At 38.6% G+C, this 72,089-nt stretch overlaps 1 protein-coding gene across 1 annotated transcript; it reads left to right on the plus strand.

Annotated features, from left to right (window-relative positions):
• The first annotated feature begins 792 nt into the window (after positions 1-792).
• LOC143690306 (uncharacterized) lies at positions 793-51,707 on the plus strand. Its single transcript, XM_077168162.1, has 4 exons — positions 793-888; positions 23,488-23,694; positions 50,743-50,907; positions 51,032-51,707. Exons 2-4 carry the CDS (start codon positions 23,494-23,496, stop codon positions 51,074-51,076), a joined length of 411 nt encoding a protein of 136 aa, XP_077024277.1. The 5' UTR covers positions 793-888; positions 23,488-23,493; the 3' UTR covers positions 51,077-51,707.
• The last annotated feature ends 20,382 nt before the right edge of the window (positions 51,708-72,089 follow it).

Consider the following 72,089-nt stretch of genomic DNA (forward strand, 5'->3'; position numbering starts at 1 on the left):
GTAGCTTGAGAAGATGGGTAGATAGGATTGGTTGTCATAATAGGGTGGTGGACCTGGCAGTTAAATCCCAGAATATAAAGATTGAGAGTCAGCCTGGAAGTTTGGATGGTGGAGAGGACCGTGATCAGAAGGCAAAAGCTCTTGGCCTTAACTCAACTCACTTGTAAAATGGTCATCTTGGGTGATTTGCTTGCTCTCTCACTGCTTCCTTTCCCTGAGCTGTAAAATGGGGGAAATGGGGTGAACCTTACTAACTTGTAGGATGACTGAGAATCAAATTAATATATGAAAGTTCTTGGTGAGCAATGTAGCATTTAAGAGGATAGGTTTTGCTTATTAGTACCTTACATGCCAAAGAAACACACTTGGGAAAAAGGTCTTTCAAAATATACACTATTATTATTTTTGTCAGCTCTGGACCAGAGATTGTGGACTCATGTGCCAGGCAGGTCGCATTCACGATGAAGAGGATTCGGCCAGGGCATTGATGTGGAATAGTGGGAACCAGGGCAAACTGAGCCATGGCGACATGTTGTCATGTGAGAAGGTGAACATAGCAGTGCTAGAGCTTCCAATATTTTAAGAAACTCTGGAAATTCAGATGCTCCAGACATTTGTGTGAACCTAGTTCAATATTCAGCCGCCTCAGTGTGTGGGGCGGTGCTGACCACACACCTCGGAAAAAAGAAACTAGCAGCTAATTCTGGCTCATGAACTATGACGTCAGGTTTAGATGAATAATGGAGAGTAAATACATCCCCAATCATTTAAAATTAATGTCAGTGTCACATAAGCAAGCCCTATGCTTTGTGCACGGCAGACAATGAGAACTGGGCTGGAATACTCAATGATCTAAATGGAAGTTTGATATTCCTTGTCACTTGGCTGGTAAGACATTTTTCCCACTGTCATCTTTTTTTTTTTTTTTTCTGCCTATAACATCAGTTGTAAAGCAGCCCTCAGGGTCATATTTGAATGTGTCACTCCCTTCTCAAGAACTTCAAGTAGCCACCTTCCCTCATCACAACAAACTCAAACTCTTAACCTCAGCCCACTTCTTCCTGCTTTGTCTTCCTCTTACTCCTCTCACCCAAATCCTTTCCTTCTGTCCCACTTTTTATTCTTGACTTACTACTGAGATCCAGCTGTGTGCCTCTTCTGTCCAAATTTGAGCCTTCTGAACTCATATTTATTGGCTAATAGCTCTTGCAGCTCTTTAAACCACAAATACGCAATTACTGAGCTTGTAGTTACTTTTAATGGACTTCCAGACATTTCCTTAAGCTAAACTAGAAGTATGGACCTTGTTAATTGTTTATTATTATGGCTCTGTCTTATTAAACTATATTAAATATCAGGCCAGCTGATTAAGAGCACACAGACCCACATGCTTTAATGATTAGAGTCCTAAAATATGCTTCTTACTTTATGATAGTGTTTTCATCATAATATGAAAACAGTGCCCACTTACCAGCACAGTAGCCTTCAGGTGCAGGTGTAAATGGTGTGATGTCATAAAGCTCACCTTTTATCTTTGGTCTTTGTATAATAGTGATAAAGGACTCTTGAGTTTTATTTCCCTTTTGTGACTACGAGGAAAAAAGTAGCTCTCAGAAAAAATTACATTGGCTAAAAGGGGTCATATTATTTTTGTATTTATGTGCACCATATCTTGAATATCTGAATATGTACGGTTTCAGACTTCAATTTGTTTTATCTCCAAGGTATGAGGATAGAAAGTATGAGTGATTTCTTTTCACTTATTAGCTATACTGAGTTCTACCCTTTGGAAATATGGAAAATGACTCTCTGACTCTCTATAAGAGAAGGAAACGCTAAATGAAGTAGCATAAGGATTGCCTTCCCCCACCAAACCCCTACTAGTGAGCCTCCTATTTTTTTTTAACTTTTTTTATTGTATAGTATAACATATATACAGAGCAAAGAAGTGAAAAAGCAATAGTTTTCAAAGCACTCTTCCACAGGTGGTTACAGGACAAATCCCAAAGTTTGTTGTGGGCTACCATACGATCCTCTCAGATTTTTCCTTCTAGCTGCTCCAGAATATAGGAGGTTAGAGGGCTTAAATGCTTTTTTATCGTCACACTCGACCTTTTTTTCCCTGAAAAATAGCGTATATACAAAAAAGCTATAAATATCAGAGCACAGCACCATAATTAGTTGTAGAACAGATTTCATACTTTGATATGGGTTACAATTTTTCAATTTTAGGGTTTTATTTCTAGCTGCGAGCCTCCTATTTTGATCTTCGTGTTTTGTTCACTTCTATTTCACTTTATTAGTGACAACTTATGATAGATTTTCATTGGAAAATGCTTGGTTCCTATTTCTCTCTGGGATTTATGCTTTGAAATAGATGAAATTTAGTTGTCTGACGTGTGGAAATTATTTAGAGGCATCTAAGGCAGAAACAGTCTTATGATTTCCTGAAGGCACTCACAAAGCAATTAGAAAAATCTTAATACTTAGCTTCTATTATTATGCTTACATAATCACAGATGAGCATAAAAACAGTTCTCATTTAAGAATGCTTAGGTAATCAGTGATGAATGCAAATCTCCTCAAATGAGTGCCTGCCTGCAAAGAATTTGGGTTTTGACATGAGTTTAAACAGAACTGACAGCTGCATAGAGCTGTTTACATCTCCTGTGCTGTAGTCCACTGGCAGATGCTTAACTCCACAACAATGCCCGAGAAGGTTTACACTGAAAATAACATGCTAGTATTTAGTAATGAATACATCTAGCTTACTGCAAATTGCAGATGGTTGCATTCATGCAAACCATAAATATAAATGGTACCGATGCCATCGATTACTGACTTCTGTCATTCTTAGAAATTAATGAAACGTACATAGTTTCATACTCAGAATGGGATGGAGGATAGACAGGTGGTTTCTGTTTTACTAAGGTCACTTCCATTTATATTCTTTCACAGTTTTCGGTGTAATCCAGAGGAAATTAGAGCTGGATTTGACTTTTGATAACCCTGTGGTGACAGAGCGTTTCAAAAATCAACTTCTAATTATAAAGTTCTTAGTGGGAAAAGAAAAGTTCAAAAATTTGCTGTGTAAATTTTTGGACAGGATGGAAGGAAATTATGGTCAGATCTTGTCATCTACAAAGCAGTTTCTTTTCTTGTACATTATAAGATGATCAATATACAATAAATTTAATATATGTAGGTCTGAATCATTTAAAATGGTTGTTGAGTTTTGTATATATAGTGTTATTTTATTATTGAAAACCATGCATTTTAATTAAAATGGCCATCCATGATAACTTTTATGAATGCATTTAATTATGTCAAAATATTCTTGATATATAAATCAAATCAGAGATATAAATTAAAATATATAACATCAAATAGCTAGACTAAAATGTAAATGTACATGACCACATTAGAGTTTATGTTAAGTAATAATGAGTTTATATTATCTATCTTTTTATCTAACAAGATAATAATTATCCTGTTCATTCTCTAAATTTATACCACAAATAGAATTTTACAGAATGGCCTAAAAACGTGTGTCCTTAATGACCGACGTACCTAATTTAGAAAAGTAGTCTTTGTGTTTATGATAGACATTTTGAAATGAAGATGATAATGGTGAGTACATTATCCTTTTCCTGTCTGAATCCTCACATTAATTTTCACAATTAATGTGAAATACATATGAACCAAGAAATATTTATCAATCTGAAGTTTTACTGATTTTCTCCTTTATTCCAGGCGTTGTGATAGGCTCTGGAGAGATGAGTAAGATAAATTCTTTGTGATTTTCCCGTCAAGTGGGGATGACAGGAAAACAGATAAATTGCCATACAAGGAATTAGAGAGAATTTAGTTAGGGTCAGTAATTCTCTGTGGGGTGTCAGGAAAGAAATATTTCACCGAAAAAAAGATGACATTTAAGCTGATTATTGAAGGGTGTGGAGTGAAGACCAGGGAACATGATTCTAGGCAGAGGAAATTGCTTATGCAAAGGTAACCTAGAGTGATGGTGGGGGTTTCAATATGGCGGGGCTGTGTGGGTACGTACAGGAAGGCTTCATAATTTTCCAGACCTCCCAAAAGGGAGCAGATTTGGAATAGTAGTGATGGCAATGAAGAGAGACTAGATTTAATGATCATTTCATATGTTATCAATAGGTAACGATGTGATGGAACAGAAAGAAAAAGGAGTCACGGATGGTGCTGAAAATTCCGTTTTAGAAGACTGGAATGGATGATAATGCCATTGTGATAAAAAAAATGCTGGATGTAGGGCAATTTAATGGAGCTAGAGGGGAGAGATAAACATTAATTTTGATATGTATGTAAGCGATTAGAGATTTCCACAGGTAGGGATATAGGCCTGGAATGCAAAAGGGCTGTGACCGTTTCATTTTTACTTCGTGCCTGTTGTGACAGGTACACGTGGTCAGGAGGTAGCACGTGTGTGCAGTGGGCACCCTTCCCTCACCCTCACCTGGAGAATGAGTGAAAGCACAGACAAGGACCCGGATGAAACCTGTCAAACTAGCACACGTTTAAAGACTGGAAGAGTCTGTCAAAAGGGACAGAACAAAACAAGGGAGACTTAGGAAAGATTGGTGCCGTGGAAACCAAGATTTTTAGCAGAAGGTAGTCAAATCGGTGCCAATTTCCACTAAGTTGTCAACTTGTATGAAAGCTAAGCATCAGCCTCTGGTTGGTGAATAAAGAATTCTGTGATGATTTTAGAAAGGGTGAAACAGTCAGAATGTGAGTCGTATTATTCCGAGTGGAATACTGTGACTCGAGGAAGTGAGAGTCAGCAGCTGAAGGTAGCCTACATTTTCAACAAACTTAGAGTTGGAGGAAAGGAGGGGGATAGATAGTAGCTACAAGGGACAGCAGCCTCAAAGGAAACCTTTTTAGAAAATGAGAGAGCTGAGCACATTTGTAGGGGAAAATGTTTGCAATGTAATAGAGAAACACATTAGCTAACAGAGCCAAATCGCGGGGGGTGGGATGGTTGTGGGAGAAGGTGAAGTTCAGTGTCTTACAGGGAAAAATGTCCATCTCCTCCCCCGGGATAGAAGGAAAGAAGCTAAAGGGGACTTCCGACTGCTAAATTGAAGAAATCTCCTTCTCTTGGGCTCTTTTACTCTTTAGGAAGGGGGAAGCAAGATGGTCAGCTGAGCGCTACAAGAGGAGAGTAGCAAAGGTTTGTAATAGCTGCTTGAAGACCAGTAAAGGCAACTGAGAAGGTACCAGTGAGACTGAGAAGTAGTGAGATGCTAACCCAAGGCTGGGAACCATCCCTCTCTGATGGCATCCATCTGCTCAGGAGGGCAACTTTCTCAGCCTCATCGAAAAGGTAGTGGTGGCAGGAAAAGAGAAGGTCAATTGATGACTTTACCCAGAGTTAGGGATTGATCCAGGGTGATGACAGAAGGGCAGTGGGATCAAGTATGCAGGTCTGAAAGTGGCACTGTGGAGATGCAGGGAGGCAGAGGCTAAGTGGCCATGACTTACCTTCTTTGTATTTTTCACTCTGGCCTCAGAGGTTTAAGCAGAAAGTCTTAATTTATTCCAAGGCAGCTGTAAAAGAAGACAACCGTCTAGACAGGAATCAGCTCCTCTGCTTTACTACATCATTGGGTATGGAGGCATAAATGGAGATGACCTGGACTTATTGACTTGGTTTTCTTGAGTTTGTGTAGTAAAATCATTTCTCTGAAAGTTCATCTTTTAACCAAAAGACCGTCATTAATGTGTCTCAACAGCTATCTCTGTAATTGCTTGCATTTTCACTTGCATTCTAATTAGGCCAGGATAATAAAGATAGACTTTGGGGAAGGGATAATTATAAATGTATGAAGTTTCCGTGGTAAGCATATAGCTGATACTTGAGTTCCTCTCTTGTGTTGGCATTTTAGGTCAAACCTATAATTTACCGTCACTGAGATTTGTTGAAGTCTGTCTTCACGTTTCAAAAGGTTTTTATTATTCATTTCTATGGAGTGTGGCACAGTGGACTACACACCGAACTTGCATTCCTGGTACTGTCCTCACTGTTTAAAGCCAAATGTGCCATATTAGATCCCAGGGCCCTAGTGGAATCAACAGAAAAGTAATAGCACTTTCCTTCAAGACTGAGGCTGAGAACCTGCCATGCAGGAGAAATCACCTTATGATTAAGTCCCATGAGATAGGCAATGAAGATGGTTCCACCTTCTCTCTCTCTGGAGAAACCAGTGTACCTTAAACTGTGAATGCGGTTAGAATGGTCTGGGGGGGAAAGATAAGTGCATTCAGACCCCATGTCCTTTCTCCCCAGCACTCCAGTCCCCGTAGCTTGACGTCAGTGCCTCTCTTCTGTGTTCCTAGGGCAACTGTGATTCATTCAGTCATTCAGTCAGTCAACAAATACTTACTGAGTGCCTGCTGGCATCATCTGCAACACTATTTCTACCCCTACCATGTTGTACTTTTGTGTTCATGTGCATGTCTTACCCAGTGGAAAAAGATCGTGCCTCATTTCTTCAAATTCCCATGGGCTAGCATAGTATTTGACCAATAATGGTGGTCAATAAAAGTTTGGTGGGTAAGTTAATTATTTAAAAATTAATAGTATAATTAATATAAGCACACTGATACTATGAATTATTATGAGGAAACCCATTAATGGAAGAGGTGATAAACTGTCTCTTAAAACGTGGAGTGAGCTGCCATGCTAATTGTACAGACAGTACAATTGATTAATATGATTTGTTCCGTGACCTGAGAAATGAAGCAACCTTGTGATTTTCATGAAAGTTACAGTTAAAATTCTATGAGAAACATTTTCAGAGAGTGCCCACAATAGGCGGAGGCATTAAGAAAACCTACTCATGAAAACCAGAGAGGGGTAGGTTAGGCCCACAGAGAAAATAAGCTCTTTGGTTTCCATTGTCGTCATCTAATCAGTGGTTTATATGAGTCACTTCTTTATTTTGTAACTGAGCAAGTCCCAAAATGAATTGGGCATCTACAGATTTGTTATAAATGAGGATGAACCATCATGTGTTTTTATTTAGCAACAAAACAAATTTTCAAGATGGTTAAAAAGATGGGTATATTGTGTGGTGATATCCTTGTATGAATAAAAGAGATTGCCCAGTTTCTCTCGGTAGAATCTTAGCCTATTTGAGAGGAATATTTTTGCTAAATTGCCAGTTGCTTGAATTCATTGGACAAAATCACCATCTTTTATCCCATTGGAAGTTACTTCCTGAAACTGTAGGTTTTAAGAACATTTACCCCACATGCTTGCTCTATATGACACTCACCAAAATGATGAAGGCTTTTTGAAAATTCAGTATCACCAGTCTCTTTCCTCTCATCCCTACGAAGCAAGTAGACAGGTTGAACTTTTTTTCATTCAAAATTGGTTTGTTTTTTGTTTTTAAGTTGAATCGAGACATTAATTTGTTATTGTGCAGACAGTTTGTTCACAGGGAGTTTATGATTGAGTTTTGTTTCTACCCTCTAAATTTTTTCTTCCTTCTTTCTCTTTTTATTTTATTTTATTTTATTTTTACCTCTACCAGCTTCTTCAGTTTTAGGAATGAAAATTCAAAATTCGATTTACATTTCAAAGCTAAATTTCCCTTTAATATTTTGGTCTCTGACTGTATATAAGTTTTCTGCAAAAGGGAAACTTAAGGGAACTGGTTCTCTAGTGGTTCTCGGTGGGAAATTGTAATTTTCCTCTTCTTTAGCGATTCCTTGCCAATTTTTTTCACATTATGTTTTCATTTTCTAAAGAGCACAGCATGGAAGAGGAGGAAGAATGTGGGAGTTGGGCTCCTAGGAACCTACACTTGCTGCCTGGCCCTGGCATTTCCTTACCATGCGCCGGGGCAAGTTATTGCCCTGCAGAGCCTTGGTGGCCTCGGGTGGGACGTGACAAACATGACCATGAACATAAATGAAATAACTGATTAACGACTAACTACAAGGAGATTAAAGATGGAATGAACTCACCTATAGCGAGATGTTTATTTTTTTGTTTGAAAATTATGAGGGTGTGACAATGACAGATGCCTTTGAATACATCAAACCTCCTCGACCAATGGGTCATTTTTTTACTGTCAGGTTTAGTTCAGGTATATGTAACTGGATCTAATTTTAACTATTGCAAACATTTGACCTAGACCAATGGGATAACATTCAGCAGATACAAAACCCTACCTTCTGATTAAAAAAGATCAGTCTCAGGAGTACAGAAGACAAGAGACCTGGCTTGTCAACAGAACAGATAAGCAAAATTCTAGCAGCTTCAGCTGGCTGATTCATTCTTACATTCAGTCACCAAATATTTATTGAGTGTGTACTATCTGCTCAGTGCTGAAAATGGTGCAGTAAACAAAACAGATAAGAATCCCTGCCTTCATGGAGCGTCTATTCTAGTTGATCATAACTTAACCCAAAACAAGTCTTATGATGGTGGTATTATAGAGAGAGGAAGAGAAAGAAGAAATTCACCTTTATATACCTCAAGTAGATGCCCTATTTTCAATGACAGTAAATTAGGGCTCTCATGGATTTTATTCCTATCGAACATGTTTGTTTTCTATTTTGGATGTTACAAACTCAAAGGTAGTATGTCTTAGCAAAAGAGTGCCATAAATTTTCTGGAAACCATGTGATGTGGTAAATGGCGCACTATGAAAAATGGATGAAGGGACTACATAGTTTATTCCTGGCAAAGAAAAGCCCTGGGTGGGATGAGAGCTGACAACGAGCATTTGAGGAGCTAATTCGTAGGAAAAGCAATGGATTGTGTTTCTGTTGTGCCGCAGTAGGAGTGGAAAAAAGAGAGAGGGGCAGATTTTGAAAGGGCAGACTTCAGCTCAAGACAGAGAATTTTCTAATTAGAGGAGTCATTTCTAGAAAATAGATTGTTGAGGGGTGAGAGGTCACAGGCTTCCTCTTTGCCAAAGGTGACTCAGCAGAAGCTGGGAGGGGTCCTCTTGGGAGAGGCCGTGCAGTGAGGAAGAGGCTGAAAGATGTTTTTTCGAGTCTACAACTCTATAAGCACCTATTTTGCTCTATAGTTAACTATTACAATAAATTGTATCCTAAAGAAGTCCAGAGCCAACTTCATGTTTCTATATAACTATATCCCTATAAGTTTCTGATCTTTAAGAATTCTGACAGTTCTGCAACTCAAACATTCTCTTGCTACCTGGTAAATTTTTTAGGAAAAGAAAACGACGGCTTCTCCAACGGTTTACTTATTATCAGCCATACTCAAAGTTTTCTTGGCGTATGCGTTTCCCTTTTGTTTTTTAAAATGGTGAATGACCTTTGGGGATTTGCCTGTCTAAATCCATTTTTTTGTCAGGATAGCAAATGACATGTTACTCTGATTCCAGAATATTAATTTGTATGGCATATCTATATATTTCATTAGCTAGCCTTCTGTGAATTTTCTGAATTTTGATTGGCTTGTCCTAAGCTCCTGGCAAGCTAAATTTCTCTAATAGTCTTCAATTCGTTGCATTAAATGCCTGTTCAGCCTTGGAAGATATATCGATTTTTTTTCCTCGGCAAAGTGACAAATACCATTTTCATGACTATAATAGAGATTGATTACATTTTATGGAACACAGAGAGAGCTGATCTTAGTGAGACAACCTTGGGGCTTACAAAAATGAAAAAATCATTTGAATTAATAATGAAGTTAATGAATTCATCTGTTGCTAATGAAGTAGAAGTATTTCAGGGAAAAAATGAAAAGTTCTGCAGCTGCACAAATACTGTGAAGAATTAAAACAAGTTTCAGTACTTGGGAAGTGCTGCTTTCGTGAATATTTTTAAAAGGTAATAGTAATAATTTTTAAGCTAAAACTGTGGTATTGACCCACAGCACACCAGGGCCTGCTGTGTGATAGTAATTAGATATTGAAAGGCATTTCTCAATTAAGCCAGGACAAAAGTAAATTGTGTTCAATGGAGGCTAGATTTGAAATATTAAGAAGTTTATTGGAAACAATGTGCGTTTCTGCCGTGATTTATGCAACATAAAATTAAAATTAATTTTCACTCTAAGCTTTTTACAATTAGGCCTAAACTAGACCAAATGCTAATGTGTTATGATTTTGACTTGCTGTCCAGAAATCTTTACTTTCTTATCTAAAAGATATTTTAAAACACATACACATATGCAAATACCTGCCGTTGGCAGTGTGTAAACCATGTCTCCTATGATTATTTGAAAGCTGAGAGAAATATAAAATCAAGGGTAAATATTTTAAGGTGTTAAATTAAACTATGGCAGAACTGGGAAACTTTGTTAGAGTAGATTACAGAATTGCTTTCTCTGAAATACCTTTAAAACTAGAAAACCAGCTCACATCTGTTTAGGGACCTTATTTATTTGTTCATTTTCTATCTCCATCACTTGGCTGGGTGCCTAAAACAGAGTCTATCGCTTAGTAGGAGTTTAATAAAATTTGTTAAATTAATAAACATGCTTTCTTGAAGCAGAACAAATAAAAATCATAGCAACCCCTGTTTACTGAGATGCTAATATGTTGCATGGAACTTTACATATTTTACCTCTAATTCTTAAAATTCTTGCATGGGTACAGGGTAAGAAGTTTCAGAGGGGGAGAGAAAGGAAAAGAATATATTATTCATGAAGCTGAAGAATATTCATATGTATTCTGAGAATATGTGTTTACCCATTTGATATAATTATAAGGATAAATGACCATAACTGAGGATTTGAGAGACACCAGGAAAATTATTGTGGATAATTTTGTGGCCCACCCTTTTATTCTATAATTGTGCTGCACATAGTAACAGTTTATTAGTTAAAAATATTTTCTGATTATTTCATAGGTTTATGCCTTCTCTCTTCTCTGAGTTCCTTGCTGGCTTATTGTTTGTCCCTCCCATATTCTCTCTGTATTAACCTGATTGACACTTTGGATTCAAAAAGTTTCTAAAACTCCTAAGTCACTGATCCATATAGGAGAGGGAGGAGGTTCCCATTTCAGCAGACTATGCTTATACGATGGGGAAAGGATTCCCACTCTAGGTGGCGATTTCCTTTTCTCGTGCATCTGGAGAAAGTGCTTTACATTATGTTTTCACTTTATTAGGTTTTCCAATTTCATATTGGTGGAAAGAATGTTTTTGCACAAGAGCATGGTGTTTGCTCAAGTATTCTCACTGTTTGTAAAACATGATTTTAAAAGTAATTTAAATGAAATAACAGATGTAGGGCTTACTAATTGCCATCAAACTCTATGAAACTCCTTATTTCTGATCTGAATAGCCTGAGTAAAGCTCCACCTTCCACTGTGACACACGCAACCAGCAACAGATACACACGCACCTGGGATACTAGTGAACATATGAAAACGTGATTCCATGGGCTCCACAGCTGGTGTACATTTAGTTTTTCCCTTTTATATTTCTTAAAACTAGAATGAAGTTAGAACTCAGATTAAAGCCAATTGCTGATAAATTGACAAGCGAAAGTTGGGAAATACATAAGTCTGCCTAACTATGGGGAATTGCAAGATGAAACATTATTTTTCAATATTAAAATATAAAGAAATTTCCTGTTTTTTCAAAAATCATGAATCAGTTTTGTGTTCATGATTTTTAAAATGGCTCTGTTGGGGTGTAGGGAAAAGTCTATCTTTACATAGCTTTACTTAGTGATTTAAATAGCATCTGTTGGCTGTCATTTTAAAGATAAATTGTTATAAAATATAAATAGAAAATAGAAAATGTAAAATAAGTATTCATAGTCAGCATTCCACATGAGTTATGATAGTGTTTGGGAACCAAATATCCGCGAGTATTAAATCAAAGAATGAGTGAAGGAGGTCTTATGAAAGGTGTCTAATGAATGATCAAGTAGCATTAATTACATAATTTAGCTTATAAATTTTAAGATTAAGTGTGCATAATTATTTCAGACTCTTGTCTTTAAATATGTAAATATAAATTTTCTCCATCAAATGGAAAGATTGATGTATTAATTTAAATGGAAAGATTTTTGTAAAGTAGAAGTCAATGCGTGTATTATTAACTTTTCTGGGTGAGTTTTAAAGGCTGCAATTTTGTGAAATCTTGAGAACTAATTTATTGAAAGGAATCTAGCTTCCCCTCCATGCCATCTTCAAAAGTCACACCTTTCTCTGGTTATTTAAAATCACTTAAAGTATTTAATAGATTCTGCAAATAGTATGCAGAATGTTTTAGCTGCTTCAAGGTTAAAATTTTAATAATTTATCTTTTTATATGCAGAGGAGCTTTTATTCATTGTTGAAAATCTAAGTGATACAAATGTGGAAGTTAAAAAGTGAAAGCCCTGCCCCTCTGTACTTTCTGTCTTATTCCCCAGATTTAATTTCTAACTGAGCTTTTTCTATAATCAAAGAAACATATTCATAAATACACATACAAATACATATCACTTTTTCATTAAAATTGGATTATTCTATGCATAGTTTCTATAATTTGCTTTTTATGTCAATTATTTATCTTGAACATTCTTCTTTAATAATACATCATAGGTTTTCAGAATTTATGACCGTAACTGCATAGTTTTCCATAGTATAAATGTATCTTGATGTAACCATTCTCCTACTGATGTCCTGGTAAAATATCCCAACTATTTTCTGAAAATTAATGATTATATGAGCATCTGTGTGTGCATTCTTTCTATCTACCCATATCTATCTATCTATCTATCTATCTATCTATCTATCTATCTATCTATCTATCCATTCATTCATCTTTCCTTATGCACTTCTGTGGTTGCTGTTCTAAGCCAGACTATCACCAACAATTTTCTTTTGTTAAAAAGTATAAGCATTTTACATTTTGTTGGGCATTACCATCTGTGCCTCGAAATGGTATATGGATTTAAACTCCCATATGTATAGGCATCATAATACTCTTTACCTAGTACCTTCACCAGCACTGACCATTATTTACTCTCCTGATTTTAACCAATATGATAGTATTTATGGTCATGATGATTTGGTAATTTCTCTAATGATTATCCAAACTAATCTTTACTTATCAGGATTGTCAAATTGAGTAAGACCTTGTAACAATGGGCACTTATAGTAGAGTTATCCGAAGGAGAACAGTGTACTTCAAAGAGTTTTATTGGTAAAGATAGTGGAAATATTATACTAAAACAGTTGAAAGTCAAGGTCATTCTTACAAATACATAGAAATGTTGATACGTAGGAGAATCTGACAAGATTTTGGATGAAGGGCTTCTGCTTTTGAGAGAAATGAAAATATTGAGGTTTATTTGGAACAAAGATGATTTTAATCCCACACGTGGATTAAAATACATAAATTTTCTTTGGGTCTATAAATTGATTCTTTAAGTCACCCTTAATGCTACATATATTGTTTAAGAAAGTTAATCCATGCCAAACACAGAATTTTACAATTTCAGTTGAAATCTACTGTTGTAGTAGCATGCAGTTTGTTAAAGGCTCAGCTTATATAGCTTTCTTAAAATAGTTTAGCTTTCTGGCAAGAATTTTTTTTTTGACATTCAGAATAATTTCATATCAGTAGCTCTACCATAATATCTTGGTGAGGTTATCAGTATAGAACGGCCAGCTGTCACAGGCAGAAACCTTCATTGCATTAGATTCCTGTGCTGAATTCTTGCTAGAAAGAACTTAGGATAGCATTGAATATTATTAAGCAATATGTCCCTATAATGTGGAATATACTGCCTGCTATTTAAAATGATAGTTCCCTGATAAGAGGAAGTAAAGCTAGATGTATTTACCAATATCACTCAAGATCATCCCAAGGAAAACCATAATTCATTTGAAAAAAAGCAAAAACAAAAAACTAAACTTCTTAAGATTGTTTGATGGCACAGGAAAATTTTCACACCTAATTTTTTTTTCTGTATTTTGGAAAGCAAGCTCTTTCCAAAGTCACCGTGGAGAAATGGAGACAATTTACTAATATGTCATTTTCTTGGACTGAAAACGTCTTGACAAATAAGACCTCCACTGAACTTATATTCTTTTCTCTTGAAGCTAGCAATTTCATACGTTAGCGGAAGGTGTTTGGCCAGGCTGGTCTCCTGTAGGTTTGCCTCTGGAGGAGCAGGTGTGCGCTCCCACAGCGCCCTTACAGAAATCTCCATGGGCGTGCCTCCGTGCTCTGCAGGAGACAGCGCATCGTTTAATCCTTATGTCTCCGTCAACCTTTCGCATTATGCATCTGGGCTCAAGGCTTAGCTGGATTTTGGCTCTCTGAGTGAACTGATGGGACTCTTTGATCTTAACTGTGTATTGCATCTGTTTTATCTTTCCTCTTAGAGCATAGTCTTTCTAAACTCCGACTCTAGCTGAAGCACCTAAAATAAATTAATAATTGTACAAACAAACAAATAAATAATTGTCATTTGAAAAATTCAAGCACTTGCCTCCTTTGCATTTTAGATTTTCCTTCTGCTTCCTTTCTTCCTTTCTTTCTTTCCTCCTCTTTCCTTGCTTCCTCCCTCCCTCCTTCTCTTCCTTCCTTTCTTCCTTGGCAAAAAATCCTCAGAGCAGTTTAGTGACATTGTCTCCCTCCTCTGTTAGAGACCAGTAGACCTGAGAGTATTTGCACATGAGTGAGTACCTGTATTGTCGAGTCAGCTTCACATAGAAAATAAGAAGTACCCATCTTTGCAACTTAGTAAATTGTGTGACAATGTAATATCTTATTAATTGTCTCATCTGGGAGTAAAAGTTATACAACCTACAAAGAAAGATCTACCATAAAAATATAAAGATTCTGCTGTGCAACATTCTTATTTTTGTTGAGAATGAGGGAAGCCTGAATTTTAAAGAAAATCAATTAGAATCATCCTAGGTCATAGGATACTAAACTTTCATCACTTTTTTTTAAAAAAAAACTAGCCTTTAAAATGAAAAGTACATTACCTATGCGTGGTTGGGTGAGAGTGGAGAGATATCAAGATAACAGCTTGAATGATTTGTTTACCTGCATTCAAAGCATGTAGGGCTAATAATTAATTGAACCAGAAAATATCAAATTTTTATCAGAGTAACCTTTAATATCCTAATTGGGCATTTTTGTGACTTGTAGTAATTCTATTTTTTTGTTTGTTTGTTTTAAGTCCTCAAGAGTCTTCATTTATCTTTTAGTATACTACAATCTTATAATGATAATGTAATGACAAGGCTGTCAAAATAATTTTAGCTGAGCCAAAAATTGATGTTTCCTAAGAGCCAGAGGCCCTTGAGAGAATTATCAAAAGGTCTTTCTCCAAGAAAAGGGATATTGTGCTATGACCTTCTTGTCTACTCAGCATGTACTTTATCCCAGCATCTATACAAGAAATATATGAATAACTTTGAACGAATTGCCAGAATGCACATTTGAAACATTTAGGGATGAAATTAAATATGTAAAGATTTTGATTCCTGGTTAAAACTCTATAGTATTGCTGTGTTGAAGATATTGACGAAGTTTTCTTCCACTAGGAAGTATCTCTCAACCCCCACATGGTAGTCAACTCTGAACTTGGGAGAACTTCATCACTATTTTTGTTCTCCCCATATGGAATGTGAGAATAACTGTGCAGAAAGGAAATGTGAGAGGTTGCCAGTCCTTCTCCAGGAGAACTACTGAGACCCTCTAAAGATAGTTTTCCTCCCCTATCCCTTCTTTGTCTATCTTGTTACCAACTGGCGTGTGGTTTTGTAGCTAATGCCTCAATTTGAAAGTAAATATTTAGCAACCAGGCAAGCAAGAAAGTATATGGTTTCCATGTACTTCAGGAAGTCTCCTTGATTCTGTTTTACTTTCTTATCTCACGTACCTGAGTGCTGTGTTTCTTCTATACAAAATGAAACACATTTTATTACCGTGGGAGCAGGATTATGTTAGAGTTCTCTGTGTGAGGTTTGTATTATTTTTGCAACTGTTCTATAAGTTTGAGATGATTTTAAAATAAGTCTAACGATTCTGAAAGGTCTGATTTGGCCATTCCCATGTGAAATGGATCAATACAAGTTGAAAACTCTCATTCTATTTCCATGCTTTCTTATGAGGCACAAATCCCTAAAAGTTATGATTCGCATTGGAATAAAGTCTATTTGGTCCACTGACATGAATCCCAGGTCAATGCAGCTTGCTCTATTCAAGTGTATTTAGAAGGTCATCAGTTCCTACACGCACAAGCCCTTATGCGCATTGTTCCGACCAGTATTTCGTCTTAACTGGCTTTCTTAGTTCTTCCTAATAGTCTGTGGCTAATTCGGTTGGCCTCCATGGGCGGACCTAGAAGTCGAAGGGGATTTTCTTAGATGGTTCTCCAGAGAAGGCAGGAGAAAAAACAATTCTATCTGATGCAGTGGTGAAGGTCTGGTTTCTGGCTATTAAGTGCCATTTGAATAGCCATGTTCAGCGTCTCTGGCTCCACCTTTCAGTCCGTCCCATCGTGGCCCACTCCTTGAACGTCCCCTTCACCCACAGACCTTCGGAGAACCAGCCTCAGACTCAGCAGTTGCCCAAGGCACTTCTGTGTTCAGACTCAGAAGTTTGAGTGGCCTGTAAGTGAATCATGTGATCAATTTAATAGAGCCCAACCAGCATATAAAATAAAATCTAAAAAAAAATGAAGAGATTCCTGGAAACTGCCCATGCCAAAAAAAGAAGAGAAAGAATAGAAATATCAGAGTATTACATGTAGTACGAGTTAGTATCATTTCATGAGTAAGTGCTTTCTCAAATATATTGGTCCTGTCTGCAAGTACTGGATTGTGCTGTAACTATTTTCTTATGGATTTCAGTAAAAAAGAGACTGAAATGCAAAAGTAAATCAAAGCACTGAATTGGACCACAGAGCCTCTAACAAGATTTTGCCTGGCTTTACAATTTATAGTATTATATTCAAATTCAATTTTTTTTTTCACCAATTATCCTCAAGCAAATCGGGGGAATTAGCTCATTGCAAAGAAAATAATAGTGGATGCTTAGCAAATGCTTCCAGAATTGTCTAAGCTGGGCTGCCTCAGCTTACTGCAGGGACAATATTCTTGCAGATTAAACTGTTTAGCTTTAAGGAGCTGTAATAGAAACATATGAATATTTAGTTATCTGAGAGAAGCATACAAATCACAGAAAAAAGATTTTGTTAATACCTTATTTTGTGGTCGGGGCCAAAAAGAATGAATATAAATTATGACTGTAGGCCTGTGTCATGCAAAGAAGAAATAACAGTTATCACTCTTTTAGAGTATCTCAAGGAAAATCTTTGCCTTTTCACTGGAAAAAAAGTCCTTGCAAACGTGACCTTTCCTTTCATTAAGAACGCTGTAACTGTTTTTTTCTTGCCTTTGCATCTCCTAGTTCTCTCTGATTGGAGTCTCACTGTACATGCGTTTTATTTCAGGACCGAGAGACATAAGTGCTGTTCAGCGAAGTAAGCGAGAGGGTGAGAAGAGAGAATTATGATTGTAGTGTGCACATAAAAAATACGGTTCAATATTCATTTTGTTCATTACCATGCGGGCTGTGCTGACCTCGTAATGTCCCCACTGCTGCTGACCCTTGCTCCTCATTGACCAGAAGCTTCTGCTTACTTGAGAGGGACTCAGGGTGCCCCGAGCCTGTCCAGGCCTGCTCCATCAGAATCTGCATTTTCATCCTGTCCTGGGCTAATTCACACACACGAGGAGGGCTGGTCTATAGGAGGGGACTTTCTAGTTGCTGTATGGAACCTGTATGCATGTCTTAGATAAAATCTGCTTTGGAAAAAAACTCATAGTTGGAAGGTACCAGGGTTTTTTCAGACCTTAGAGCCATGTTTAAGCATCTACTGTTTAACATTGCCCATGGTGCTGTTGCTGCTGAGAGCTGTGCTAACACATGCTTAGCAGGTGGCCACCACTGGGTCAGCGCCACAAGTGAGCCATTGAGTCCTGCCTCTCCCCTGTGAAGTTAATGCTGTTTGTGGACAGGGTGATGAGGTCGGCTAAGCCCAGCCGCCCTGTAAGTCCCAGCCTTCTATGGCTCAGATGGCCACGGTGGCATCTGTGGTTGGTTTCTGCACTTTCTGAGAGTAGGAAAGGCTATGTTCTTCAAGTAAGGAGAAATGTGACACCCTAATGATTCCCGTGAAGGCATATATCAGCTGATATTTGTTTAGATCATATTTTTACTGAGCAATGGATGCCCAGCTTTGTATATTTGAAGGAAAGAAAGCCTAAGTTTTAACCCCACAACAAACTTTAAAGTGATTAGTTCCCAGCTGACCAGATACTGGGAGCGTGTGCCCGGTTGCATCTTGTGCCGCATTAGAAACCCTTGGCTCTGGCCATCTTGCTGGTGAGTAGGAGACCTAGCCTCAGCAGTGAGCTGAGGTTAAGGACAAACATTTATGCATATATAAGATGAAGGAATGATTCCTTACTTGCAATGACTCCAGAATGGTGTGAAATATAGGGATGCCGTTTGTCTTCTCCTGTGCTGTGTTAAATCCTTTATAAGAAAGACATCCTTTGAGAAAGGAGATGCTACAGGTATATCAACATTTTGATATTTACGGGGTGAGGAAAATCAACTTACTTAACAAATGCTATTGAAAATATATGGAGAAGTAATTGACAGTTGGAAGGAAGAGATGGCAAGGTCATGTTAAGGTACAGAAATGCGGTGTTGGATGGCTTGCTGAGGAACAGCCCATAGGAGCTCGTGAGTCCAGTCCACTGACATGGAAAGTGGAAGATTTCTAGGCTTTTTATGATGAAACTAAAGCAAACTGATGGCACATTCAAGTAGGGACAATGACATTAAAACACTTTTAAATTGGTTATGTTTAAAAAGAAAACTACCTATATATGGCATGAATTCATATACCAGCAAGGAAGCAAGGGCTAGGCTGCGAAAAGCACTTTTCTCTCCCTATGGTCCTGCCCCCACTCCGCAGTTTCCCTGCGGAAGCAACCATTGTTAGCAGTTTTTCAAAAAGATTCTCTGAATTTACAAACATTAGGTGCAAAATCCTTACTAAACAAAAGTGACAACACACAATGCACAGAGTTCTGCACCATTGACCTTTCCTTTAAAACCGTGGAAAGAAGTTCACATCATACTCCTACTTAGAACTCGTTCATTTGAATGACTGCAGGACTCCCCCACGGTATGGACAGAATGTAGTTCATTTAACCAATTAACTTTGGTGACTTGGATCATCGTCAGTCTTTTGCTATTACAAAGAGTGCTGCGGCCGGAACCCTCAAACACATATTGTCAAACATGTGCAAATATACATATTCTCTTGTCTTCACACCTGATTTAGTGTTAGTATCCCATAGGTAAGCGATGGGGAAGAAATAGCCAATTAGTGTAGTATGCAGAGTAATAATAAAATTGCAAGCAATATTTACTATGTGGTAAGTACTTTACAGTAGTTACATATTTAATTCTTATAACTCCACAAGAAAGATATTATTACTATTGTTCTCGTTATTATTTAAGTGAGAAAGCTGGATTTGAATTTGCCTGAGAAGCTTGACTCTGGATCCCTTCTCCTAATTATCAGGCTTCCTGGTGATTCCATTGCTACATCGGCAATGAGGAAGCATTTATGAAATGCGTACTGCATGCTAAGCAACTGATGTATTAGTTAATCTTCACGATAGTATGGCAACAGTTCTGTTGTTGTTGTTTTAAATTGAGTCTTTAAAGGTACAATACTTGTCCACAGTCACAGAGCTGGTAGCTGGAGAGTCAGGAATGACTCTTGAGGTTGAGCAGAAAAAGGAATTTCAGGCACCTGATTCTATAGCAAGGGAGCTGAAAGGCAGGGATGAAACTAAAATACATATGAGGTTTAATTAAATACATTCTGGCGATCAAAGGGCTTTAGGAAGGGATATAGCAAGAGCCAAAGGAGGACCGTTTATGGCACGTGGATAGAAGCTTCAGAAGCCGAGAGCAAGGAAGGGTGGTGTGTGTGGATCCGAAGTGGGTACTCCTTTGTGAAGAGCGGAGCGTATTTTCAGGAATAGATTATTTTGTCCTCAGTGGCTACCTAAACCCCTAAAATATTTGACGCATATGCATTGTGTTTGTATAGTAAACAGTCCATTGTGATGCATGGTGTTGGTCTGCTTTAACGAAAGAGCAGCCATAAGTGATCCTGCTCTTTCTGAATTGGAATTCGTGGTCCCACGGAGTGGAGAACCAGCACGTGGTCACACTGAAAAATTAAAGAGCACTGAGGAAGGACACTGGGGCTCTTCGAGATGCCGTCAGCTCCTCCGGCCGACTTCCCCGCCCCAGCTGCAGGTGGACAGCCCACCACCTCGAGTGGAGGGCCGTCAGCCCCCGTGGAGAAGCCCACATGGAAACCCTCTTCATGAGATCTGGAATTCATAATGGCAGGCACATGTGTCTGTTGATTATTGTTGTGACTTTATTACTCAGTTTTACCATGTAGGCAGGCTTCTGTGCTGGTCTCAAGAAGTTAAAATATTGAGTTTTCCTTATTTCAGATTACTTCATTTCATTCCATGTGGGTTTTTTTGGACAGTGTTTGATAGAAGAAATAAAGGATGCAGAATAGGCAGACCTACCAGGGTTATGTATATAGTTGTTATAATAAAAAAGAACAACTGAGGGTATATAACAAGTATTTACTTCAGGTCAAGAAGTGTGCAAAGGGTTTTCTATGCTCTGTCTGGTTTAATTGTACAGCATTATCAGATGGGTTTTATCATCACTGTTCCTCTTTTACACTTGGGTCCTTTTATTTATTATTCCGCTCTGTAGAGTCACAAATTACCGTTAATTTATTTTATCACTTGTGGAGACTAACAAGTAGAATAATGTTAAAGCAAAGCTTTTGAAAAAGAAGAAAATACCTTCAAATTCTTAGAGCACCTTTCCAATTTTGGCATGTCTCTTTCCACTCTTGGTCCAAGTGTACTCACTAATCAATATATGTACAATTTTATGTCCAGCTGTTTTCATTCAGTATAGTCATACAAAGCCGGTTTTCATCATTATCACACAATCACTATATATGAGTAATTGTCATAATACAGTTAATCATTTTCCTTTGGGGGGACACTGTTGTTTCTGTTTTCTTTTATGGATACTACTGCAGTGAAAGACTTTGTGTGTGTAGCATATTTTATACTCTTTGAATACGTTCCTTGGGAAAACCCCTTTCTCAGTCAAAGAGTAAAAACACTTTTTGACCGATTCTAACATTCTGATTAAGACTCATAGGAGCAAATGGTGAGCATTGCTAAAACACTTATTTTGGAATCTCAAGAGAAATGCGCCTTTTAAACCCTCTCTCTGTATTACCTCTCCTTTGGTATTTAAAAAATATATACTTTTGAATTAATATGTGAGCAATTAAAACATATATATATAATCCATATAAGACCCTAGAATGAATTTCTGCAATATTTAATTTTAAACGTAGCTCCTTGGGCCTTGTGAAGGACGGTGCATGCATCAAAAGTGTCATATTGTTGACACTTATTTCCTGAGAAACTGTTCTGTGCCAGATGCCATTGGGGGGTTCACCATGGGGGGGTTTCTTTGGCCAGTGTGATGAACGCAGCTGCTTTCTGAGCCGAGCATTACCGAAAGGCCCGTCTGAAGATTCTTGGTCCCTCACATCATGCCATCACGTACTTTAGTCTTCTAACGTTAACAACTTCTCCTATTCTTTTGTTTTTGTGGAATCTGACTACTTTCATAATATCAGTCCAAGGCATAAAGGATAAAGGGGATTTTACTCTGAGAAAGTTATCTATACATATAATTTCTCTATACGTAATTTCTAAAAATTCCAGAAACTGTGTTTTCCCCACCCATCCCAGTTCAAGTGGCATTTACAAATTTGTTTTTGCTTTTCCAGGATGAATGTTACCTTGCTCTGTGGTTTTGGGGATCACCAAATCACCTTATTTCCCCAGCATGTAAATTACTTTGCATCTAAATACATTCATACATTTATCTTGTTGGCACTTTGGACTAAATCAACCAAGCGTCCAGTCTTTGGACTCTCTTACAGGAATATTCTCATGTGAAAATAATATGTAAATTCAGGGTATGTACCATGATTTATAACAAAGTGCACTGTATCTGAAATTTTCACAGCTACAGATAACCATTTTGGTCTCTTTAGAGAGCCAAATGTATAGAATTCAAAATTACATTTAAACTTTTCACCAGTTCAAAATCTCCAGTCTCAGAAAGATCTACTGATTTATTGATGAATATAACTTTATCGTAATATCCATACTCTTTTTCTTTAAACTCTACAGCTCATTTTTTAAAATTTTTTTGCTTCACTGATGCTTGAACATTAGAAATGGAAAAACACTACTTTTGTAAAAAATTGAATCAGTATAGTGAATATATAGATCAAAATCTTTACTGCCCAATCGACATGCTTGACTTCAAAAATATTGTTTTATCATTTTATAGAAATGTTGCTCTGAGTATTACCTGATGTATATTTAAATTTCAGGAAATTCATTATATGTATATATGTGTGTGACATATACATATATTATTGTATATTATAGATATACAGGTGTATTTTATACATCTACATCTGCATATATAGATGCATGCATATTACTTATACATGTAATTGATAGATGATGGCTCGTTAGACAGATTTCAATAGACTGATTTTTAGAAGGGAGCTGCCTTAGGATGTAAAGATGCCTGTCTCTACCCCCAAATCCAAAGTCATATAAGATATTCTCAGCTGATACCCAAATCGGTTTCCCAAATCATCTCTTATACGTAAGATTTGAACTTTCCCTGCAAGAACAAGTCCAGGGACTGGAACGTGTGAAACCCCCTTTTGATGAAGAAGAGAGGGGGGCGAGAACTCATCAGTGCCTCCTGCACCCCAAAGGGGAGGTAGGCTCTCCTGGGTCACCATCTGCCCACGGACATGACCGAGGTGGCACAAGGGTGGAAAAGAAAATGCCAGGGCATCTGACAAGGGAAGTCTGACGGAAGTTTAAAAATTCTCCTTAGGTCTCTCATATCCTATTGCCTTCCGATTGGGATCGAAGCCCTCCCTCCACGACTTTGCCCACGCCCCACTGACCCCAGAACCCTGGGCAGTGCACGTCTGAGATCCGAATGTGTTCCTGGTCCCAAATCAATCTTGTCAGTCCTTGGAAAGCAGTGCAAGATAATAAGTAGCGTGCACCTGATTGCCTTCCTGCCCCGAGACAGCTGCTGACGCGTCTCCCTGATAGCCAGGAGCGGCGGATCGAAGGCACCGATAAAGGGACTCTGGGAGCTGGCGGAATCAAAATTTGACAGTCGGTGGCTGAGGAGAGGGTCAGAAGGGATAGAATCTGCGACACCTATGAGAAAGGAACACACTTTATCTGCTCGGGTTGCAATGATTAGATGTCTCTTTGTCTGGCTCTCTTACAGTGGGTGATGGATTGCGCCTGCCAGCTGGCTAATATCATAATTAACAAAGTTACTACTACGTCGGCAAAGTTTAATCGAAAAATTTGCCAGCAAAATGATGGTACTGTCACAAAGATCACAAGGGACACAGAGTGGCGACTTTTGCTAAAGGTGGAGCGGCAGAGCTGTGCAGACAGGCTGAGCGCCCTCGAACCTGTTCAGCCAAAGGTAGGTTTCTTCCATAATTCCACAGCCTAAGCTTTCTTATGAAGGTTTTTGCTTGATGGCTTGGTGGGTCCTTTATTATTTCATGAGCAAATGATCCATAGGCTTCTTGAGCATTTACGGCATGTTTTCAGAAAGCTTTGGGGTTCTGTTTTCTCCCAAACATAGAAATTCAGAAATATCATTAAATAGCTTTCAATACTGACAATGGAATATAAAGCAATAGTTTGTTTTTGCATCTAGCTGATCCTTAACAGTTTTCAGAATAACTATTTGGCAGCAAATATCAATTGAGCATTTTTACTGTGCAGCATCCGTGGTTTTTTATTTTCCCTCTCAACAATAAAAAGCTGTGGCTGTGCTTTATCCTATTGTGCCAACCTAGTCATAAAAGAAAAAAAAAAGAGCAAGAATAGTTACAGGATATATAGATTTAGTTTCAAGAAATGTTCAAAGTGGGGGAGGGAAGACTTAAAGCAAAGTAATTGGAGCTTTTTACAACATTTAAAAATATCAGCATTCTTTGAGATTATGTGATATTTCCCAATGCCGGACTGACCGTCGACTGTTTATCTGATTTTATTTTTATGGCAATTTGCACATGGCTTGATTGAAATTTCAGGCTCTGGGGAGTTTGCCCTGTGTATAGTCTTCACATACTGCTAATTAATGGGTGTGAATATTGATAAGGTGGGGCACGTGCCTCAGTGTATATGCTCATGCTACGTCTGAGTACGTAGAGAGAGGAAAGGGACTCAAAAATTGCACGGAAGGCAAAGCTGGGGCTATTTATGCTGTGTCACACCCTGCAGTACCAGCAAGGCAATCTATTTGCAATACAATTGGAGCCATACCTTATGGCTTTCTCACCTCCTCTCTGGGCCACTCCATCAGGGCAAAAAGTAATAATCTGTCTTTTGTTCATTCTGTTTGTCCTTTGTGTTAATAGCAGTTTTAAACATCGAGAAACAAAATTTTGGCAATAGACTTATGTGCAGCATGTACATTTTTAATAAGCCCATTTAACCTTTCGGATGGTCTTGTTGATGATCCTGAAAGTATTAGAAAAATAAGCCTCCTCAAAATACTCACGTGGAATTGTGTCAATCAGATTTCATGTTCTCAATTAAAAACTGAGCTGTTTTATGGAATTATGAATTTTAAAGCTTTGTGTGTCCAGATAATTTTAAAAGTGGTTGACTGAAATTCGGGTTACATTTTAACTTACACATTTGCAGCATTCACTAAAATTTAATGATATGGATAAGAAAAGCTGCAAGTGGAGGTTTAAATCATTATATGACCGTATTCTGGACATCATTTTCAGAAGAGAATGTTACGCTCATGATCTAGAGTCATTTTTTTCTCTGACTTTGCATTCCAGCCCTCTCCTCCCGTACATGGTACATAATAGTCACTCAATATATATTTATCGAGTGCATGAATTAATGAATTTAATATTTCTACTGATACTCAAATATGGCTAGCATTTGCTTCACCCGAATCAGTGACTTTTAGTACATGGCAAACATTATGAATAGAAACAAGTAAATGAATGGCTTCTTCCTAGACAATAGAGAGGATTAAGGTCCTAAAATAATATATTGTTGTCTTAACCTAAACCTCCGTAATATTTTGTGTAAGTGAGATTTGGTATTGTTCGAGCTCGGCTGGAGTAGCAAAAGTCTCTGAGGATTAGAAGGGGCCGGGAAAGCTGTTCGCAGCTGAAGCACCGTTTTTTTTATTTATTTTTGAAGACAGGATTATCTCTTCTGATGTGTAGAAATGAACTCTTGTCAGAGTTTCAAAGGAATTAACATTTTTGGCAAAATGTGCTAATGTAAAGAGTTAGGAGATTAGTGATGCATAATGAAAGTCATGCATTCTTTCGCATGAAAATAGGAATATAATAAATGTCCTGCAGGTGATTGGGGCGGTAGCAATTTTACTGAAGATTAAAGTTTGATTGACCTTTGTTGGGGTGATTAACCCTTCTGAAATTAAAAGCCAGATCTGAATTACCCTGTCCAATTTAAATGCAAACATCGAGCAGGTTATATGTCATTCAAATAATAATAATAAAAAAGCCCTCCTAATGTTAATTTCCCTCTCTGCATGACAGAGTGAGATGCTGCTAGGGGGTGCCCACCGCTCTGGCAGGAGGGTCCTGGCGGCAGGGGACATAGAGAATAATCTACAGATAGTGGGATGCATGTGGGAGATGAGTTCAGGCTCCACTCCTCCCATTCGACACAGCAAACGAAAACACAAAGCCAGAAGCCAGTCTCCTCGGAGTGAAAACGCATACTTTCAGTAGGAAAACATTACCTGGCAATGACCTGAAGAAGTAAAGAATAAATAATGGCCTCTCCATTCTAATCCCATGTAACCACATAAACTGCATAGCCTATCCAGATTAAATCAATATATAATGTCTCCTGAAAATGAATGCTTTTTGGTATGCTTCCTAAAAGTTGAGTATTTCTGATGTCTGGAATTTCATTTCCCACAATGTCTGATAGTCTATGGATATATTGAGCATTTTCATTAAGTCCAAAAATGTTACAGGAGAAGCAAACTATAGTTATATGTAATGCCATTTAATGGTTTAGTTTTATTTTTCTTTGTTACGTTTTCTGAAAGCCTTTGTGAAAAGATGCATATTCACGCTGCTTTAAAAAAAAAAAACCTCCATTCCATTTTTCATATGGTATTCCATTTTTTTGTTACTGAGTCACTGAATGTTTTTCGTTTCAAGTCTCACCACATAGTGAAAGAGACTTCTTTTTATGTGTCTCTGAACTATTAAAATGTTAATAAAGGTTCTCTTCATTCCGTATGTAATTTATTTCTCTCTCTTTTCATCAAAGAATTTACCCTGAATGTGTCAAGGTTGAGAAGTCCAAGGCATTATAGTATAAAAATTAAGAAGCCCGAGGTGCTAGAGTGTATTTTTGTGCAGGCTTTTCATGCACTCTTTTAACATCCTTCTGAAAGGCATCTACTCCAGGTCTGTGAAGAAAGTGAGAGATGAAAAACTTGTAATGGAAGCACTGAGATTATTCAGCTAGCAAAGTGCCTCTGGCATCCTCCAAAGGGTTAGCTAAAACCTTGAAGCATAGATTAATAATATGTTTAAAATCTGTTTGCTCTAAGGATAATTTCCTAATTCTTAATTGCAGGACTAGTATTCAACCACAAACTGTAAACAAATATGCTGTTCTGTACATTGCCTGATAAAGTCTAGTTTATCAGCTTTAGCTTTGGTATATTGAGTTGTCAAATTTTAAATCCAGTCCTTCCACGATAACACTTGTTTTCTTATTAAAAGTCATTTTTATTAAAAGCTGAATACCACTGTTAAATGAAATCCCTAAAATATGCACTATTAATTCTATAGATATAATCCAATAATCTTCTCTATATTAAATTAATCTTATTTTCCCTCTTAACAGAACTAAATGAAAATATTTTTTGGCATTAGAATTTATTGTAAGCACAGCAACATTCTCTAGGCATAAAAAGCTAATGTGTTAAAACTACTGACAATATCCTTTTTCTGTTTGTATTGCCATTAAATATCAGCATTCTTTAATTCATATTGCCTCAGTGTAAAAATAATGGGTGACAGAGCACAGGAGAATTAGGTTATATTTTGTTAAATCCCAAACCTATCCAGTTGTTTTGCTTGTGCGATTCAAAGATGTTTTAATTTCTTTATGTTGCCTTTGTTTTTGGGCAACCTGTTCCCCTCTAATCCTCATAGCCCCGTAGCTGGCATCCTCTCTTACAATTGTGAAATAACATTCTTTGCCAGTAATAAGCCAAAATTAATCCATTTGATATTATCATCGACCACACATTTTAGTGGGAGTCCTTCGGTTTAAAAAGCAGACTGTTTAAAATTGACCACTTTATTTTGCTCATTGCTTACTGTTATGAGTCAACAGTTTAACTTAATTCCACAAAAGTTTAGAGTAGTCCTGGTATGGACAGTTTAACCGTCTGGCCTAAGTAGAGATGCCAAGTGGTAAAGTGAAGGATTTTGGTTTTTGTTGTTTATTTTTTTTTTAGTTATACATAGCTGAAAAGTAGCTGAGTCTGAACTTTTCAAGCTGTTATTCTCTTTATCGAAGAATAATTTTAGAGCACAGATATTTGGTTAATATTGGTCAAGTGAATTTGTTTCTTGTGATTTGTTGGAAACAATCACAAAAATACTTCAGAAACAAAACAGGCTCCTGTGTTAACTTTGCAGTTAATTAGCAGGGTTAAGTCCCCTAGTGTTCATTTTCAAGTGATTTGGAAAGAGGTATGTGGCCATTTGAAGCATTCTGTGAAATTTCTATTCAAACCAGTACACCACCTCTCTACATGACTCCCCATGCCCAGGGAACTGGTCTGTGGACTGGGCTGCATACACTAGAAACTGAGACCAGAGAGGAAATTTCCTGTAGTCACCAGCTCGTCAGCAGCACAGCCTGAGGTGAAAGTTTAGACATTTCAAGAACTTTCTTCCCTGCCTTGTCACTGTGCTATCAGTGGTAGCATTTGTTCAACTTGTTGACTATGAGGACAGGATTTTCTAGAAGGTGAATTAAAACGCTTTCCCCCAATAATGGATTATAATAAAAGGTAGGCTCTACAATTACAGAATGTCCATGAGGCATGGATGACTTAATTCTCTCCAGATCCATTCCAGGCGAAGTGAGAGAAGAGATGATTTAGAGAGCCTTGGATTATCACTCATTGCTGTATCCAAGAAATGACCTCCATTCATTTGGCTCATTTCATGGAGACCAGAATCTGTTCTCCCCAAATAATAATCATGATTCATTGAGAGTCATCAGGCCTCCCTAAAAATTATCCTTGATATATTTGTGCTTACCTCTCTTTCATTGAAAATTCATAAATAATTCTGTTTAACAGTCATATAGTCCTTCAAATACCTTTATTGGCATGAGTAGTAACGAACTATTAATAAATGTGTGTCCACATTTCATAATTTCCGCTCTTAAAACTTGGTAGAAGTGCACAGAGTGTGTTAGAATTCTGTTCCATAGGAAATTGTTTGTGCCAATGTGTTGAAATGTGTGCAACAGCTTCTTTTGGATAACTGTTAAAAAATGAACATGCAAGTTGTGTGATTTTGGGTTACCATAGGAGAGAAAGACATCGTTGCTACTTAGAAAATCATTTTTGTTCTCATTTACTGGTTTATTATGAGAACAAAAGAATTAGCTGGAGTTAAGTAGAAAGTAAACCTCTGCAAAATTAACCAAGGAAGTTTTATAAGTTTGGAATTGATGGATGTTTTCACTTGGAGACTTGTTCCAACTTTTGAACTCTGATTCTGTTGATGTGTAAACCCTGTGGGGTTGAGTTGGGAGGGGCAGTCACTAAATCCACCTCTGCACCCACCCACAGGATCTCGCAGAGTGTCTGATGGATGGCAGGCACTGAGCTCGTGTTTGTCAGATTGGATTGAAAGTGACTCTTATTAAGATAAAGCTGGGGCACAGAACTCAAGGCTTCATTACAAGCCCGGTGTGTAGGAAAGAAAACTGGGCTTTGAGATCTGAAGAGAGAAAGGAGAACACACAACTGCCCACGTGTGTGTGTATACACACACACATACAATTTCCTTTTACTATAAAGTTTCCCCCTTTACTTTACCTTTAATTCTATGCCATCAAGTTCCTCTCACCTGAATGGCTGAGGGGAGATTGGCCACTTATTACTTATCACCAACTGAAACTAGTTTTTCTGAAGTGATTAGAATATTTAATACAAATTGTCAGATTGCCTCATGCTGGCCTAAAATGGGATGAAAAAGTCACAGTATTCATTTTGAAAATGAATTAAAAAGCAGCTACCGGACATTGGGTAGGATCAACAAAGTTTAGGAACATTTGCAGAAAAAATAAGAAACGACTCATGATTCCAACTGCAAGTGAAAGTACCTTGCGGTAGAGAAAATTAAAGTAATAAAGTGTAATAAAACAAGATTTATTGAGAGTATCTGCCCTAAGAGATGCTAAGCAAGACAGAAGAGCAAGTTTGACCAACATCCCTTCTAATTATGTAAATACTTGAGAATTCATTAACCATTTGAGTTCTGCTTGATGGTGATTTAATCCTTAGGCAGATGTGAATCCACTTTACTATGTGGAAACATTGAGGAAAACCTTTATGAAAGCTAGGATCCAATTTCTGAAAGTACAGGCCAATTAGAGAATGAGATTTAATTTAGGAGTTTTACTTCTGTCTGCCTGATGTATATATTAATGATGATTTCTCTCCCCTCATTCTTCACCTTCGTAAGCAAAAGGAGATTGTTTTACTTATTGACATATTACTGAAGAATCTAGCTTTTTTCTAAAATTACACATTTTTTTGCATAAATGTGCCTAATTACCTGAATTCAGTTTTGATTAGCAGTGTTAATTGATGCAGCTGTGGATGGTATCTGTTTACCTAAATTACCATGTGCAAACAGCAATATGTCTGAAAGTGAATATGCTAAACTGAAAATACTAATTAGCTAAGACAGATTGTTATTCAAGTCACATCTCCGAACTTTCTAATGAAAGCTTGGATGTGTCAGGGTTTTATGATATTCAGACAGAAATGTCTATATTACATATGATTTCTAAATTTAATTCATCAGAACAGATGGGATGTCAGCCAGGGTCCTTCTGCCTTATTCAAGTATTAATGTGAGTATTTTACTCAACTAAAGATAAATTCATATGTTTTATTTATTTTTTTGGTAAGAAACCCGTCTTGTGCTTTGACAATGTGCCAACTCTGTACATACAGACTCATTTATTTCTTGACCAATATATTTGCAGATTATATTACCTACTGTCCCAGAGATGGAGGCAAATAAACTGTCTTAAAAGCTTAATCACATCAGCTGGTTAATTCAATCAGATCGAATAGTAGAAAGGTTAAGCACACAGTTTACACTGGGTTCTCTTTGTACATCCTAAATAAATAATAATAATCATAATAATAATAACAATAGCAACAAAAGTTTGACCATAGGAGACTTAAGCATCAGTGAATAATTTACAAGCCTGAAAGGTGAGTTCTCATTGCCTTCAGTTTGCCTCCCATCATTCATATAATTTTTAAACAGGTGTCTTTAGTCATTTAAAAATGGGTAGTAGTTCGGAGTGATGGTGGCTCAGTGGCAGAGTTCTCGCCTGCCATACCGGAGACCTGGGTTTGAGTCCCAGTGCCTGACCATGTAGGAAAAAAAAAAAAAAGTAGTGAAAGAGTGCTTCTTTTTAAATGCCTGGTTTTAAAGTGTTGCAGCCTTTTCTGTTTTTAGTTTCTGTTACTTTCCTCTGCAAGCATAATTTGCTTTCCTTAGGGTTTCTTTCCAAAGGAAACATTAATCTTTTACTATCTGCTGTAGCACTCAGCACTCATTCATGGTAACGTAACTTAGAGGTATCCAATGATTACAGCACGCGGCCTGAACATCCTATCATGCTGAAATAATGGACCCATCTTTCCTTTCCCAAGAGGCTAAACAACTGCACTTAATGCATAGCGGCGCTCCTCACCCCAAAGACTGTGAAAATAAGGCCTCTTGATTCAACCTTAAGAGTTTGAGATCCCCTATTAGGTATTAGAGATGCCATGAGCAAAATGGGGATAATTTCATGATGCAAATTTGAACATAATTATAGTTTGGCATATTTAATTTAGGTGTAAGTGAGAATTATAATTACCAAAAACTGAATTATTTCAATTATGCTAATTGCTATCCCCAAAGTTTTGTGTAATTTGGAGACTCTAATGTAGGTTTACATCCAGCAAAAAGTACAATGAAATCTAATACCAAAAATAAGGAATTTATGAAAAAGACACTGTTCTAGTTTCATTTTAGTATGATTGTGTTAAAGTACTGTTAGCTGGCCTAGAAAAATATGAAGAACATGCAGTAATTTAACTCAAAGTGGAAAAAAGGACATTAGGTATTATCTGCTTGAATCACTTGTATTCCGTTTTCTGTGTCGATGCCAATTGTAACAGATTATAGCTATTAGCTGTCTAATTGATAAAGATAACCCAGTAGTTTTAAAATAATTATATATGTTATAGTTATGACTATCTAACAGTATGCTTTGAAAACTTATCTTCAAAATTGTCTTACCTTTGATGACCATTTTAGCATCAGTGCTTTCAAAGTTGCTTAATGTAAATTTCCTTTATTCTTGGAGATGAAAACTCAGGTTTTATTACCTAATGACTAGAGGAAGCTCACTGAGTGTTCTGTGACACTCCAGGAGAGTTCATTGTTACAGAACCAAAGTGTGTGTGTGTGTGTGTGTGTGTGTGTGTGTGTGTGTGTACATCCATACAATGACCTCAGTAAAGAGCCCCACTTTGGTGCATGGCTGTGCTTACTTTTTGTGCTGTTGTGTTCACTTAAGGCAACTGCTGAATAAACGTCAGTCTTCTTTTGAGCATAGACAAAAGAAGAAAAATCTTCCCTAAAAAGTGCAGCTGTCTAGTCAATACAAAACAATGTTCTGTGCGCTCTTTGCTCTTCATGAAATTCCCTAAATATTTTAGTAAGAGGCATTTTTTTTTTGTTTTCCATGTAGATGGGAATTTATTATACATCAGAATCTTTTCTATAATCCTTGTTGACATGGGTGAGCATTTCTACACAGGAACCTTAAAAAGGGAGAGTAGGCCAGTGATTCAAATGAGAAGTGGAGTTGGGGGTTTTATGAGACATTCCAATGAATTGTCTTTAGGCAAATCGCTTAACCTCTGTGCAAATTAGCTAATTTTAAGAACAAATATAGCTATCTTTCTGACTTATGAAGGATTTATCACTTGTGCCCAAGGGTCAGTGATCTATAAATGAAGTGTCTGAATCTCGGCTTTGAACTCTAATTGGCAAGTGGGGGAAGAAGTTCTGATTGAGTTAAAGGCTGAAGAACTTAGTCTTTTGAAAAAATTTTTATTTTGTTTTATTACTTCTAAGTACTGCTAATGCATTCTGAGATTAATTTGACTCTTTGACTGCTTCATGTCTGTTGGTTTCTTTTCCAAAGGATAGATTATAGGCTCCCTGAGGGAAATCCTCTATTTCTTTGCTAACTCGCTCCTCTACCTTCCCACAGTGGGTGCCTTCATGGCAATCCTTGAGTGAACAATGGAAACCAAAGAATAATAACCATAGGCATTAGCCCCACTTATAACTCCCCAAGACCTTGCTATAGAATAAACCCTATTTCCTGGCTGCAAGCACTCTGGAGACATTTGCACATTTTAAAGCTCCTGGTTATTTTGAACAAGCTAATAGTTTTTGATTACTTTATATTCTGGTCAAAGGAAATCCCAAATTTCACAAAGGATGGAATTCATTTGTATTTGCTTCCTAAAAAAGTATCATATATGCTGCATTTGAATTACTGTAAATTTCAAATGAATGGGATTTGAATTGGTGAAAAAACATACACACATGCAACTTCGTAGACAGGCAGACCTAAGTCCAGATTTTGTCTCTATCATCTGTTATCCGTGTGACATTGGGACACTTTCTTAACTTTTTTGGGTCTTAGGTTACCCAGCTGCAAAAGAGAAATAATACTATCTACCTAAAGTGATGTTATCATCAAGAAATGATATAATGCACAGTTTACACCTTAATATCTAAACCTAATCTTAGCACAGTACCTAGCATTGAGTTGACACTCCGTAAATGCTAGCTATAATTATTATAAATTACTCTTCAAAATAGGGTAGCACTATGTTAAAAACCAACAACAAAGATAGAAAAATTCCAAATGTGGCATGCATAAATTCTCAAACTTTTGCACATTAAAGTGATTCACATTTCCTGCTAGTATACATTCAAGCAGGTATATTCATGTATATGTGTGTGTGCATCTATGAGTATGCATACATTGTCATTTACACAGTAACAATTAAATACTTGCTTCCTAAGGATATGGTACATGAACTTCTGGCTCCCTTCTTTTCTAATAATAATTATCTGCAACTATATAATTTATCAAATACGTTATGTTTGATCTTCATAGCAACAAGGCAGGACAAGTTGATATCTCCTTCTTTCTAAGTGGGATGCACAGATGTTAAGTGAATATCTTCTACTGCAGTAAGGGATGGGAAAGAATTGAAGGTAGGAGAATATGCTTGGAGTCTTTTACTGAACTGCTTGGAAAAAGAAACCATGATGCTTTTCTCTGTGAAATATTAGCAAATAGAGTAATACCCTGCAGGGATACTGCTACATTTAAGAATAGGGCACAGGAAGGAGTATAGCATGAAAAGTCCCCAGGTTGTCACAGGTGAAGTGGAATTCATGTCTTCTCAACCAACACGTTAAGACCTTCTGACTCATTTTGTTGCCTCAGTAGTTAAACATTAGCATTTCTACTGCTAGAGTTTGGGTGGAGATGAGAGGGCCAGATTTAGAAAAGCTGAGACCAAGAACTCAAGTTTTCCTCCAGTCTGGACAAAGACTTAGAGGTCTGAACTCTGCCGCAAATCCAGGGATTTCTTAAGATATTAGCATAAGAGGAATTAGTCACAGGAGAAGGAAAATGACACAAGGAAGTGATTTTATCCATTAATAATTGGTTTTCTGGATTAAAATATTTCACCGTTTCAACAAATATCTTACGCGTGCCTTCTATTTGTAAGGTATTGTAAATGGTGTTGTAAAGATATAGAAATTAAGTTATAGAAATCTGTAACCCCCTCAAGGATTCTCAATAACTATCCTATCAATAAATACCTATTGTTGTAACAGTGGTATATTTTAAGTGGCAAATTCTTTCTCCTTTAATTCTAAGGATATTAAGGATTTCATTCAACAAAGCATTTATTCTTCCCTGCATTGGGTGGGAGAGTGTGAATATGCCTCTTGAAGTCAAACGCCTGGATTTTGATCCACTTTCACTCATGGGACAGATTATTTGAACCCTCACCTTCCTTCTCTGCACATTTGGTCTAATCATAATAAGAATGACATGGGGACTAACAGTACTTGTCAGGCACTCACTGGTGGGCATAGCACCCCCAAATACTATTATTATTATTTCACGCAAGTGAGTTCTTTCCCATTCAAGGAATGTAAAAGTAGCTGGAAAGTGGAAACAGAATTTGAGCATTGTATGTCAGTAGGTACAATCTAGCATTGTACTGACTCCAGAGATGCTGATGGAATTTAGACATAGGAAAGGGCTTTTAGAGAATGGCAAAAAAACAACAGCAAAAATATTTTCTGTACAGTGTCATGTCTGAGTTCCAGCCAGGGCCTTTGTTTGGGACATGCAGCCTGCTTAACAGCTCCCTGGAGATGCTGTTAATTTAGGAACCTACAACATCTATGCAATTTTAATAGGACAAGAGCATGAACCCCAAATACACGGGGCGTGATTTCCTATTCAGTGTGGCTGAGTAGGACAGCATCTATCCCTGGGCTTTGATTCATGAACTGTGTGGGGCTAATTGACAATGGGTTGCTGCCTTTTCGGATAGCATGCATGGCAGAGTTTTGGTGGACTGGGACTTATTCAGGACTCTTATGTCCAGAAAGTCCAAATGAGATTTTTGTCATTACCTTTTCAAGCTTATCTTAGACCCACTTAACGAGGTCTGCGGTGGAATGCCTTTTATGTCCTGTGGCCTTTATGCCTAGTCTCAGCTACTCTCAACTGTGGCTGAGAAGTTAATGAAGTTACCCAAGTGCTCACTTGTCTGTTGCTTTTGAAAACACACCTCGTATGTGTTTGGGTATTTAAATTCTGTTTTCTAGCTTTTAGGGTTTCTATCCTGGTGGTGCATTCTAGTGCTATGGAAATAAGACCAGATGGATGTGACAACCAGCCATTCGGGAAATTACACACACATTTCATTTCAGAAAACCAGTGTACATATGTCTATCTGGATGTGTTCATATGCTGGATTATTTTTGTTGCATCCAAATGGTTGGGATTTCAGTGAGGCAGTTACCTAGAATGTCAGCATGAGAATTATTTCAGGGAAATGCATGGCCTGCTCTGAACCAGTTGGTCAAACGCAGCGAATGTGGGAACAGATTGAAGGTCACTGTGCATTTCCCTATGCTTTTTATTTTCCTTTGTACTCATCACCATAGGACCTTTTATTATACGTTTGTTTGTTGTCTATCATCCCCCCTAGGATGAAAATGCCACAAGAACAGGAAATGCGTATGCTTTATTTAATCTGTAGTGCTTGGCCCATAGTAAGCTCTCAATATGTGATGAATGAATAAATTGCTATCACTGAGCTGATGAAATGGTTTCTAACTCCTCCAGTGCTGGAGGTTTTCTTTAATCTCTTAAATGGTATACCTGGTTGCAAATAATGATGCTGATGATGGTGATGGTGGGTAACACTTACATGATGCTTACTAGGCAGTAGATACCATTCTAAGCACTTTACGTGTTTTAACAGTTTTAATCCTCACAAAAAGCCTTTGATGTGGGAGCTATTATTCTCCTCATTTTATGGATGGGAAAAGTAAAGCACAGCTATGACATGATACAGCAGAGATGCAAATCCACCAGCCCGCTCTTCTCTAGCTTGTGTGCGTTTCAAATTTGGCTTCCAGGGTTTGACAATAAGTCATTTCAGGAATTATCCACCCTTCCAATTACCAAAATTCATTACCTAACCACGACAGATTCTTAGTGCTGCGCTCTTCTTAAATATGTTGTTCAGTTCAACCTGGAGATGCAAGGAGATGTTTTCCCACTTCACTTGAACAAGTGGGGATCCATGAGGCAATTGCTTTTGCTATTTTGTATTGGTCCCCTCATTGATTTGCGTACCTCAGTTTCCTGACTGTTGAAACAAATACCATATAATTGGTTGACTTAAACAACTGGAATTTATTGGTATATGGTTCAATGCTAGCAGAAGTTCAGAATCGAGGCATCGGCTAGGCAATGCTTTCTCCCCAAGTGGCTGCTGGCTGTCCTGGGGGTGCCTGGCTCTTCTGTCTCCTGGCAGTGCACATGGCGATGTCTTCTCTGTCCTCTGGGGTCCGTGGACTTCCGGCTTCTTCCCGTGGCTTTCTCTCACTCTCGGTTTGAACTTAATTCTGCTTGAAAGTACTCCAGTAATCTGGATTAAAGCCATCCTTGTTCACTTCTCCACACTTTAACTAAAAATAGACCTTCAAAAGGTCCTATTCCCAATGGGTTCATACCTACAGGGATGGGTTAAGATTTAGAATGTATTTTTCTCGGATACATAACCCAGTCTACCAAAGCCTTCTATGGAAAAGGGAAAGGAAGAAGAGACTAGCTGATGGGATGCTATGAATGAATATCCTGTATTTCTGTGCTGGTTAAAATATTGCACTAATAACCCAAAACCTATGGCAGCTCTAAATGGAAAAAGTTGGTATTGGGGATTTTATCTTGGTTTTAGGAAAGCAAAAGCATCTTACTCATGATTACTTAAGTTTCACTCTCACTGAAACAACTGATGATAGAATGATCAAATGTAGATATTAACTTATAGAACTTTTACTAATCAGTGGGCCTGCCCATTTGGGTATGTTTAGGCCAATGTTAAAGATTGTATTCCTCAGCTCAGACCCCCACATGATGGTGCAGGATTTGTCCCAAGTGAGTGCTGGAAGAACGAGAGAAGCAAAAATAGAATTGTAAGTTCCCTCCAGACACACAGGTAATGAGGAAGTAGACAGTTATGTCACATGCAATGGCTGATATATTGTCAGAAGAATGGCACTATTCTCAGGGCTGCAGTTGTGCATTGTGGGAAGCTGATTCCATAGGCAAAGGCACCATATTTTCCACTAGACTTGGGAACTGTGTTCATTACCTGAGCATTTCCCTGGGTCTCCATCTCCAGACTCCATTCACACAACAATATTCCTTTACTAATCCATTTCCCTGTTGCCTCCTCCAGTCAGTTCAAATGCCTAAATCAAGCGTGTGACATTCCTTCCTCTCCTGAAGTCATCACAAAATCCCATCCAGAAAAAAAAAATAGCTTTATTTGGGGCTTATGTAATCCTATTGTATACTTTTATATGATATACTGCATATTATACACTTCTTCCTAACACAATCTTGATATCACCTAATATGGTAGGATATCAGTTACTGCCCCACTACTTCAAAGCATTGCTAAAAAGACTGAATGAGATAATTAATGCAAGATGTTGGCAATGCTAAATACATGGGAACAAACTCCAGCGTATTGCATCCATTATTACATGTAAACATACTCAAGCACATTGGAAGAGCGTTAGAGAAATCCATTTTACACAAGACCTTTTGGGTGAATCCATGATTTTTCCCACTCAGTGTCACATAAACAATATCATATTGTTATGTTAAATTACACTCTGAAACTTATCATCATATTCTCTCTAGTTTGCTTCTTTATACCTTTTGTTTCAGATATCAAGTGAAATATCTTGATCAGGCAGGCCAAGATGGCTCAGTGGCAGAGTTCTCGCCTGCCACGCTGGAGGCCCGGGTTCGATTCCCAGTGCCTGCCCGTGCAAAAAAAAAAAAAAAAAGAAAGAAATCAATTGATCCTCTTCTTATGACCATCATCATCTCCACTATGATAACAATATCACTAAGCCCCACTATTTAATAGTTACCACATACTTCAGAGTTTTTAAGGCACCTTTGCCTATGTTTGCTTTTTTTCCACAACTCTCCATGGCTCACATTGCAAATACAGAGGAAACAGATCATGGTGCTAATAAGGGACAGATTTAAGATTCAGAGCTTGGTTGTCTGATTCTATGACTACAGTGATAATTGGGAGATTTGAGGAATTCTATGGAGAATTTTTAATAACACCCGAAGGCATGTCTTACCTTCAGAGAACAAATTTTGAAGTGACTGTTTTTTATACCATAAGATATGTGAGCATTCTCTCCTGTGTCTCTTCCTCTGTCACCCCTGGTTTATGTCTTCAGAGACTTCTCAATATTTCCTTTTACCCTGACCCCAAGTTCTGCTAGCAGGCAGGACAGGAGGCAAGTAGTCAGAGGCAGATGGCTAGGAATATTTGCTTTTTCCTCAGGGTTCCAACAGGGTGAGGTCAGAAATAAGCCATATCATTGAATTTGATGAGGAAAAATCCTAGGGATGAATCAGTTCTGCTCATAATGCTGCATCACCTATGACTCCACATAAATATGTCTAACGGCATAAGAAGAGATGCATGGGACGTGCTTTTTACCAAATATCTGTGTGGTTGTGTGCGATGAGAAATGGAAATATGTCAGTTTCTTATTTAAATAACAGTTCACGAAGTGACATAAACATTCCAGATAAAAGGAGGATTTATCTGCTCGGGCACCGGCACACAAGAAGAAGGAGAGAATGCACGGGGATGATTTAAGTAGAACTGAAGGGGATGTGACTCAATCCTTAGTATCAGCTGTTTCCATCCGCTAGCCCACATTTGGATGCATCTTCATCCTCGAAGGGCTTATACCCAAGGTAGAAGAACATTGTTATTTTCATTGAATTTTTATTTTCCTAGTCTATGGGAATAATTGAAAAATATTGATTTTTTTAGGGAGGAGAATGAGAAGGAGAGTTAATCTTTCACATCTATGTTTTTAATCAAGGAAATGTTGATATCAACGTAACTTTTTGTGACCTTGACTATTCTGTGGTTGTGGAAAGTGAAAAGAAAAAACAGCATTGTGACAACATATAAAACAAATGAAGAAAATCTGCTCTCTGAATTAAAAGAAAAGAAAAACAATGGAGGTTGACTTGAAAAGGCTTGTTTTGTCCCTGGCAACATTTGCCAAAACTATAACATACTCAAAGGCCTGAAATAAGCAAAAACAACAACAAAAGATTTTAGAGTTTGCAGGAAAACACGTTTGCTGTTCCCCTGCCACTCACTCAGATGGTTGTAAATCCTGAAAAGGCTAGAGAACTGACACATGTGCACACATGCCCATTAAACTCATGCCCTGTATGAGGTCGAAATATCCTTAAGGGGAGCAAATTGGTAGAGCCTTAAATCCTTTTCGGATTGCAGAAGAGAACACGTTTTACCTTCCCGTATGACTGGCAGAGTGTGGAGAATACCTTTTGTGTACATATGTATTTATTTGATCTGGGAAACAGGTGCTTTCCCTCCCTAGCTGGCGAGCCAGTCTCAGAAGGCATGCAGGCAATCAAAATAGTTTCAGATCCTGGAAGCCACAGGAACGCTAGCTTTCATTCTGTTTACTGGGATGTGTCTTTCTAAACATTTCATTTTAAAACTGGCCCTAAAAGAAAATAAAGTAGGTCTTTAGGAGGCCTGAGAGCAGAAGGAAGATGAGAATAGAGGGGGCTCTCGGCAACGTTGTCATGCTGATGATTCCTGTCTCAGAAAGTAAGCATGCTGAGCTAAGTTCACACAGAAGGAAAACTTAGGGTCAACGCTTCCTCTTCATGCAAAGCAACTGAACCTTTCTCAAAAATATGCTTATTGCAAACTTGACCTAAATAGGTCATTTATTTGTCAAAAAATAATTTTCTTGGTGTTTCTACTTGTCACAATCACATTACTACGTGTCAGCAGTGTGAGGAATTGATGAGGCGATATTAAAAATCAAGTTATTGACGGGTAGATTTTGATGGAAATGGAGTTGTTAACATATAAGCAAGTATGAGATAATAGATGGGTTCAAGACACAAAAAGAGAATCAAGTCACGTAAACCAAGTTTGATTTTTGAATCTCTGTAGAATTCAGTATTTTGTAATGAATGTTTCCTTAACTTTGTATGCCAAAAGATCAAAGCATGCAGCATTTATTCAGTAATTAGCATCAATCAGAAGTTCAAAGTGAAGACAAAATGAGACAATCGAATGGCATTATTGGCAAAGCAGCCTTTCATAGTGTTCTAAATGTCATATTGGTGGCTATTAAAAACAGCTAAATATTAAAAGGAGCAAAATAGTGTACCCAGCATCCAAATCGGGGAGCCTCAGTTCTGTTTCAACAATCCAACATGTGCCTTGCTCAGAAGATTCACCTGAATCAGATTTAAGTTGTAGTAGGAAAATCGTTACTTCTTTTGAGTCGCATAAAATACTTGTGGGTTCCTGCTAGTTGTTGCAAACTTAAATTTAAAGCCCCATTGTGGGTTGAAATGAAATATTTCCATGAGATGAAATACTTTCATAGGCTCTTTGTTTTCCTGACCTTATTATTTCCAGTATAATTTGTACTACTGTTTTTATAATTCTTTTAAAACCTTGGACCTGGAACAAAACATCATGTTGCATGGCATCTCCCCCTAATAAAATGTCTTTGGGGCCATATGTTCATCCACACACAACGCAAAGTGGGGGTGGGAAAGTATTTGGTTCCGGTAATGATAAAGGAGAAAAAACATCTGAAAAAGAGAATGATGTGACGTTCTACCTGGTGGTGATTCCAGGATACTTTTTTCTTCCTAATTTAGCTCTGTTTAATACAAAAGAAGGGTATTTAATACAAAAGAAGGGATGGGGTGAAGGCAAACAGAGAATATCTATGTGGGGATAATAAGCCAAAAAGAGCAGAGGAGAGTTGGTTTGGAGCAGGTCTCCTTCTCTAGTCATTTGCTTCTCATTGAATGAGAATATTCCAATATTCCTGGGTTTGCCACGCGAGAAGTATAGCTCATTTCTTATTTTCTCATAACTTTCTTTTGGGATGTGCATTTTGGTTTCTGCTGTTTATTATTTCAAAGGCATCTATATGCTAATAAATTTTATGCTAATTATTTTCATATTTGCCCCTTAGGTTATGCTCCATATCACCCACCAGGGAGGATCAGTTCTCATGAAAACTTTCAAATTTGATTTTGAAAATTATTCAGAAAAAGTTAAGCCATGCTATCTCCCAATGTAAGGAAAAAATATGCTCCAGAGAATCCTATAATTTGCAGAAAATGGACTGGGGTAAAATTTGGGTTGTCACGCTACCAAAACCATCTTGAGAAAGAGAGCCAGATACACAAAGCATTTAACATTGTGACACTGAAATACTGGAAGAATGATTAAAATACAAATCTAATAACAGGCTTTTAGAAATTGCTGAATTACTGTGTTTGATCCAGGGAGGAGAAAGGAAAGGCTGTTTCCATTCTCCACAGTGTTTGAAGTGTGTTAACTGTTTCTGTTGCAATAAATACCATCTCTTAATTATATGCGATCATTCCTTAGCGTCATTTTTAGAGAATTAATTCTAATGATACTAATGCTTGAAGCCGAGTTTGTGCTCATGGGAAGGAGCTGGTAAAACAGAAATTTCATATTTAGTAAGCTAACTTGATAGTTTCTTCCAGCATTATTTATGACAGTATTTTTGGGGTATGTTTTGAGAGCAGAATATTATTTTTCAGAAAATGTAGATGTTAGCCAATTAGCATGTCTTACAAATATTTTTGAGATATCTTCTTTTGAAAAATAGCCAGGACTTGAAAACTAGTTCTTTAACATGAGATGAGACTACTTTGGAGAGTATTTTAAAACTTTCCCCGTGGTTGGGAATTGGACAGCTTTTGTTCCCAGGCACTTCAGAAGTGCAAAGAAGAGCCCCCATATTATTCTTTTCTAAGTTGGCTCTTCTCTGCTCTGCACTGAAGAAAAGCTAGGGATCAGAAACACGGGGAGGTCCCCACTCTAGATCTAAGTTCATTTCCCACATGGGCCTCCTCTCCACCTTTCAGTAGCTTCACCTCATTTCATATTTATATTTTAAATACTTTCACCTTTAGCCCTTGAGCAGTGTCTGACAGTGGAGCCCAACTGCTGGTATTCCTTCTCCTGTCTAGTTTTTATGCCTCTTGAGCTCCAGGCAGCTTTGTTGGAGGCAGAGCTTCCTTCCTGACTTGGAAGAAAAGTTCTCCTTCTGAAAGTTGTCCCTGCAAGCAAACTAGGCTCTCCTCCAGACCAGGGGAGGTCAGAATGAGCCTGCGAAAGACAGGTTAGTACAGGTGCCTGGGGAGTGTGCTGGGAACACCAGCCAGCATGTTAGCACTTACAGTAATAACCTGCCTAAGAAGAGGAAAAGAACAGCTGGAGGTACATGTGGTAAAGGACTTAGAATAAATGGTAGTCAAAGAAAAGATAAAATAGTACATTTTTTGGAAACTTGGCTATGTTTGGCATAGCCTTTTGAAACAAAAGTCCTCCAAGAATCCATGTGCCAAACCTTTGTGACTCATTGTTATTTTTTTATTCTATTTATTTGTCTGTGATTAAAAATGGAATGGTCACACCTTTTCCCCTTTAATGTTGTGTTTGGAGAAAAAGTCATTGAATTAACATATTCAACCTAAATTCAATCCCAGCCAAGAAGAAATGCTCTCTTCTTGCTCTTCTCTGAACATCATGAAAGGATAATTCAAATAGAAAAGCAATTTGGGTGCAAATAGGCTCCAGAATTTGTTAGGTGTAGGTGAAACATGCAACCTGATTGAAGAGGCTACTATGAATGTATCATTCTCTTCCTGACTTAAGTTTCTCATGGATAGCAAAGGTATCTATCAAAAACTGTTAGCCCATAGTTGCAGAAAGGGGCTGCAGTTTGTGGACATTCAGCAGAAGTTTGGTGGACATGGCTCAGTCTATATGAGCAGTAAAAATTGGTTTAATAACAGCTCCAGAAATGCTGTGTGATCTGGGAGGATTGGCCACTGCTGGACCTGTAAGGCTAATCGAGCATGATTCAGAGCAGATGGCTTTGAAACCATAAGGGCTGGAATCCAACAAGACCGGGCTTGAGTCCCAGCATCACTCCTTACTAGTTTTCTGACGTAGATGAGTCTCTTGGCCTCCCTGAGCCCTCAGTCTCCACATGGGTAATATCAAGAGAAAAATCATATCTACAGTACTGCAGGTAGCTATGAGCTTTAAGTGAGTTGACATATTTCCAATAGTGCACGCTCAATCAATGCGCTCTACTTCTATTATTATAATAATAATAAATAGTATTATTTTTACTATTCACTATAGTTTTAGGATTATTATTATCACTTTTTTGTTATTGCTATTATTAATGGTTATTTGAAAGGTTCAAAATTTTTCACGGGAGAGAATTTAGACAGTGGAATACAATAGATGCATGTGTTAGTTACGGTACCTGCTGGTAAAGCAGGGCCTACAAAAATAAAGCTATGGAAACCTTGGATTTTAAATTGCTTCACTGGAGGCATATACATAATCTTGAAGTTTTAGTATACACATTTTATTTGTGACTCTGCTGCATAAAGTGAAAATGTCAAAACCCACCAACTTCCATTGCTGGTATCTAATGTGCACCAAATATTTAGGTGAGAAAGGAAAAAAAAAGTCAGTCAACAAGCAGGGCATGTCATAGCCTCACAGCCAATTTTCTGGGTGCTAGCTGATAAGCTGACTTTTTCCCTTTTCTTTTGGGTACTTGATATTCTGAAACGTGACTCTATGATTGGCTCCTTGTGTTGCCAGCCTTGTTGATTACATAGGACAATTTGAAAGTTCTGAGTCTCCTGAGAAATGAAATTGGTCAGAACAAGTGTTTTCCATAAGAAAAGCCAGCTTGCTAGTTGAAAAAGCCCTACTGAAATTCCAGACCAACTTTATGAGGCCAGAACATCATATGAAAGCATGTAGTCAGGTCTCCAGGCCATTAAAACATTTCAGCTTTGCTGCTAGACAAGAGAAGAGTAAACAGACTTGTGTTTGCCTCTAAAACACATGGCTCCTCACTAAAAGAAAACTCAGACATTAATTAAACTTCAGCAGGGTTGAAATAGATAATTCCATTCTGTATTGAAAAGTCAGCTTTGACTTCTAATTGTATGCCCCCTCCCCCAAAAAAAGAAAAAGAAAAGAGAAAGACGTGGCCCACAAATGCATTTGCTAAAGAGGGTTCTTGTTGCATTAAAGTCATATTTGAACTAAAAAGAGAAATCATTTTTCTTAGTATTTGGAATGGCTCCAATGACAATAGAGGCTTCATTAAAATATCTTGAAAGTGTATTTAAATGTTTCATTTACTTCCCCCCTTTCCTGTAGATTTCCCTCTTTCATTGAAGCCATCTCTCAAAGGAAAGGCTGATGATAAATTCATGCCCAAACCCACTATATTTTAGAATGTTTTATTTTAAACATTCATACTTGGCTTAAAGTGCAACATCATTTACCTTTTAGAATGCCTTGCATATAGGAGAGACTAAATAAATGGCAATTAAAGAAAACAACCCTGCTAGAATTATAGCAATACTGTCCTAGATTTTATTTCCATTCTGTCAGTCTTCATTGAAGTTGGTATAATTTCTCCTCAAATGGGCAAGATTTGAAATTGTTCAGAGTCACAAAAAAAGAGAACAAAATAAGAGAGATTTTCATTTATAAGATTGCCTTTCTCTTATCTATTGGTCTTTCCTCCCAGACTGTCTGTCTGTCTCTGGGAAGCAAAGTCAATAAAAATGATTAGAGCTGGCATCTCACAAATGTACACCCTTAAACCATGAAGCAGTAATGCTGTGCAGGAAATATTTTTCTGACCTTTTCAAATTGCATCCAACTGTCTCGGGAATTTCTCAGTGACTAGAGGTAATAAGGTTCAATCCGTTTTACTGGCTAGCTTCAAATTTAGTTTCTCCGAAGCTCTTCTTTATCTATTCTTTGCATCTTGGCCCTGGCATCCATTCAGCGAGGAAATCCATGCATCTAATCTTTTTTTACCCTTCTCAGGGTTTGCTAAAAGATCTCAGTGTGGAATCTACAACCATGATGCCTCTCCACTTATTGCCCCCTACTGAAACAAAACATTAGCATGGGAAGATACGTGGGTTGGTTGTCTTTTGAGAAACTCTTGTTGAATTTAATTAGCCTTTAGATTTCTTCTCTATCTTATAACTTGCTTTTTTTTTTTTGCATGGGAAGGCACTGGGAATCAAACCCAGGTCTCCAGCATGGCAGGCAAGAACTCTGCCTGCTGAGCCACCGTGGCCCACCCTATAGCTTGCTTTTAAACCTATCTGATTTTTGCCTCTGTAATCTTCCTTATACAAAACTTTTTCAACTTAACTATGCCACATGTGCTCTCCAAAACATTAAAGAGGCAAAAATATTCACATTTCTTTGGTGTTAAATTGATCTGGCCTTTTCTTCTGTGAGTCCTAATGCAATGGACACAGTCATCAAGTAAGGAAGGGAGCTATCCAAGTGCGAAGTGCTGAAAGACATCCTGTTCTTTACCTCGTTCCTTGAAGGAGACCAGAACACAGAAGTTGGAGACACGTTTCTTTTTGTTTTATTTTATTATTATTTTTTACTTATTTTTATTTTTAAAAATATTTTTTAGTAACAAAACATACAAACACAGACATTCTTAATGTACAAACATTCCGTACATGGTATATAATCAGTGGCTCACAATATCATCACATAGTTGCATAGTCATCACCATGATCATTTTTTTAGAACATTTGCATCGCTCCAGAAAAAGAAATAAAGAGAAAAAAGTCGTACACATCATATCCCTTAACACTCCCTCTCATTGACCACTAGTATTTCCATCTACCCAATATATTTTAATCTTTGTTCCTGTATTTGTTTATTTTTTATCCATATTTTTTTACTCATCTGTCCATACCTAGATAAAGGGAACATCAGACACAAGGTCTTCACAATCACACAGTCACACTGTAAAATATTTATCAATTTACAGTCATCTTCAAGAAGCAAGGCTACTGGAACACAGCACTACAGTTTCAGGTACTTCCCTCCAGCCTCTCCAATACACACAAAACTGAGAAGGGATATTTTTATAATGCCTGAGAATAACCTCCAGGATAACCTCTCGACTCTGAAATCTTTGAGCAACTGACACTTTATTTTTCTCCTTTCTCCCTTCTCCCTTTTCATCAAGAAGGTTTTCTCAATTCCTTGATGCCAGGTCCCAGCTCATCCTGGAAGTTCTGTCCCACATTGCCAGGGAGACTCACACCCCTGGGAGTCATGGGGGACACATTTATTAAGCTCATGAGAGTCTTGGATGTCAGAACAGCTTGATAGGAAGTTTAAAATCTTGTGTTTTCATTATTAGAGCATCTCCATGCTTAATCTGATAGGGGTTCCTCATTTGCAGTACTTGCCAAATCCAGCGGCACACTCTGCCATGGAGCTCCTGCCACCACCTCTGTACAGCTTCCTCTGGTGCAGATGAGACTCTTGGCTGGAAGTTCCTGTGGTCACTGGAATTTGGAGCTCCTTTCTGGCTTTGAAAGCATGTGCATGGGCAAATAGTCATCAGGAGGAGGAAATCTTTTTGAAGCTGCCCTTCTAAGAGTCTCTATTTGTGTATCCAGTAATTATCCAGCTTAATCATCGTAGGACATTTGGACTCATAAGAATGAGATCATTTCAAATGATCCTATTCAGAAAACAGGCTTGGGGAGAGGAGATGAAGAGATGAAAATTTTTCTTTTATTTACAGCAATGTATTTTTTTCTGAAGGAAACTGGATAGACTTAAAGCCAAAGTTCATCTTCATGCTGCAGATTGTATTTTCTGTTTCAAAAATTTAAATATATGGTTTTAGTGAAAGTAAACTGGAAAAGTGCATTGAGGTACGTATAAAGTATGTTTAAGAATGAGTGTTCTCATAAATAATGTCATTTGAAATTCAATCCATCCTGCTGGCAGAGTCAGACTCCTATTGTTGCCCGTTCACAACCTGGTTCGCATAGTTGGCATTTTGTTTAGCAGAGACAAGATATTTGGTATTTTCACCAAATCAGATTTACCCAGTGTTCTGCAGTGCAGCTGAATGTTTTTATCACCAGGTGGGAAGAGTGCAAATATTCAGGTGCAGCATTTAAAATATGTTTAGTTTTTAAATCAAGCTGTGGTTTCCATGTTTGGTTGCTCATATCAGGTGTGTGTGTGTGTGTGTGTGTGTGTGCCTCCATGTGTGAGGTGTGCATACTGACTTGAGTTTGTAGGCAACAATTTCCAAATGGAATGGATTTTAGTATCTCCTCAGCGATGCCACCCCTTAATAAATTGGAAACTTGCCTATGCATATGAGCTCTTTCATAGCAGAAAGTGGCTGGGTCAACTGGCTCAAATCATTGCACGTTTAGTGCTTCCCCTTTCTCAGTTCAAATATAAGTCATGTTTCTACTCTTTTGGACCTGGATATGTTCAGAGTCAACGTCCAGCCCTTGCATTGTGAGCATAAAAGGATTTGAATCTGATGGAAGGAAGGAACAAAGCAGTACTAGCTGGGACAAGTGGGGAATTAACCAGGAACTTTGGGTAGAGAGATAAAAGGGGAATGAGAAGCCTGATAAGCAGTGCTGTAAATAATACTAGTTGCTCCTTATTGAATAACTACTGGTTACTGGACCTAACCTAGCCAACTCATGTGCCCTCACTTCATTCTCCCGGGAGCCTATGAGGCAAGCACCACTATGCTTGATTTACAGGGAAAGAGAGTGAGGTTTAAAGAGGTTGAAAACTGAGTTTGCTAGTAATTGGCAAGGGCATTGTGCCTGAAGATAATTCTTTTTACATGGAAAGGAACAAAATAATCCATTTGTTTTACTCAATGTGTTTGTTTTTTGTTTCCCCTCCGTCTCCTTATTTTACTCCTCGTCTACTTTTTCTTTCCTCAACGAGGATGGAATGAAACCGTGTGTTAAGGCATTGTACTGGTGAGTCTACTTTGGCAGGCTGGCCATTCGTGTCTCCATCAGCAAAGACTTGCTTTATTTAAATTATTTTTCAAGGGTAATAAGGACCAGGAAGGCCTGCTGGTCCCTTTTATTAACATCATATTTTTTTTTATTATCTCAAAATAATGGACAGGGGCAGAAGAAGGTGATTTCCTGCTGTCCTCACAAGCCCACACTCCACCCTGCCTGATCTGTCTTTTGCTGTGTTAATGATTTTCCAGGGTTAAGGTGGGGAAAGGATGGATTGAGGAGAGCAGATGTCCAAAGGTATTTTTAGTGTCCAGCAAAACCCATATTTTTATAATAATCCTGTTTCTAAAGCAGGAGCTCTAGAAATTTAAATTCCTTCAAATATACAACTCAGAACTTTTTTCTTCTGTTTATGTCACAATATCAACCTTACAGAAATAAGCATCCCTGATTGCCAAAACAGGCTTGTTATTGTGGCGCTAACTCAATGGAGATAGTGGTGCATGGGGGTCCAATTTTACTCTTATGGTAATGCCTCATATACTTCACTCCATTTCTCCATATAGGGGCTTGGTTATTCGTTCTGGGCGAGCCGGGCTTCCTGGGTTGCCACAGCCTCATTTCATCCCTGAATACTGAGGCCAGCAGCCTGATGGGGTCCCATTTGTTCCAGGGCATGTCTGAAGACAGAATAATGGTTCACATCTAAGGAAAGAGGTAGAATCTCGAATGTTCTGTCACCACCCTTCAATGCACATATGTCTCTTCCTAGAGTGGGTGCTCTGAGAATTTGAGCTGCATCTCACTTTAGTAAATATCCCCACTTTAACATTTTCAAACAGATCTACACAGACAAGGCAGCAAGATTTTAGATGCAAACAGGATTTCAAAGTCTCTCTCCCTCTCTCTGATACATCTTGAGTCTTGGGCTCTTCTTCAAGTTGCCTGTGGTCTCAGGACATAATTCTTCCACCAGAGCCTCTGTGTTTTGCACAAGTTCCGCTATCGTCGTGATTCTACATAAATTCACGATAATCTAAACAAACAAGACTAAACTGTTGGACGCTCTCTACCACACACAGCTCATCTTCAGCACTTTGCTTTCCATTGCTGGGGAAGGAGGGAAAACTGACAGCGTCAGTTCTGCATCTGTAAATTCAGAAGTTCGGCGCCGGCCTGTGCTCCTGGGATACACCAGCGATCCCCACTTACTGTCAAGGCGGCAGCAGTATTTATTTTCTCTTAATTGGAACCCCGCTGATGCCCCATGGAATCCCCCACCCTGGCAAGGCAATATGGCCGTCCAGGCCCAGGCATATCCACAGTGGTAGCTGGCAGTATCGTAGGCAGAAATATCAACATTGGGATCAAAACTAAACCGACACCCAGGCTAATAGAGTTTCTAGACTGCCTTCTGATTTTATTAGGAATTCACCATTTTTCTCAGTGTTTATCTTCGGCGTTAGAGCGGTGTCAGCAGAAGCTCAGACTGAATCTGCTTTATCGCAGTGTTTCTCTTCTATCCATATTTCTCCTTCCGCTGTCTCCAGAAGGGAGGGAATGACAGGTGAAATGACGAAGTATTACCAAGAGTGGACAAATGAACAAGTACAAGCAGTCTGGCATCCTACTGAGAAATTTTACCATTTGGTTATATCTTTTCTTCCTTTCAAGGTGCATAAATACAAGATCAATTTTGCAACAATGCCCAGGAAGTCTAAAATCTATTACAATTAAATTAATGAATTAAATTAGCAAGCAAACCCCCTTTATCTTAACTTTCGGTGTCCAAACAAGATTTGTTACTTTGGCCGTCGAAGGGCTTCATTGTCTTTATTTCTGGCTGTGGCATTTACATCTGTTTTCCCTCTTGCTATTTTTATTTTTGTCATTGGAGTTGATGAAGACCTAATCATTAGCCCTCTAATTTTCCAGAAAAAAAAAAAGTAGATTTATTGAACTGGCTGCAGAAAAAGAAGATCAATCTGACATTGTAGGTTAATAGTAGGGAACAAAACACGTTCATAATTAGAAGAGAAAAGGACTTTCCTTGTTCATTCCAGTTTATAATAAAAAGCCCCTTGCCAAAGTGTCTTAGAAAATAATGCATTCAGACTGAGCCGAATTACCGCCTAGCAGATTCTATTTATCTCTAGCTTAAAAAGCAGCTGCGTTTTTGTAAAAAGCAATGAATGTGGCAGTCCTACTTAAAGGTGGATGAAAAAGAACACCCCTTGTTTTGTAATAAGGGGATTTTCCATTTAAAAGGGAGAGCGAGTCTGTCGTGTGAAGTACGGTTATTACATTCGCTGTATTCTATCTCTCCCGCCAGGAGGCTAATAATGAAGGGGCCGAGGAAGGAGCCAGTGCTCGGAGGGTTATCTCACAGCCTCAGATGCTGGATAAGTCGAAGGAGGCAGAACCGCTTTTGGATGACATTCAGAAAGGCCGGAGTGATTGTTTGGAGGAGAAAAGCCTGCCTATTATTCTTTCCAAGGTAAACAGTTCATTTCATCTGCACGTTTCAGTAAGAAAAAAAAAAAAAAATATATATATATATATATATATGTATGTTTATATAAAGATATCTATAAACTTTGCCTTTAAAAAAATCATTTTAGGTGCACGGCTGGCTGGCTGTCTCCCCGGCTCTGCTCATCCAATGACGAATCCCTGAGAACCTGCCTTAGACAAAGGACGCCTTCGAGCCCTACCACACCTCAAGCCATGCTTTGAAGGATCTGCCAAGCTCACTTTTAATCATGAGAAAGAAATTACCCACGTGGAGTCAGCAGAAAATGAGAAAGTAGAGCTCGTGCTGTGAATAATTCCAGCAAATGCCAAGGGGCTAGTTGAGGAATGGCTCCATGAGGTGAATACCTTTAGCTTGTACTTAGGGTTTGGTTAGCGTGTAATCATTTTCTCTTTTAGGAGCGTGATGACGATCACAAGTGCATTTCCTAACTAAAGAGGGCTCGGAGCATTTGTCAGGATGTTGACAGATTTAATATCGGCCTCGTCCTTGTTACTGTTTACTATGACTAATTTTACATTTGCAAATATGCAAAATCCATTTAGGCGGAAAGGCTCTCCCAGCCAGTGACTGTCCAGATCTGTATTTGTGCATTTGTGTGCATCGCTGTTGCGTGCATGTCCGGTAATTTATGTCGCTGTGTATGTCTGTGCCTCGTTCTTGTCCCCTCTCTGCTGAGAACACAGGTTGGGCGGCTGGGCCAGCCAATGGCATCTCAGATGGGGTCTGAGGCTCTCCTTTGATTTTTGGATCAGGAAAAAAAGAATGTGTCACATCATGATTAATGGTCAATCTGAATTTTCAATTCATATGAAAGGAGGAGGGGGAGGGGTATATGGGTCCCAGGGAGGAGTCTAACCTTTTCCCTTTGGGAAGAGCATGATTCAAATTAAACATCACTTTCAGTGTGAAATTGGTTTGAAGACCTCTTTCTTTCTTTTTTTTTCTTTTTGGGGCCTGGCTTAACTCCTGGATGGCTGCTTTTCAGACAGGGCCCCTTCCATTCCAACTCTGTGCCTGACTTATTCCCAGGAGCCCACAGTTCCTTTTCCTTTGTTTTATTTTTCTATAGATCAGGTCCAAGAAAAGAATATTTTTCTTTCAAGAGCTTTGCTACTCACAAGATAAAAGTGTCCCTAAAACATGTTCTTTCTTTGTGTCTCAAATGGTTTCCTATACATACATACATACACACACACACACACACACACACACACACACACACATACACACACACACACACATATACACACACACACACACACCCATACATACATACACACACACACACACATATACACACACACACACATACACACACACACATACACACACACACACACACACCCATACATACATACATACATACATACATAAATGATAAGAAACAAACAAATAAATAAATAAATAAATTCAGAATGTTCTTCTAAGGATACTCTTGTCAGAGAGGAGGGAGAGGGAAAACAAGGAATCCTTTTGAAAGACAATTTGAGTGCCCTCTGTTTTGTGCCAGTTTCTGCTGCCTGAGTGAGCTGCAGTGGAAGAGCCACAGAGAGCCCCAAGTTCTCCCGAGTCTCTAGTTTCCCACATAACTGAGTCACAGGATCGCCATGCCAACCCGCAGCAATTTTGGCTTCAAGCAAGCATGTGACTGGACACTTTGAAGCTCCCCTCAGTGCTGGTCAAAAGGACTTCAGGCCCAAACTTGTAGAAAGCACCTGCTGTCCAAGAAAACCCCCCACTGCTTTCCCATCTGTGCACATTTTTGATGCTGATTAAGCACCATCAGGATTTGAGATGCAATTGATTCTCTCTCTGGAGTTTGGTGGCTTGTGGGGGAAAGGGTTGGAAAAGTCTAAGAAGCAGGGGTTATTCTTCCAATGTATTTTCAGAAAGGAAACGTCAGGGTTCTTTTATTCCTTCCATAAAAGAGGGAGAGGTGTGGTAGGTAGGCAGGCCAGCTGGGGGTGGAAAGGGGAGAGGTGGAAAATGAAGGCAGATGAGCAGCTGTGTTTACTTTGTATACATATCATTTAACCCTCACCTAAAAACAAATTAGAGAGGTTTGGGAATGCATTAATCTGGGCCCAATTAGCATGTCTTTCTCCTTCAAGAGTGCAACCTGAGACTGATGAATATCAACTAGGGTTTCGGATCCAGTGCTCAAATAATTTGCATGTTTCATGCATGATAATTGAATTTATGTAGGCACTTCCTCTCATTTAACTATTTCCAGTTCTCCCCCCACCCCCACCCCCACCCCCCACCCCCGACAGCCACAGGCCAGGATTTCATTATAGTAACCTCCAGATGGGAATAGCTTGCCTAGACCTTATTCCTACTGAGAAACTCAAGTTTTGTTTCTCTTCTTTGAATTTTTTAAGCACAGGATAGTGTTCAGTGGTCTGGGACACTGTTTCAGGAATTGGTATATGGACACCCCAAGTTTACTTTTGAAAGACCAGAAAAGCCGTGGGAACCAAAGCATCGAGTTCTCAGCCATCCCAGAGAATTGAGTTTCAGTGTGGCCACTTGTAAGCGTCTCAATAATACCAAGGGCAAACTAACTTGAAAGCAACATGAAGAGTGTTTGTGGGCTGTGGACCTGAGTTATTGCGATTACCGAAGGCTCTCAGAGCACAGAGTTGTTTCTGTGGAGTTAGACATTTGCTTGCGTAGATGGGTTGGGGGCTAGTGTCAGCCTCTATGAAGACCTGTAGGTGAGCAGCTAGTGCTTGTGATCCCTCTGTTTACTGTAGGTTTTTCTCTTTTTCCCTGTCCTTTCTGTTACTTAGGTGTAGAAGGTGCTAAGTATAGGGCAAGCAGCTGTTCCAAAATGAAGAGTCTAAAAGCTGACTGTAGGCATGTAAGCTACATAAAAGCTTCCTGGGGAAGAAGTTAAGACTAAGCAAGAGGCTTGAAACAATTCCCCTGGTTTCGGTTTGTATCAGTGATTTGTCTGTCTCCTGTCTTTCCTTATGTGTTTCCAAGCTCAATGTCAAATGGCAGCTTTTTGCCAGGAATTTTCCCCAGTGTCCTTTGTTTTTTTTTTTGGTGAATTCAATGGTTGAGTGTTGCTGAGTGTCTCCTGGTCTTGTTTCCTGGTCCTTGTAGCTAAGAAATGTCGTTGAAGGATACAGTTTTGCTCATTTGTGATGTCACATTTTAAGTGTGCTTCCTGTCACTTATGTGTAGCTTAAAACGTTCCTTAATGTAGCATGAAATGATTGGTTAGTTTTGAAATGGTTGTGAAGTCATGTGAAGAAAATAAGTTTTGCACCCGACCAAGATAAATTCACTCTAGTGCTTTATGGCTTTTTATTCCTATGTGATAGTAATAAAGTCTCATGTAGGGATGGAAGCCATGAAATACATTGTGAAAAATCATCAACTCAGAAGGGGCCACCAGTATTAGAACACGTTAGCATGTGGAGATGTGAATGTGCTGGAGAAATACTGTAGTAGCTCTGCTACATGCTTGGTATTTCTTTGAGTTTCTTTCTTTATCCTTAGATTTTGACAGTCAAGGAATCTAGGTCGCAAGAGTTGATTCATCTTTGTAATCATTGATTTGCATGCACTTCAGATTTGCACATTCCTGTTTTTCGTACGTTTTCCTCATTTTCTATTAATGTATATGCTCTAGGCGAACTATTAACAGCCCACCGGTGTGGTAGGTAGCATTCACTCCTCCTATACCTTCTTTTTCCAACTGTTGTAGTTTTTCTTCTGAAACAGTGACGTAATAGATAAGTCAATTGTTCTCTTGGAGTTGGGGTCCAGATCGGTCTACTCCCAAGCTCCAGAAAAGACACACATTTGATGGGCCAGGCCAACAGCTGTTCCAGTCCACAGATCTGCCAAGAGCTGTTTTCCACGTTGGGTGGTGCTTCAGTGGAGAAACACTTGGGTGTTAGAGGGAAGCAGGAGGGCTTTAGAATGGCCTTGAGTTCTAATCTGTCTGCCATGTAGACTGTGTGCCCTGGTGCCAGTCATTTAAGCTCTGGGGGCTTCTTTCTTCATCTTTCAAATGGGCATCAGTGATGCCTGCCTTGGAGAGTGTTTTATGATCAAAATGATGTGATCTGTTTGTACAGTGTCTAAAATTGTTTGTCTTGTTTTTTTAAAAAAGCACATGATATACTAGTTTTTCTCCCTTCCCCTCTCTCTGCTGCTCCCCTTTTCTCCCTTCCAGCCCTCTCCTATCCCCTTCTCTTTGCTTCAGATCGTAAAACTCCTGGATCTAAGTGCACTTTTGAGAGACAAAAGACTTCAGGAATGTTGAGTACGTCTGTTCTATATGCAGCTTAAATGCCTAGGTTCGGTGTAGTTCTTTTTTTTTCACTTGGAATGTTTTAATGTAGTCTAGTGACATTCTCACTTTTACTGTTTTCTCTATTTTATTTTTGCTTGAACTGTTTTAATATTGACTATTGACCTATATTGAACTGTTTTCTGTAGTTCTTTCAATGAGAATCCTAATAAAAATTATTTCTGTTTTCTTTCGCTTCTCCATTTCTTCTTCATAATGGGAATTTAGCACGTGCTCTGAAAATGTCTGGGCTGCCCCACTAATATAAACCATGCCTTTTCCTTAGAAACCACCCAGTGGGGGTGCCTGGAGAACTGCATGTCCCTATATTTGCATATCAATGTGCTTGGAGAAATTTGTCAGTTTAGTTGTAACTTTGATACTAGTTTAACTTTAGGCATATAGCAATTGTATTTTGACTTATCACACAGCTCTGCAGAATAATTGTTGATAAGAAAGAGTCTTTGCAAATGTACAAATGTTGAAACAAAAATAAATACAGAATAAGTAAGCATATTGTTATTTATAAAAGCAATAGAGTGAAAATCATTGGTGTCATATTCAGGTCAATTCTTTCATAAAAATTGAATTTGTACCTTAAACCCCATGCTCACTTCCATGTCTGCAGTTGCTATAAAGTCCCTGATTCAAATATCTACTCAAATATTCAAATATTTTTGAATAAGTTAATGGAAATGGTGATAGGGAGAGAGGAAGGAGGAAGGGAGGGTTATTTTCTATGAAGTAAAAGGCTCTATCACCATAAGAGATATCTCATGCTGTTAGGGAGCCAGGGCAAACACTCATGCACAGTTCATGGGCTACCACAAGAGTGTGGCTAAGCTTAAGGCTGCAACAGAGTAGGTATTACTGGGACATTGAAGAGAAAATGTAATATGAATGGCATGGACTAAAATTATTCTAGAGATTCAGAGTGGGAAAGCTCCCTAGAATCAGGGAAGAGCCATGTCAGGCTATAGAACTTCACAAGCAAGAGTCAAAGATTTGCAAATTAATTTGTCAAGGAATTCATGAAAAGCAAAAGTGAGTGGTTCTTGGAAACTTTTCCAGTACACAAAACATTCCACCCTGGAGAACATATTTACTTCTAAATATCTTCACAAGTACCATTAGAGGCAGATAGTAGGTTTTAATGGATACACTTACTCAGATTAATTAATTACTGCTGAGTCTCAATGGGCTGCAATTAGCCATTGCCCATGTGGTCTGGGATGAGTCTCAGCTGTCAGCATGCCTGTGGTTTCAAGGATGACCATGTCTTTGCTCAGTTCCTGCCCCACTTCCTTCACTCTCACGTATTTGTAACTCGGAGGCAACTTGCGCAAAATCAGCTGCCATCAAAAGGGCACTTGGCATCTCCCGACAGCTCTAGATACTGAAACTGTTGCTATACACTGGCCTTTTCAGATTTATTGGTTAGTAATAAATCTCAGAGTGTATTCCTATATAACATGCATGTAAATATGTTGGCTAGTGGAGCAGAATGCTGCAATAAAAAAATGATCTCAGCAAGTGAATGGGCAAATCTCTAAATCTCACCAGTGGTCTTGGCAGGGTGAGAGAGTTCAGTATCACAAGAATGAAAGTGTGAATGTGGGCTGAACAGTCCTACCTTTGTTTAACTCCCATGTCCTCATCAGAGGTTTTTCCCTACACAAAAGGTGTTCACCAACAATATCATCTTAATCCAATGGGGGGGGGGGGTGATAGCCTTGGGAACTGGATTTGGGCAACTTTTGAAAAATTATACATTTTCTCACACATTCAGATCCCAAAATGGTGCTATGAAATTGGGAGGTTTCTGAGGAAGGTTATATAAAGAGTTCAGAATTGTCTGGATGGCACAGGCACTCTGAATCAGTGGTTCGAACATCAAAGTCTGATCCTTTTAGTCACAAGTTGGACCTCACCATATGTTCTGAATTCAGGCATCTATTCTGAATTGTCTTTGCATGAAATGGTTCATGCTGACCTACCCACCCTCTCTCTTGCCAACCTTCATCCCAGAGTCGCTCACATCTGCACGTGCAGCATGCCTGTCCAGCCAGCAGCTCTGGGTTAGAGTGGGATCTACATGGGCAGCAGAGCCCAAAACCTCTCAGTGAGCACCAAATTCAGGTCCACGTACACACACCCTCTCGGTCATGAGCTTCAGGTTTGCGTCTCTAAACCATCTCTTGGGAATCAGATCTCCCAAGATTAACTGCTTTGGAAATGGTGGGCCCAAAGCCAATCTGATAGAGTAGGCTGTGCTTGGATTTGAAACACTAATGGTCCAAAGATAGAGTGGGATGAGGATTGAGAAAATGTATGATGATCCTACTGGATGGCTCTTCTCACGGCCTTCCATAAAAGAGACACCTACCTACGTGACCTTCTGAGGGCGGGCATCCCAATGCTAGGCCTCCTTGCCTCCCGTTTATCCTTAATGGAGGAGAATACAAAATGAATCCATTTATCAGCCCTCCTTGTTCATGCTTTCTATACATTGACTGTTTTCTCTTCCACGTGGTTAATTGGAGATTTAAAAAACAAACCAAAACTTTCTAGCCAAGATATAAAAAGTATTCTGAGAATATGTTTTAGCAGGAAAAAATAGGGAATATATATAAGCAACTTTCGGTAGCCCCAAATTAGGCTACCCAATGAAGAGTCAGTAAATGCTGATGACTTAATTGTTTGCTTAATTAAGTTCCTAAATCCTTACAGCAACCCACAAGGCCCCATGAGGCCCCACTGCCCATTCCTCTGACCTCATTGACCACTCTTCCCCTAACTCATTCCACTCCAGTTACCCTGACTTTGTGGTCCTCTGGGGACATGCCAAAAGTAATTGTTTCCTCACCTTTGGCCTTTGAACTAGCTGCTGCCTCTACCTGGAATACTCTTCCTGGATGGCCTTGTGCTTAACTCTTTCACTGCCTCGGGTTTCTCCTCAAAAGTTTCCTAATCAGTAAGATTTTCCCAGACCATCCTCTGTATATTAATGTTTCCTCCTCCAGGCTCCCTACCACCTTACTCTTATTTGTTTTTCTCCCAGAGCACATTCCATCTTCTGCATATCCTCCTATTAATCCATTCACTGCCCATCTCACCTTATCAGAACATAAGCTCCAGGAGGCCAGAGGATAGATCTGTCTCTTTGGTTTACAGCTTTATCCCCAGAACCTATAATTGTGTTTGTATGCAGTAGACATTCACATACTTGTTGAATGAAGTGATTACATATTTCACACTTCCTGCATACATGTGTAAAGACACAACAAAAAATCACTTGTATTTCCTCACCCTATGAATTAACCATATTTTAAATGTTATTTTCTTAGGAGACACTGCTTTCCTTTTCCAGTTTCCCCTCTTATAACTAATGCTGTGATGTACATTTTGGTCCATTAATTTTTTTCCAATTTCTATGTCTTAAGGATAGATTCTTAGCAGTAGAATTACTAAGTCAGAAGTTAATGGGCATTGTTATGGCTCTTTATATATATTGGAAAATTTCTTTCCAGGAAGGTTGTATCAATCCACCCTCCTGGCAGAAGGTAAATAGTTCACTTCAAAATTCCAGTTAGAAGCTTTTTGCTTGACTTTTTCATCATTTTTATGCCAATTTCTGTGAAGGTACTTAGATTTCCTTCTTATCTGGGTTCTTTTTGCTTTATTCCTTCTGAGAGTATCTGTCAAGTTGTGGCATTTTCATTTACTTTTTGAACTTTGACTAGATTTCTAGAATGAGAGAAATCATTTTAGAAGTTGAAGCTATAAGTAATATTTTCCAGTTTCCCCATTATGCATATGAAGAAACTGCATTCCAAGTCATACTTCTGATTACTAGGAGTGCTAGGAGGGAGGAAGTTAGGACTTTTGACTCCTGAGTAAGCACCTCCAGATATGTGAAACTAGGGGTCAGCTAACAGGAATCCGAATCCACCATGCCAACCATTAAATATCAGAGTCCACTCTGCTCCTTATTTAAAATGAATGTCAAAATGCCCACAATCCTATTTTTTGATATTGAGAAATTAGATATATTTGTGATGTGTAAGATATAACTTTTAAACTGCTCTACCTGTTTCACTTACTGTGATAACTTTTTCTAGAATTCTTTGTATATCTTACTCTGTCTTGAACAATCTGGCTCCATATTTATCTTCCTTCTGAATTTCATAAAATTATGAGGCAAGCAAGAAACCAGTATCATTTGTTGTATTTCTTTGCATAGAAGTAAAATAATGAAATTGATGCTCTTCTTGCTAAACAAGAAGGCCTTCTGCTTCTATGGTGCCATTTGGAGACTTTGTGGGATGGCCATTCAAGCCAGTGTGTGCATTCATAAAAGCGATGCAACCTGGAAGACACACTGATATCTATTTTCAGGGAGAAACACATATCATCTCCCTAGAGGGAAATGTACACTACTGAAGACCTGGAAATTATATTTCACCTTTCTTTTGAAATCCTCAAAACTGGTCCTGTATTTTTTTTTTTCACCCAAGGCATTGCATATGCCTTTACAAGCTTTCTTTGCAAATTTTTTTTTTTTTACCTTAACTCATGAATTGAAACACTGCCTAATATCCATGGTAAACAATTAACAGAGCTAAATCTACTTACTTCCAGACAGATCTTGAGAGATGACTCTGTTGAAATCTTTAATAGGACATTGTTATGATTTAAAAAAAAAAAGCTTTAGTTTATGAATCTACACTTTAACCTGGATGCCTACTTGAAATGCAGGGTGTCTGAAATCCCAAACTTTTCATGGAGAATACATTATTATCTACTGATGGGCATGTCTGTCTCTAAAGAAAATGTAGGCACTTGGGTAAAATAAACAAATGACTCAAATTGACAGGAGAATTCCAAAGGGAACTCGAATGAATGACTTTAACTGTGGTTCACTAGAGTTGTATGAGATGGACAGATGCATGCGGATGTAGACATTTGTTTGAGTTGCACACATTTATTTGAAACTCAAGAGAGAAGGAAGTGAGTGAAGCTCACCTGAAAGAAACAAGACCTGATACAAAGAATGCACATGATTTTGAAAATTTTATTTTCATTTCAAAAATGTATTTCCTGGTTATGGCCCCTTCTTATCCAGGCTATAGAAAATAATTTCAGTAAATAGCCTCCCAGTTTTATTAAGTCCAAATCTTTAAAACCAGCTGAATCCCTGACCTCTGTCAGCAATGACAACCTCCTGAGTCTGAAAAATGGCCTTCTGTTAAGATGTTTGTGGCCCCATTACATCTCACTCCCATTTCCACCCTGTCTTCCTCTCCAAAATGCATGGGAAGTAAGAGAGCAAGTCTCCATTGGGCATCTGTTAGGATCTTGTCCTTTCTCTACAATGTCTTGAAGATTTCTCTCACTAACCTCACCAGGAGACTTGGAAACTCTCAGAAGGTGTGACTTACCAGGCTGCTTCTCTCAGTATTCTCATCGTATTCCTGATTTTAGCCCTCAACAGGCTGTGGTTCATGCCAGTTGTACCAGTTATTTAGATGATTGTCTCTCAGCTCCAAACCTATTTCTATGCTTTGAATATATGATATGGGATTTTCCACTCCTGCTTTCTCAGAGGTTCATGATCAAAGGGCGAGCAACTACCTCACCTCCCCACACGCACAGGCCTCCTTCCTTGTTTCTACCCCCACACCATCATGGCTGCTTTCTGTCTCCTGTTGCCCATTGCCAGCCATTTCCTGAGATTTTGCTAAAGGTCAAATGATGCTGACCTTACTTCGCATGAGGGGTCAGAGCCAAGTGTCACTGGGTCCCCAAAGGGAGGCATCCCAGACCTGCCTTCCCCACCACCTTGTGTACACAGGTCAGTTGAGGAAAGCCTGTACTCTATCTCTAGGACAGCACTTGTCATCAAGAATAAACAGAAACAAAGGAATAGATATTTCAAGGAAACTCATCCATGTTTTGCAATCCACAGAAACTTTCGAAAACAGAATACACGGAGCACAGTAGCTGATGACATCTGGTGAACAGGATGGGGAGTTGCAGCTAGGAGGGCCAATTCTCTCCCTGGTTAGACATGTGGCCATGAAGCCCAGTCTCCTTGTCTGTGATACTGGGATAGTTTCCATCCTATCCATTTTAAGTTGTTATGAAACTCAAGATATATATAGGCAAAAATGCTCTGGTAAACTCTAAAAGCACAATTTAGATAGAACATCTCGAGATTGTTGTGGAAGCAGGTGTAGAGGTGGTCAATTAGGACAACCAGCCAAACAGAAAGTAGGAGTCAAACCTTTATTCACTTACTACAACAAGGCAAGCAAGACCCAAAAAGAGGTGCTGTCCCTCTGGTGTTCCATTTTCCCACTGAATACACCAGGGGAAGTCAGATGGACCAGTGCAGACTGGAAATCATCTCACTACCCAGGAACCCTGAACAAGTGGCTCCTGCCTCTTACTGGACCTGTGGGTGGGTGGCAAAGAGTGGAAAGGTACTGAGACAAAGTGGAGGGAGAGTGATTCAGCTGAGGTTCCTGACAGGGTGGCTTCCATCTGGAGAGGGTTACCACATGCCCCAGGGACCCTGAGTCTTTGACTACAATTCCCGCCAGAAAACGGCCAGGCACTGACGGGGTCTGCAAGACCAAGCCTGCACACTGCCTGTGCTCAGGCTTGGCACATCACACATAGGACTTTGGCCTGGAGTGGGACCCCTTAGAGTGCCATTAGGTTGAAAATTGAGACCCAAATGGCAAAAATAGAATTTCACATGAAATTTAATGTGGGGGTTCTAAGTTCATTTGCTGACTCACGTGCCAAGTCCTGTATTAGGGGTGGGGATGCCACCAAGGACAAGGCAGATGCAATCTCCAACAGGGCTTATGGCCTTGTAGGAGAACGCAGCCTGAACAGGTAGCCAAAACTGGAAGAGTCTTATGAAAAGGGATGTCCAGTGCCTAACAGATGTAGAAAGTAGGATCAGAGCATTCCTTCCTGGAGAAGTGGCATTTAATCTTGTTTCAGAGGTAGGAAGCCACACTTCCTGATTACCATTAAACCTGAGCACACAGTCCTGATACTCTACCAGTATCTGATTTCACCCTTCAAATGAGAAATCAAAGTAATCCTTCTATGTTGTACAGATATAAAAAGAAAAACTTAGGCTAAAGGGCAAAAACTTTTTGCACAAGGCATTTTCCAATCTCATCCTCCTTTTCTAGCTGATCAGGGCTCCCCATGATGGGGAGACGCATTCCACTTCTCCTGGTGGATAGAAAATGGGCACCATAACTCCCTTACTCTAATGGCATAAAATTGCATTCTTCATCTTTGCATAAAGAAACCAAGTGCTGTAAAGGTTAAGGACAAATAATCCCATGGTCCCCTTCAGCTACTTCCCAAAACTTCTCCTCCCCTTCTTGTACAAAGCTTCCTCAGAGAGTTGTCCTTGTGTGCAGCCTTGGACAAGTCATTTAACCTCTCTGTGGAGGAATAGTAAAATCACAAGGAGTATCTTATAGAGTTGTCGTAAGGGTTAAATGAGTTATTACTTAAAATAGTAAATATTATACAATTGCAAGCTAATATTATGATGATTATAATTACCATCTCTATTTTCCCACCTCCTACTTGCTCTTGGTTCATTCCAGTTTGCCTTGTAACCCATGACTCACATCCATAAATAACTCCTGCTAAGGTCACCAATAATCTCCATGTAGCTAAATCTAATGAACCAGTTCAGAACTGATTTTACTGACTTCTACATCGTAATATACACTGTTGATCAATTCCTCCAAAAAATAATTCTTGGGCAGGCCAAAGTGGCTCAGCAGGCAAAGTTCTCACCTGTCATGATGGAGACCCAGGTTCAATTCTGGTGCCTGCCCATGAAAAAAAATTTAAAGAACATAATAATAATAATTATTTTCCATTGACCTCTATGCCATAATACTTTCCTTTTGTCTTTTGGGCATGGCTCCATTTCTTTTGCAGACTTCTTTGTCTCTGCTCAAACATTTATCATGGTTACTGGAGGTTTGGGACTGGATCCTGTCCTCTTCTTTCCCTAAGAAATCTATGTCAGACCCATGGGTTCAATAACTTCTTTCCTGATCTCATTTCTGTTTCCAGATCCATATGTCCCATGCCTTCTAGGCAGCTCCACTAGAATGTTACAAAAGTATATTTGCAGCACATTCAGAGCAAACTAGTGTCTTTTACCCTAAACTTGAGCCTTCTCCAGTTTCCCCTCTCGGCAGGTTATACCAGTTGTATAAAGTAGAAACCTAGGAATAATAACTTTCTTGCACCATTTCCAATCAAATTCCAAAGTATGTTGATTCTTATCCCTTACATATCTCTTAAATCTATCTAGTTCTCTCTGCTCCCACAGCTATTACCCAAGGGCAATATGGCAGAACCACTGTAATAGTCTACAGTTAACATTCCTAATCTGCCTTGTGCCTCTGTGGGCCTCCAGGCTCAGCCAGAGACAGTGCTTCAAATGCAGGTCTGACATGTCAACTTCCTCCCCCTCCCAAAACCATTTAAGGGTTTATAGTCCTGCTGGGATGAAGGCCAGACTCATCACTGTTGTCTATAAGGTGCTGTGTGACCTGGCCCCTGCCTCCCTCTCATGCCTTGTCATGCGGCACTCTGTTCACTGTAGGTATCTCTCAGTTCCTCCAGCAGGTTTATGCCCTCCTACCTCCTGCACACGAGGCTGCCTCCATCTGGAAGGCTCTCCAGTCCACCTTTCCATCTCCCTCTTTCTAGTTAACTTTTGAACAGGCATTATCAACCTCCAGATTTCAGCTGGGTCATTTCCTCTGGATTGCCTTCTCTGACTCTCCTTCTCCCACATACCACCTCTTCAACTTCCCACTCCAGCTGAGGTTCATCTGTTGCATGTTCCCATCAAAGCGTGTTTCTGTCTTTCAGGGCATTTGACTTAGTTCATAATTAAATATTCATTCATGTCATTAATTAGTACTCCTGCTATGAAAGCAGAGGTTATTTCTGGTTTGGGTCCAATTTAACAGGGGGCCTGGCATGTAGAAGAAATTCAACATCTGTTGAATGAACGAATGAATGAATGAATGATTTCTCCATCCTGGGAATATTTCCTCTCTTTCCCAAACCCTAAAATCCCTTTCCAAGCTTGAGCTCACTGCATAATCCTAAGAAATGCACGCAGACCTTGGACATAGTGAAGGTTTGGTGCCAAACCACCTCAATAACGTGAATATCACAATAAAGCAAGCCACACGAAATGTTTAGTTTCCCACTGCATATAGAAGTTATGGCTACACAATACTATAGTCTATCACGTGTGCAATAGCATTATGTCTAAGAAACAATGTACATGCCTTAATTAAAATGTGACACGGAGACACAATGTGAGCACATGCTGTTGGAAAAATGGAGCCAATAGACTTGCTCAACACAGGGTTGCCACAAGCCTTCAATTTGTAAAAAAACACAACATCTGCAAAGTGCAATAAAAAGAAGTATGTCTGTAGATCTGAAGATTATAATTGAATTTTTGGCTGACGCAGCAAGAGTTCCTTTTGAATAGATGTGGTTTCCCTGTAAAAGTGAGACTCATTGAAACAAAGTTGAAAGAATTTGCGTAAACATCCTCAGATAAAGTATACAAGATACAAATAAGAGTGTAGCTACAATTAATTTGAAACATAAATTGTATTTTCACATCAACAAAATTAAAGAAAACGAATCATTAAGTAATTGCTATTGTGACATAAGCTTCATGCTATAGTTGAAGTACTTTACACAGCTGCAACCTCAAACTACCTTGGGGTTTGCCACATTCTTTAATTCTCTGATTGATTAAATGGATTATTTGACATTTGGAGTGAGCATAGAAATCACTGAATGACAAAGACTGCTTTCATTCCTCATTTGCTCTCTTTGAGCTTAATGCAGATTCTTTAGAAACAAAGGCGTGATATTTCTTTTCCTAAGATTTTATTTCAGTTTTGCATTTTTTTCTGATAATGCAGCAGTTCCTACATCAAAATTTCACATTATTAAGTTAGATATCATTTTCTCTAATTAAAATGTAGTACATAATAGGATATGAGCTTCATATCACATTCAGACTTTTATATTCTTGTCATTCGTACAGAGGATTACACACTTTTATATTCTCATCATGGAACAGAAGATTAAAAACAACAAGCCTCACTGATGATGGAAAATTTCTTCAGTTTGGGCTGCCAGTGCATACTTTAGGAGACTAGATATTTCCAGGTAGCCAGTTAAAGGATGGTTTGGACAGAGTTTACTTTGACCAGACTGGCCAAAGGAGGGGTTTTGGGTTCCAAGCTAATTTTGTCTAATCTATTCAACGGACACTAATTTTATATGCAGTCTGCATAATTGTCCCTCATCCACTGGGACACTCACAGACCTCCAGTTACAACCTTCATCCAACATCTGACTGGTTTACAGTTCCCTAGGGCAGTCCCTCTAATCAGATTCTCATTCCTACTCAAGGACAGAGGACATTTGTTTTGTGGCTGGTTGACCAGAAAGACCACTCCCATTCTGCTTACTTTAGTAAGCATTCAGTGACTTCTTACTAAATGACGGGAGCCGCAGTGGGGATTAGAGATGGACCCTTAAAAGACAGATTGCCCTTTAGCACAAGCTGCTCAGAACCAAGGACAGGCGATAATTATGGTGTAGTGTAGTAGCTGCTATACTGGAAGTTTTAACCACCCCCTACCAAACTTGGCAAGCAGGGAAGGCTTGTCAAGGTGCTTAAGACTCAGCTGAGATTAGATAGATAAGTAGGAGGAAACCCATGAAGAGGGATGGAGGGCGAACATGGAACATTCAGGAAGAGGAAGCTTATGCTAAAGCTTGGAAACATCAGAATCTCTAACAAGAGTCAAAACGAATCACTTTAGTACATCACCAGCACAGGCTACAAATGGGGCAGCTAAAAAAATAAAAATAAAACGAGAGAGTCAAGTAGAGACCTGAAGTGTTATATTTTGTATGCTGTATGTAACAGAAGCTACTTCAGATTTGGAGAAAGGGAGGACTATGTCCAGTCTTGCTGCTCAGTAGAATCTTTCCAGCAGCAGGGTGGAAGAAAAAATGAGGTGAAGGTAGGGAGAGCCGTTAGCAGGCAGATGCATTAATCCAAGAGAGAGTTATTGGGGACAGGTCTACTGTGGTGGTAGTGGAGGTGGAGATGACAGGTACAGATTAGAACGCTATTCAGAAGGAATGTCAGGCAGGAGTTTTCAACCAATTGAGTTTTCAACCTCCACACAGGCAGGTGGCAGAATGGGGGCAATGTTTAGCTCCTCGGACTCCTGCCTGCGTGGCATTCCATTCCACGCAATAACATATGCTTCCTGTGGGCAGTACTAGTTACAGATGGCAGGAAACCTGCTGGAACTTGGAAACTATAAGCGGGAAGAGTTTATAGCATTGTTTGGATGGAAACTTTCCTCTCTGTGCAAGAGATTAGAGATGGTGGCCTTTTCCTTCCATAGGGGGTCTCTAGTTAGATGCCCCTCCATGTTCTTATGCCCAAACTCCACCCTCCACCTAGCCTTCTCTTGTCATAAAATATCAAGTGGTGTTGAAATTGTCTCTTTACTTTACTGTCTTCCCCCTACCAGACCATGAGCATCTTTAAAGCAGGAACCAGGTCTTATGAACCATTACTCAGCCACTCATGAACTCAGCACTACTCAACATTCGTAACACTTACCATGTGTCGATGCTAATCCACTGTAGGCTTGGAACCTTGCACAGTGCCTGGCACGAGGCAGACCCTCCATGAATGTTTATGAACTAAATTCAGCCCAGCCTATGATTTAGTTGTTGACTATTCAAAAATGTCCACTCTGATGTGAGGAAATCTCAGCACTTTAATTCTTTGCAGGTAGGTTTTTCTGGACTAGATTTGCTACTCGTTGTGTGGTCCAAGCAGGAGCAGAAGCAGCAGCACCTGGGAACTTATGAGAAATGCAGACCCTCAGCTCCTACCCCAACCTACTGAATCAGCATCTGCGGATGTAGAAAAGCCCCAGGAGATTGATGAGTGCTGTACAAATGGTGACGCCCGGGTCCTCCCACTGAGCCCTCACTGAGCTCCTACCTCCATGTCAAGCTCACCTGACTCACTGTCACCACTAAACTCCAGTCAGGAAGGGGCAAGTGTTCTCCTGTCTTGTCTTATTGATCGCTCACCCTTTGGGTCAGGCTGCATTTTGATAGGACCCAATGTACAGATCAATAATGTCTGCTCTTTTTCCAGGATACTAGTGATTAACTGTTGGTGCTTTACCATCAGTTCAACCTGGATTCCGTCTTTTTTTTTTTTTTTCCAAACCCTTCTCCATACCCCCTCCGACCATTTCCACCTCTATTTTACCAGTCTCTGTAAACTTTCTATTTCTACTCATCCCTTATCGGTGCTATCATGCAATATTTGTCATTCTGTGCCTTATTTATTTCACTGAGCATGATGTTTGCAAGTTTCTCATGTTAGAACTTCATTCTTTCATATGGTCAAGCAATAGTACATTGTGTGAAGGCACCGCATTTTGTTTATCCATTTATTTGCTGGAGGACACTTGAATTGTTTCTACGTTTGTCCTACTGTGAATAATGCTTCTGTAAATATTGGTGTATAAGTATTTGTTTAAGATCCTGTTTCACATTCTTTGGTTTTATACTTAGAAATAGATGGGTCATATGGTTATTCTATGTTTAACTTTTTGAGGAACTGTCATATTGTTTGTTGCAGTTGTTACACCATTTTACATTTCCACCAACACTATGCTAGAGTTCCAATTCTCTCTGCATCCTCTCCAACATTTGTTATTTTATTTTTTTAAACAATGCTCATTTTTGTGGGTATGAGGTCATAATTTTGATTTGTATTTTCTTAATGGCTAGTGATGTTGAACATGCTCTCCTATACTTATTGGTCATTTGTATATCTTCTGTGGAAAAATGTCTGTTCAGGTTCTTTGCCCATTTTTTAATTGGGTTATTTGTCGTTCTGTTGTTGTGTTGTAAAAGTTCTTTATATATTATGGATATTAAACCTTATCCAATACATGTTTTTCAACTATTTTCTCTAATTCTGTAGGTTGTATTTCCTTTAATGCACAAAAGTACACCATGCCAAGTGCTCAGTAGTCCCATGTGCCTGATGGTTACTATGTTGTACAAAAAAATTCTTGAAGTTATGATTTATATAAGGTATAGAAGAACTTCAGAGTATTCAATATATTTTATAAGAACTTCAGAGTATTCAATATATTTTATAAGAACTTCAGAGTATTCAATATATTTTAACTACTACTTTTGTTGTTGCTGCTCATGAAGGGATCTGGTAAAAGACAAATCCCACGAAGAAAGAATCAGACCAAGAAGTGAATTACCTTTAATATTGGGGCATTTTTTTAATGTCCATGGTTAAACACTGCCAATTTTGAGTAAGAATATTAATTCACTAAGGTGAGTTGATGAGTTGAAATAAAGGGCAATTGAAGGTGAGAGGACTAATTAATAGTCCAGGGGAGAGATAATTATGGTGTGGATTCCAGCCAAGACAGAAAGGGAGCAACAAATGGGATAACACGCACAAAGACAGGGTGATTGATTTCATTTGGGATTGGGTTAGAGAGATAATAGAGTCAAAGATAACTCTTTGCCAGATGGGAAAGTCAGAGGGAAGAGTTAATCTAGGGGATACAGGAGTGAAATTGGTCAGTTTCAGCCATGTTGAATTTGCAATTTAAGTGAGATAATTTCCTCATTTAAATGTTTAGCCAGAGATTGGAATGTTGTCTTGGAGTTCACCTAACGTGAGAGTTGAAGCTGAAGAAGAGAGCAGAGAACATTACAAAGGAGGTTTGTAGGGGAACTAAAATCTGACTTTAAATACCTAAAGAACTGATATTGGGGAAAATGGATACAGTTCACCAGGGCAACTATGAAAAGCAAAATGGCATCACTCAAGAAAGTTATAGGGATCCAGAGTTTAGCTTAATATGGAAAGAATTATCCAATAGTTGGATTTGTCTATATACAGAATAGATACCTCCCAATGGCATAAGTTCCTCGTTCCTTTTTTTTTAGAGTAAACATTTAGAAATAAAAATACCCATCAGATGTCTTTCTTCCTTTCTGACTGACCGTCCATTTGGTAATATAGACATCATTAGTGACCTTGAATATTTCAATGAAATCAGGAGGATGAAGACAGACAACAAGGAGTTAAAGACAGAATGGAAAGACTGCTCTGGTTATGATGATTGAGCTTGTACAAAACCAACATGCCCTGCTGAAATAATCAGAGAATCCTGATTTTAAAAAGATGCATTTGATGATATCTAAGAGATTCTAAAACTCAAAAGACTTGAGAGGTCAAGATCCAGGAACAAAAGGAAGTGCATTTTGGAAAGCTGAACATTTGATGCTATTTTTCTCCCTTGAGGCATTTGTTTCTTAATAAGTAGAACTGAGAGTGGAAACTGGATAGCCAAGCAGAAAGGGATGGCCAAGGAACTCAGAAGCTCACCAGACGAATGGAATTGTAGAGACAAAAATTTGGACAGGGACCTGGTAAAAAGTCAGGATTTCACTTGGGAACACTGAAGGGATTTATACTGAGTATTAGGACAACCAGATATAGACCAACCTTCCCAAAGAAAGAAACTCAGCTTCTCACTTCAATCACAGACTGGAATCAGGTGCTCTGTCTCTACTCTGGCTTCCAGAAGCAAAAATAAATCCTTTGGCACACAGCTTTCAAAGAGAATGTTCTGTATTAATGGAAATATCCTATGTCTATGCTATCTTTTGAGGTAGTCACAAGACATATGTAGCTATTAAGTACTTGAAATGTGACTGGCATCACCGAAGAGCTCATTATTAATGTTATTTAATTTTAATTTTAATTGCACATATACCTAGTTGCTACTGTTTTAGACAGTATGGCTGTGAAGGAACATATCACCCAGAATCTCATGTTAGTCCTATAATTTTTTAGACATTATGTCTGCTTTCAATAAAAATTGCCAGGCATATGCAAATACCAGAGCAAATGATTAAAAGACCAGAGAAAAAAAATGATTAAGAAAGAGAAAATAGCTAATCTAAATATATTCATTGTGGTTAATTTATTTATAAAACTTAATGACCAGATGGATAATTTCAGCACAGAACTGGTACTAGAAAAATAGAAATAAGTGGAAATTCTGGAACAGAACTTTAGAACTCAGTAGATGGGTAAGCATATATTAGAAATAACTCATGAGAAGATTAGTGAACTAGAGGATAAATCAGTAGAAAAGTCTGGGTCGAAAAACAAAGTAAAAAGAATAGAAAACATGCAAAAAAGTTTTTAAGGCACGTGGAGCACAGTGGGAAAATGTGACCTACGTGTAACTGGAGTGTCACAAGGAAATGAGAGGATAGGGGCTGTCAGGAAAGGGTGAGCAGAAGGTCGGTTAGGGTTCTTCTGACTTCCTCCTTCAGCCAGAGCCATCCTGGGTGTTCAATTGCAATTCTCTTTGAAGAAACATTTTCACTGATCACATAAAGGGGAGAAAAGCACTTTGCAAATTAAATGGCAACCATGGGACTAGTCCAGTCCAGTCCACTCATTGAAGAAACTGGCTCAAGGAAGAAACAACAGCAAAGCTGTATTTTGCAATATTGTAGAACTTCATAGTCAAAGATCTTTTTTTGGCAGTAAAGAAAACTCCAAGCTTTATCCAGTAGGAGTGTTCATGTGTAAAACCATACATTAATCAGGTTGAGAAAATTACCTGGATAATTTCACTGGCAAATCAGTAATCTGAAATGATTTAGCAAGGGACTAATGACACTTTATATCATTTTAAGTACAGCTAAACTTCTTAATTAAATACACTCTAGAGACATAGAAAAATTGCTGCAATAATGGCATGCCATTAATTCCAAGGAATTACAGTTTCCTGAGCAACCCCTGCTAGGACACGCAGTTACCAGGTTATCCTGGCATACCAGAAATTAGGTTTTTCTTTACACTTAAGTACTAGTGAACTCCCCAAATCTCTGTACTGCTGCACTGGTGTCCGCAGTGGTTTATGTCAATGTCTAATGCTTACACTTAATAACTTTTGGAGGCTGAGAAAATTCAGTACAAGTACCAAGTGTTAGTCATTGTATAGGCAGAAGCTGACTCAGAACTGTATATTCTAAAAATGAATCTTGAGAAAAATAATATGTGCTCGCTGCAAAATTATAGCAGAGAAAATAAAAGATGGCTCCCCTCATCCAACTTTCTTCATTTCCAGCTACAGAATGTGGGTCAGCAGGAATGTTCTTCTTCTCACCACCTCATGTGTGTGATGGGCTAAGGGACATAGTTGTTGTTTGCTTCCGCTCTGATCAAATTATCCTCCAACTTTAACTATAAAATCTTTTGGATTTTAGACATCAGCCAGAATTCTGCCCTCACAAGCCACAGGTGCTATCCACCTCTTTAAGAGGTAATTGCAGCCACACAATATCATATATTAATATCAAATATGATAATAATGATCACTAATTGAATTCTGACCGCACACTGGTCATGTGCATACAACAACCCTGCAAAACACTGCAATTATACACATTTCATACACGCCAAAACTTTGAATCAGAGCAAATAAGAAATTGCCGATGCCACAGAGCTCCTAGAACTAAACTAGGCCAGGAGCCATGTGCCTCGCTCCAATTAATATATATTAATACATATTAATATATGATATTGTGTGGCTGCAATTACCTCTTAAAGAGGTGGATAGCACCTGTG

The sequence above is a fragment of the Tamandua tetradactyla genome, chromosome 7 (assembly GCF_023851605.1).
Source record: "Tamandua tetradactyla isolate mTamTet1 chromosome 7, mTamTet1.pri, whole genome shotgun sequence".
Taxonomy (NCBI): domain Eukaryota; kingdom Metazoa; phylum Chordata; class Mammalia; order Pilosa; family Myrmecophagidae; genus Tamandua; species Tamandua tetradactyla.

Bases quoted from the DNA above. Each gene is read 5' to 3' on its own strand.
- LOC143690306 (XM_077168162.1), top strand. From the start codon at position 23,494: ATGGATTGCGCCTGCCAGCTGGCTAATATCATAATTAACAAAGTTACT. The intron at 23,695-50,742 runs GTAGGTTTCTTC...CTCTCCCGCCAG, and splicing joins TCGAACCTGTTCAGCCAAAG to GAGGCTAATAATGAAGGGGC. The intron at 50,908-51,031 runs GTAAACAGTTCA...AAATCATTTTAG, and splicing joins TGCCTATTATTCTTTCCAAG to GTGCACGGCTGGCTGGCTGT.